The 60,948-nt window shown below is 39.8% G+C and overlaps 1 protein-coding gene and 1 pseudogene across 1 annotated transcript; one reads left to right on the top strand and one right to left on the bottom strand.

Annotated features, from left to right (window-relative positions):
- The first annotated feature begins 10,626 nt into the window (after positions 1 to 10,626).
- Positions 10,627 to 10,744, top strand: LOC124597145 (annotated as a pseudogene).
- Positions 10,745 to 28,666: 17,922 nt separating this feature from the next.
- On the bottom strand, positions 28,667 to 46,671 carry LOC124594293. The gene is made up of 2 exons (XM_047132656.1): positions 46,069 to 46,671; positions 28,667 to 29,065 (listed from the first exon to the last, which is right to left on the bottom strand). The coding sequence occupies exons 1-2, from the start codon at positions 46,669 to 46,671 to the stop codon at positions 28,667 to 28,669; spliced, it is 1,002 nt and encodes a 333-aa protein (XP_046988612.1).
- Between the last annotated feature and the right edge of the window lie 14,277 nt (positions 46,672 to 60,948).

Below are 60,948 nucleotides of genomic sequence, written 5' to 3'. Positions count from 1 at the left end.
TCTCCACTCATTTTAAATTAATGATATAGGTGTAGACCAGATGTGGTTTAAATTCAAAGAAATAGTATCGGCAGCAATTGAGAGATTTGTACCAAATAAATTAACAAATTACGGTGCTGCTCCTCCTTGGTACACAAAACGGGTTAGCACACTGTTTCAGAAGCAACGAAACAAACATGCCAAATTTAAACAGACGCAAAATTCCCAAGATTGGCGATATGTTACAGAAGCTCGAAGTTTAGCGCGGACTTCAATGCGATATGCTTATAACAGTTTCCACAACGAAACTTTGTCTTAAAACCTGGCAGAAAATCCAAAGAGATTCTGGTCGTATGTGAAGTACGTTAGCGACAAGACACAATCAATGCCTTTTCTGCGCGATAGAAATAGAAATACTATATAAGACAGTGCTGCCAAAGCAGCCTTCACAAAAAAAGACGAAGTAAATATTCCAGGATTCAAATCAAGAACAGCTGTCAACATGAGTAACGTAGAAGTAAATATCTTCGGAGTAGTAAATCAGCTTAAATCACTTAATAAAAGCAAGTTTTCTGGTCCAGACTGTATACCAATTAGGTTCCTTTCGGAGTATGCTGATGCATTAGCTCCATACTTAACAATCACATACAACCGTTCGCTCGACGAAAGATCGGTACCCAAAGACTGGAAAGTTGCACAGGTCACACCAATATTCAAGAAAGGTAGTAGGAGTAATCCACTAAATTACAGGCCCATATCGTTAACAGCGATATGCAACAGAATTTTAGAACATATATTGTGTTCGAACATTATGAATTACCACGAAGGAAACGGTCTATTGACACACAGTCAACATGGGTTTAGAAAACACCATTGCTGTGAAACACAACTAACTCTTTATTCACATGAAGTGTTGAGTGCTATTGACAAGGGATTTTCAGATCGTTTCCGTATTTCTGGATTTCCGGAAGGCTTTTGACACTGTACCACACAAGCAGCTCGTAGTGAAATTGCGTGCTTATGCAATATCGTCTCAGTCATGTGACTGGATTTGTGATTTCCTGTGAGAGAGGTCACAGTGGGCAGTAATTGGTGGAAAGTCATCGAGTAAAACAGAAGTGATTTCTGGCGTGCTCCAAGGTAGTGTTATAGACCCTTTGGAGACAATCTGAGCAGCCGTCTTCGGTTGTTTGCAGATGACGCTGTCGTTTATACACAAATAAAGTCATTAGAAGATCAAAACAAACTGCAAAACAGTTTAGAAAAGGTATCTGAATGGTGCGAGAAGTGGCAGTTGACCCTAAATAACGAAAAATGTGGGGTCATCCACATGAGTGCTCAAAGGAACTCGTTAAACTTGGGTTACACGATAAATCAGTCTAATCTAAAAGCCGTAAATTGAACTAAATACCTAGGTATTACAATTACGAACAACTTAAATTGGAATTAACACATAGAAAATGTTGTGGAGAAGGCTAACCAAAGACTGCGTTTTATTGACAGGACACTTAGAAAATGCAACAGACCTACTAAGGAGACTGCCTACACTACGCGTGTCCGTACTCTTTTAGAATACTGCTGCGCGGTATGGAATCCTTACCAGATTGGACTGACGGAGTACATCGAAAAAGTTCAAAGAAAGGCAGCACGTTTTGTATTATCGCGAAATATGGGAGAGAGTGTCACAGAAATGATACAGGATTTGGGATGGACATCATTAAAAGAAAGACGTTTTTCGTTGCGACGGAATCTTCTAACGAAATTCCAATCCCCAACTTTCTCATACGAATGCGATAATATTTTGTTGACACCGGCCTGCATAGGGAGGAACGATCACCACGATAAAATAAGGGAAATCAGAGCTCGTACGGAAAGATATAGGTGTTCATTCTTTCTGCGCGCTATACGAGATTGGAATAATAGAGAATTGTGAAGGTGGTTCGATGAACCCTCTGCTAGGCACTTAAATGTGATTTGCAGAGTATCCATGTAGATGTAGATGTAGAAGCCGCAATTTAAGGGTGTCTGGGTTCGGTGGAATGCACGCTATGGGACGTCTAGTTTGGAGCTGTCCGTGAAGTAACTGATTTACAACAGTTCTTTGTGTCGCTGTGGTGACAACCGCTCCTCAAACTGCTGCTGCAGATGAGTTTCATGAACCACAGCCATACACCAAACTGTCTGTATGTGTCGTGGCCAGCTGGAGCCGAGTCTTCTAGCGACCGTACGTTCTCACGACAACCGCTGCCATCACTCATGTTCAGCGGCTATATTCCCGCCAAGTCTTTCTGCAGAATCCCAATGGTACATCCAGCTTTTTGTAGCCCTACTACACGATCTAGTTCAAACTCAGTGAGGTGTTGATAATGGCGTCTTCGTCGTTTAAAAGGCATTCTCGTCTAACAGCAACTCACCGTGTCCAATCTCAAAGCTAAGTAACGCTCACGACTGTTACAGCATATATTTGAAGCAAACCTGATTTGCGAACTCATAGAGGCTCTACTAGCACTAATGTACACAACTGGTGCGAAATCAAAGTAGACATCATCTTTCATGTGTAGGAACACTCCTACCAACTTTCGTTTATATCGCACAGTTCTTTCTCGGTGTTGCGAATTTTTTCTGTCAATGTATTTGCAAGTACCCAACTGACTGTGCTAAACCAACAGCAGGTCTTTAATCACTTTGAATTAGGTGCAGATTACGCAGTGAGAGAGCTTGCTGCTACGGAACAGTGAGCCACGTGTCCTTGTTCTTTTTCAATTGCCTGAACAGGAGGATGAGTCGTGCTGGGCTACTACCGCCTGACCCTCAAGCCATCAGTTGCCAACCGCCTGGGACTGTGTGGATCTGTGACCCCCCCCCCCCCCCACCCATCTTTCCTCAGCTGCGTGCAGTGCCAGGGTGTGGAGGATATATAATAAAGTGCATAGCTAGCCTGTCAGTGTTATCTACCACAATATTATAGTGTCAAAGTAGCGAATTTTTGCTGCAGTGTGACGTTAGTATAACATTTTCACCCTTTAAGCATGTTATGCGCTGTGTCGTTAGTTGCCAGCTCCCCTATTCTCGCGGAGGAACGTTATTTACTATATTATCAGAGCAGCAAGATTGTATTTTGGTGCACTGTCCGTTAAGTTCCATATTTAGAAATGTACTCTTTACGAAATCGGTAAATAGCATAGGGGTTGCATTACTGTGCTGTAAATAGCAAATGTTTCATGGTATTGCTCGAGGGAGGTACAGAATAAGAACGAAAAGTCACCTCTCAGGATGCTGGGGATATTTAACGGCGGTGGTAGTGGGGGAGGACCAATAGGAGCACACTTCTACAGTGGTGGTGGGGAGATACCAATAGGAGCTCATTGCAACATTGGTGGACGGGAGACGCCATTTTTGGGTCATAAATTACAATCTGTATGGTGACTTCTGGGGAAACATAAGTGCAGATGCTCTACTATGCCATCAACTTGCCTATAAATTATAGTAATTTTAATGAGAGTTATGTATCATTAATTGCAATTATAACGACAGTTATTTCCCATTGATTACGTCGTAAATAAACGAAACAAGGGCCAAAGTGAGCGGTTTGATTACGTAAGGGCGCCTGACCAATTTGTTTACTTAAGGAGAGCAGTGGCGGCAGACGATGTCTACCATTCATACTAAGTATGCCCTTCCAATGACGGAAACTTCCCAAGTCATCTATACAGGACAAACTGGCCTTACATCAGAAGGTGATGAATTCTCATATTCTTTTTGTGTGAGCAGTAACATTTGGGGCCCGCATCTCGTGGTCGTGCCGTAGCGTTCTCGCTTCCCACGCCCGGGTTCCCGGGTTCGATTCCCGGCGGGGTCAGGGATTTTCTCTACCTCGTGATGGCTGGGTGTTGTGTGATGTCCTTAGGTTGGTTAGGTTTAAGTAGTTCTAAGTTCTAGGGGACTGATGACCATAGATGTTAAGTCCCATAGTGCTCAGAGCCATTTGTACCATTTTTTAGTAACATTTGGATGAGACTACCCATTAAGAAACAGCATGTACCCTCTAATATCATCATTGTCGTCACATAACAGAATCCAAGAACTTACAAAATCGTCATGGAGTTCTTAAGACCGTCCACATATAACCGACATCGAAATAAGTGTCCAAGGAATAGAAACGAAACTGAAATCACTCAACCGAGGAAAGTCCACTGGACCTGACGGGATACCAGTGCGATTCTACACAGAGTACGCGAAAGAACTTGCCCCCTTGTAACAGCCGTGTACCGCAAGTCTCTAGAGGAACGGAAGGTTCCAAATTATTGGAAAAGACCACAGATGGTTCCAGTTTTCAAGAAGGGTCGTCGAGCAGATGCGCAAAACTATAGACGTATATCTCTGACGTCGATCAGATGTAGAACTTTAGAACATGTTTCTTGCTCGCGTATCATGTCATTTCTGGAAACCCAGAATCTACTCTGTAGGAATCAACATGGATTCCGGATACAGCGATCGTGTGAGACTCAACTCGCTTTATTTGTTCGTGAGACCCAGAAAATAATAGATCCAGGCTCCCAGGTAGATGCCATTTTCCTTGACTTCCGGAAGGCGTTCGATACAGTTCCGCACTGTCGCCTGATAAAGTATGAGCCTACGGAATATCAGACCAGCTGTGTGGTATGTTCTTCTCAATGGAGAGACGTCTACAGACGTTAAAGTAACCTCTGGTGTGCCACAGGGGAGTGTTATGGGACCATTGCTTTTCACAATATATATAAATGACCTAGTAGATAGCGTCGGAAGTTCCATGCGGCTTTTCGCGGATGATGCTGTAGTATACAGAGAAGTTGCAGCATTAGAAAATTGCAGCGAAATGCAGGAAGATCTGCAGCGGATAGGCACTTGGTGCAGGGAGTGGCAACTGACCCTTAACATAGACAAATGAAATGTATTGCGAATACATAGAAAGAAGGATCCTTTATTATACGGTTATATGATAGCGTAACAAACACTGGTAGCAGTTACTTCTGTAAAATGTCTGGGAGTATGCCCACGGAACGATTTGAAGTGGAATAATCATATAAAATTAATTGTTGGTAAAGTGGGTGCCAGGTTGAGATTCATTGGGAGAGTCCTTAGAAAATATAGGCCATCAACAAAGGAGGTGGCTTACAAAACACTCGTTCGACCTATACTTGAGTATTGCTCATGAGCCGTACTAGGTCGGGTTGACAGAGGAGATAGAGAAGATCCAAATAAGAGCAGCGCGTTTCGTCACAGGGTTATTTGGTAAACGTGATAGCGTTACGGAGATGTTTAGCAAACTCAAGTAGCAGACTCTGCAAGAGAGGCGCTTTGCATCGCGGTGTAGCTTGGTGTTCAGGTTTCGAGAGGGTGCGTTTCTGGATGAGGTATCGAATATTTGCTTCCCCCTACTTATACCTACCGAGGAGGTCACGAATGTAAAATTAGAGAGATTCGAGCGCGCACGGAGGCTTTCCGGCAGTCGTTCTTCCCGCGAACCATAGGCGCCTGGAACAGGAAAGGGAGGCAATGACAGTGGCATGTAAACTGCTCTCTCACACACAGCGTTGAGTGGCTTGCGGAGTATAAATGTAGATGTAGATGTAGTGTCTGTCCCCCACAGAAGTGGTCAAAAATATCCAGATCCCCTACTCAATACGAAGTTGATGACTATATATGTTACGAGAAGGGGACCTGCCAGCATGTAAGGAGGCGGGGAGCGTTGTCAGTAGAGAAGCAATAACAGCGGAATGGGTTGATCAGGGAACCTCAGTCACTCTGAACGTCGACTGATCATTGGGTGTCACACGAGTAAAATATCCGTCAGGGACATTTCAACACTTCTAGAGCTGCTCATGTCGACTACTAGTGTGACTTCGAAGTGGAAAGGCGAAGGAACAGGCAACAACAGCTAAACCAAGACCAGAAAGACCTCACATACTAACGGACAGTCTCAATTGAGTGCAGGTTGTTAGTAAAAATAGCTTGAAATCAGCGGGAGGAATCACTCGTGAGATCCAGACTGTTACCAGCAGTCCGTCTGCCACAATGACTGTGTGTTGGGTGTTAAGAATGGGGTCAGTGCTCGAGTAGCTCCACCCACCTCATAAGTCACACATTTCTGTGGTCAGTGCTATTCGACGCTTGAGGTGGCGTAACGAGCGATGTCGCTGGATAGTTGATGACTAGAAACGAATGATTTGCAGTGGTGAATCACGTTGTACCCTGGAAAACTCGATGGAAGTGTTTGTACTTGGCCCATGCCTGGAGAATATTATCTGACATCATGTGTAGTGCCAAGAGTGAAGTACGGAGGTGGTGCTACGGTATCGAGTTGTTTTTCGTGCACAGAGTGTGGTCCCCTTATTGTGCATTAGTAAATGCTAGATGCTGAACGATATGACCATGCCTTACAACGTCGTATAGTGCTTACAGTAGAGGTATAGTTCAGAGGCGATATTGTTCTCTGTAAGCATGACAGTGCATCCCTGGGACAATGGTTTCTGGACAATAAAATCTCTACAATGGACTATGGTGACTGGAACCCCGACCTGAACCCAATGAAACTTCTTTGGGATGAGTTATGACGTCGACCTCTCTCTGGACCCCAGCTTCCAACATCCCTATCTTGTCCAGTTTCGGCTCTTGTGCGAAATGGCTTCCATTCCTTGAAAGACATTCAAACACCTCACTAACTATCCCCAGCAGCGTTCAAACCATCATAAAGACGAAGGGTGGACGCATTCCATATAAATGTCCGCTAATAGGCGTCCACATCATCAGACAGTGCAGAACTTCTGTACCAAACCACTGACGCGTTCAAAAATCTTACGGGAATTGAACCCGATAATGTCCCCGACAATGAGCGATATTGTGGCAGGTGTGCAACCCGTATTTCCAAGAAACGAGTGAAATGAGAGAATAGCATGCATGACCGTCGGTGTCCGGGGCTGCATCAAACCAGGAGACAAAAGATGGCGTATGCAGTAAGACGATCCACTCTGTAAACAAGTAGAGCCAACTTACAACCAAAGACAACACACTCAAGACGTTATCGATAGTGAAAGTGTGTGAACAAGTTGTTTGACCAAGTGAGAAGAATTCCAGGTAGAGTTTAAGCAAGAACTTGTGACTCTATTTTTAAAGTGACATGTAAATTTAGCGTCTACAGCTTCCATAAGAAAACTATCCCAATAATTGATAGTGCAAGTCACGACCTCTGTGCTGTTATATTAAACACATAAAAATGTTTTGCATCACCTCAGTTCAGAGAGTTTCGGAACTTGTACAGAAAATTGGATAGAGATCAACATAAACATCATTTCTGCACTTTTTATTGCTCATGAAAACCACACATTGCTTGTTGTACCACCATACAGCGAGATCTTCAGAGGTGGTGGTCCAGACTGCTGTACCGAGCGAGGTGGCGCAGTGGTTAGCACACTGGACTCGCATTCGGGAGGACGACGGTTCAATCCCGTCTCCAGCCATCCTGATTTAGGTTTTCCGTGATTTCCCTAAATCGTTTAGGCAAATGCCGGGATGGTTCCTTTGAAAGGGCACGGTCGATTTCCTTCCCAATGCTTCCCTAACCCGAGCTTGCGCTCCGTCTCTAATGACCTCGTTGTCGACGGGACGTTAAACACTAACCACCACCACCACCAGACTGCTGTACACACCGGTACCTCTAATACCTAGTAGCACGTCCTCTTGCATTGATGCATGCCTGTATTCGTCGTGGAAAACTATCCACAAGTTCATCAAGGCGCTGTTAGTCCAGATTGTCGCACTACTCAACGGCAACTGGGCGTAGATCCCTCAGAGTGGTTGTCGGGTCACGTCGACGATAAAAAGCCCTTTTCAATCTATCCCAGGTATGTTCGATAGGGTACATGTCTGGAGAACATGCTGGCCACTCTAGTCGAGCTATTTCGTTATCCTGAATGAAATCATTCACAAGATGTGCACGATGGGGGCGCGAATTGTCGTCCATGAAGACGAGTGCCTCGCCAATATGCTGCCGATATGGTTGCTCTGTCGATCGGAGGATGGCATTCACGTATCGTAAAGCCGTTATGGCGCCTTCCAAGATCGCCAGCGGCATACGTCAGCCCCACATAATACCACCCCAAAACAGCAGGGAACCTCCACCATCCTGCACTCGCTGGGCAGTGTGTCTCAGGCGCACACCCTGATCGGGTTGCCTTGAAACGCGTCTCCGAAGATTGTCTGGTTGAAAACATTCATCGGTGAAGAGAATATGATGCCATTCCTGAGCTGTCCATTCGGTTTGTTGTTGGGCCCATCTGTACCGCACTGCATGGTGTCGTGGTTGCAAAGATGGACCTTGCCATGGACGTTAGGAGTGAAGTTGCGCATCATGCAGCCTACTGCGCACAGTTTGAGTCGTAACACGACGTCCTGTGGCTTCACGAAAAGCCTTATTCAACATGGTGGCGTTGCTATCAGGGTTCGTCTAAGCCATAATCCATAGGTAGCGGTCATCCACTGTAATAGTAGCCCTTAGGTGACCTGAGCGACGCATGTCATCGACAGTTCCTGTCTCTCTGTGTCTCCTCCATGTCCGAACAACATCGCTTCGGTTCACTCCGAGACGCCTGGACACTTCCCTTGTTGAGAGCCCTTCCTGGCACAAAGTATCAATGCGGACGCGATCGAACCGCGGTGCTGACCGTCTAGGCATGGTTGAACTACAAATAACACGAGCCGTGTACCTCCTTCCTGGTGAAATGACTGGAACTGATCGGCTGTCGGACCCTCTCTATCTAACAGGTGCTGCTCATGCATGGTTGATTACATATTTGGGCGGGTTTAGTGACAACTCTGAACAGTCTTAGGGGTTTTAACTACAAATACCCTAAATTAGAACGATCACATATATAACGTTGTGGGTAGAGCAAACGAAAGACTGCGATTCATTGGTAGAACGCTTATAAGGTGCAACAGGTCTACTAAAGAGACTGCTTACACCACGCTTGTCCGCTCTATTCTGGAGTATTGCTGTGCAGAGTGGGATCCGCATCAGGTGGGACTGAAGGATGACATCGAAAAAGTACAAGTAAGGGCGGCTCGTTTTGCATTATCGCGAGATAGTGCCACAGACATGATACGAGAATTGGAATGGCAATCTAAAAACAAAGGCGTTTTTCGGTTCGACGGGATCTTCTCATGAAATTTCAATCACCAGATCTCTCCTCCGATTGCGAAAACATTCTGTTGGAACCCACCTACATAGGGAGAAATGATCATCATGATAAAATAAGAGAAATCAGAGCTCACACAGAAAAATTTAAGTGCTCGTTTTTTCCGCGCGCCGTTCGAGAGTGGAGCGGTAGAGAGACTGCTTGAAGGTGGTTCATTGAACCCTCTGCCAGGCACTTTATTGTGAATAGCAGCGTGATCACGTAGATGTAGATGTAGTCAATGGACTGTGTCTGTGATACAATATCCACAGTCAACGTCTGTCTTAGGAGAACTGGGAACCGGTATGATGCAAAACTTCTTTTGATATGTTATATTAGATGACCGGTGCCAAGCACTGTTCTACAGCCCAGCCTGTAGAAAATTGCTGTCTGAGGGAGGTACAACGCAAGTTGCTGTAACCGGACTGGTGTTTGAACTTCCTTTTCTGTGGCGGGTTTGGACTGTTAAACTGTCAGACCATTTGAAAGAATTATCTGGTGCCTATGAGCGTATGCTGAGGAGGTGAAACTCGTTCTTTAAAGTTCGCGGGTTTAGTTAAGTTAAGACGGCCCGTACGTGCCACGTCGCCTGCTTGAGATTCCCAGTTAACGTAAGACGTTGTCCACACTTCATCCAGAATTCATGTTGTGCAGGGTTACGCTCACCTTAACAACTTTGCGTGCCTAGAAACTGGTACTGCAGCGGTCGGAGGATACTTAATTGGCATATTATTAACTGCACGTTTTTCTGTTGCAGAAGTGTATACATTGTGGTTGATGTTACGCCTGTCTTAACGGAAGACTGTGCACGACTGGGCTGGGTTCGGGTCCTGTGGTGGTGTGCAACGTACTGGCCGTGAAGGAGTAGACGTGTTGCTTCAGCTCCTGGGCAGCTCCAGAACAATACTGTACAAGTGATAAGCCTAGGCGGTGGGGGGGGGGGGGGGGGGGGGGGGTGAGGAAATATTCTGTTTGGTAATTACAAATAGTTCTAGTTTGTCTTCCATGATGTCATGTTTTTGTTTTCCACATTCAGTTGAATGAATAGTTTGACATATGAATGAGATGAATTCTTGGGTTTTGAACTGTATAATGCTTGTATCTTGGAAGTAACTAAAAATATTAACCGCAGCGATGTTTCTGGATAGTATGGGTCTATTTTCAAATAGGGACGACAAAACGGCTGTGCCCGAGGTGTAGGTTTTTGGTGCTATCCTTCAAGGACAAATTTATCTTTTAAACTGATTGGGCTTGCTGTACTACTTTCAAGCAATTTTGGAAGAGACATGTCAGGGTATTGAGATACCTGTGTTAATTAAATTAAAGAAGTGGAACAGTTTTATGCTATTGGTTGTGAGTATTTAAAATTGTCCTAATATAGTTAGGCAATCAAATTAGATTATCGTGACAGCTTATTTTAATTCTTTGTTAAATTTCAGCCAACGGCCTTGACGCAGTGCTAACACCGGTTCCCGTCAGATCACAGAAGTTAAGCACTGTCGGGCTAGGCTAGCACTTGGATGGGTGACCGTCAGGTCTGCCGAGAGCTGTTGGCAAGCGGGGTGCACTCAGTCCTTGTGAGGCAAACTGAGGAGCTACTTGATTGAGAAGTAGCGGCTCCGGTCTCGGAAACTGACATACGGCCGGGAGAGCGGTGTGCTGACCACATGCCCCTCCCTATCCGCATCCTGTAACACCTATGGGCTGAGGATGATACGGCGGCCGGTTGGTACCATTAGGCCTCCATGGCGTGTTCTGGAGGAGTTTATGTATTTTAGTCTGTTAAGTTTCATCGTGAATTTGGTGACTAAAGCCGGTATTGGTTTTAGAGTCTCTGTCGTTAGCTTCTCGAGTTAAACTAATGTTTGTAACTTCTATTTGGGCCATAATTTAAACTCTGTGTTTGTATAGTGTATTACTGAAATTTATGCGGCTTATGAGGCGAATTAAGCAAGGGCATTTAAAATTTTTATCATTTGACCACTGTTTTGCTGACTTGTAAAGATTTACCTTACGAAACAGGAATGGGTTTGTTTTTAATGTTCATATTAGGCTGTGATGAAATTGAGTATCGATAATTTCCACCGTCTCCAGCAGGCCAGTGTCCAAAAGGTGCAATATTAGAGGGAGAGTTTGAGCGTGGTTGTTGTGTGGAGGGACTACATTTACGACTTCCAACACCTTTTCTTCATTTGTACTCTGAATAGTCCTGAGATGTTGTTGTTGTTGCGGTCTTCAGTCCTGAGACTGGTTTGATGCAGCTCTCCAAGCTACCCTATCCTGTGCAAGCTTCTTCATCTCCAGAAGTGACTGCAACCTACATCCTTCTGAATCTGTTTAGTGTATTCATCTCTTGGTCTCCCTCTACGATTTTTACCCTCCACGCTGCCCTCCAATGCTAAATTTGTGATCCCTTGATGCCTCAGAACATGTCCTACTAACCGGTCCCTTCTTTTTGTCAAGTTGTCCCACAAACTTCTCTTCTCCCCAGTTCTGTTCAATACTTCATCATTAGTTATGTGATCTACCCATCTAATCTTCAGCATTCTTCTGTAGCACCACATTTCGAAAGCTTCTATTCTCTTCTTCTCCAAACTATTTATCGTCCATGTTTCACTTCCATACATGGCTACACTCCATGCAAATACTTTCAGAAACGACTTCCTGGCACTTAAATCTATACTCGATGTTAACAAATTTCTCTTCTTCAGAAACGATTTCCTTGCCATTGCCAGTCTACATTTTATACCTTCTCTACTTCGACCAACATCAGTTATTTTGCTCCCCAAATAGCAAAACTCTTTACTACTTTAAGCCTCTCATTTCCTAATCTAATTCCCTCAGCATCACCCGACTTAATTCGACTACATTCCATTATCCTCGTTTCGATTTTCTTGATGTTCATCTTACATCCTCCTTTCAAGACACTGTCCTTTCCGTTCAACTGCTCTTCCAACTCCTTTGCTGTCTCTGACAGAATTACAATGTCATCTTTGAACCTCAAAGTTTTTATTTCTTCTTCATGGATTTTAATACCTACTACTAATTTTTCTTTTGTTTCCTTTACTGCTTGCTCAATATACACATTGAATTACATCGGGGAGAGGCTACAACCCTGTCTCACTCCCTTCCCAACCACTGCTTCCCTTTCATGTTCCACGACTCTTATAACTGCCATCTGATTTCTGCACAAACTGTAAATAGCCTTTCGCTCCCTGTATTTTATCCCTGCCACCTTCAGAATTTGAAAGAGAGTATTCCAGTCAACATTGTCAAAAGCTTTCTCTAAGTCTACAAATGCTAGAAACGTAGGTTTGCCTTTCCTTAATCTTTCTTCTAAGATACGTCGTAAGGTCAGTAGTGCCTCACGTGTTCCAATATTTCTACGGAATCCATACTGATTTTGCCAGAGGTCGGCTTCTACCAGTTTTTCCATTCGTCTGTAAAGAATTCGTGTTAGTATTTTGCAACTGTGACTTATTAAACTGACAGTTCGGTAATTTTCACATCTGTCAACACCTGCTTTCTTTGGGATTGGAATTATTATATTCTTCTTGAAGTCTGAGGGTATTTCGCCTGTCTCATACGTCTTGCTCACCAGATGGTAGAATTTTGTCAGAACTGGCTCTCCCAAGGCCGTCAGTAGTTCTAATGGAATGTTGTCTACTCCCGGGGCCTTGTTTCGACTCAGGTCTTTCAGTGCTCTGTCAAACTCTTCACGCAGTATCGTATCTCCCATTTCATCTTCATCTACATCCTCTTCCATTTCCATAATATTGTCCTAAAGTACATCGCCCTTGTATAGACCCTCTATATACTCCCACCTTTCTGCTTTCCCTTCTTTGTTTAGAACTGGGTTTCCATCTGAGCTCTTGGTATTCATACAAATGGTTCTCTTTTCTCCAAAGGTCTCTTTAATTTTCCTGTAGGCAGTATCTATCTTACCCCTAGTGAGATAAGCCTCTACATCCTTACTTTTGTCCTCTAGCCATCCCTGCTTAGCCATTTTGCACTGCCTGTCGATCTCATTTTTGAGACGTTTGTATTCCTTTTTTCTGCTTCATTTACTGCATTTTTATATTTTCTCCTTTCATCAATTAAATTCAATATTTCTTCTGTTACCCAAGGATTTCTACTAGCCCTCGTCTTTTTACGTACGTGATCCTCTGCTGCCTTCAGTACTTCATCCCCCAGAGCTTCCCATTCTTCTTCTACTGTACTTCTTTCCCCCATTCCTGTCAACTATTCCCTTATGCTCTCCCTGAAACTCTGTACATCTGAGATGCAGTGTCCAAAATTGCTGATCCCATCTGAATGTCTCAGATAAAAGATTCGTTGTCAAAATTATACATAGCGTTCACTTGGTCGAAAAAAACTACGTTTGGTTGAGTGGCAGGTGGCACTTCTGAGGTCTGCCCGCTGGCGTCCTGGTGTGGTATCTCCCATGAGCCGCCATGTGTTCCGCTAGCATCAGAGGTTCGAGTCCTCCCTCGCACATGGTTGTGTGTGTGTTTGTCCTTAGGATAATTTAGGTTAAGTAGTGTGAAAGCTTAGGGACTGATGACCTTAGCAGTTAAGTCCCATAAGATTTCACACACATCTGAACATTTGTTCCACTAGCAGGGCTGCCAGGCTGGCAGAACCTCGCAGCGGCAGGCCTGCTGGCATATCTGTCTCACTCAGGTAGACACCAGATGCTGCAGTCTCCACTGAGTCGCATTCTTGCGTCTAGCGCCTCAGCCAGCAGAGCTGCCGTGGCACCGCAGCGGCACCCCAGTGCGGTAGGGCACTTATAGCTATCCAAGCCGTTCTTATGGACCTCCCTCACAGCCTTACTTCGAACAGTTCCTCATCTCCTACTATCCAAACTTAACGGAAGTTCTCGTAAAACCTGCGGGGCCCAGCACTCCTGGAAGAAAGGATAATGCAGAGTTTAGTCGAAGAATAGAAGATTAAAATCTTTCTATCTGGAGTGGGATGTGCGCTTTTTGGAATTTCCTGGTAAATTAAAACTTTGTACCCAACAGCGACTCATACTCGGAACGCTACTTTTCGCAAGCAGTGAGCATACTGGCTATCTCTCCTAGGCTCCCTCTTGCCAGGGCATGTACCTGCCTCCTAGATTCTCCGCTGCCAACAAGTTTCAAAACAGCGCATGCTTCTCTGCAGTGTCAGAGGTTCATTCTGGCATTGAATGTCTGCCAGGTGATAATGCCATAGCTAGGTATTGCTTAATCTTCACCTTTGGAAGACATTGCATAAACAAAAGATAATGTAACAAAACCAATTTTTCAGAAGAAGTTAGTGTACTCCTACTGTTATTTACCTTTTCTCCATCAATAATCTAAAAGAATTTCATTTGTCGCTATTGGCGTCTACAGAAACTTACTCAATAAGATCCAAGGAGTCTAGAAATTTTATGTAAGTGATCAGAAATTTTAAATGTGAACTACTGTTTCGATTCCGTTGTCTGAAAAGATAGTTTGTGTCGTGGAAATTGGAAAAGATAATGGGAAGGGTGCTGCTTTTAACTTTATGTTTTGCTTGGAATTAGTCTCGCAGTCCTTTCAATAGATGTTGGACCAGTTCCATTCTGTACCTGGATAAGGTGTATGGTGAGGAGTGAGAGAACAAAAATTTATAACGCAGTTTAGGTGCAGTTGGGTAAAGCTTCACATTCATATTGACTACAGAACACACCGAGATCAAACCTGCATTAAGATTTCGAAACAATTTCCCATAAAAAGCTACAACCAAAAAAATTCTGGCTACACAGGGTGGTCAGAAACAGTCTGAAAAGCCTGTAAGGGTGTTGCAGGAGATATTGTGCCGAGAAATAATTGTTAAGAAAAAAGTTCGATACGTTACGTCTTTTCCGGATTATTGAACACTGAAGTTAGCCAAGCAGGTCGTTGCACACAGAAATTCAAGCACCGTTCCAGAGACAGTGTTCTTCCAATAAAGGCACATTTTAATTGATAATGAGTGTTGGGACAGGTGGTAACTCTCGGGCCCACGGACGTTTGTGCATTAATGCATTTCAGCGCGTAAAAGTGCTTGAATTTGCGAGCGCAACGATCTGATTTATTACCTCCAGTGCTAAATGACCCGGAAACAGCGCAACATGTAGTATTTTTTTCCTTAAGAATTATTTCGCAACAAAACCACCCCTGCAACACCCTTACAAGCTTTTCAGTCTGTTTATGGTCACCCTTTATAAGTCACATAGTCGTTGCTAAAGTCACAACATTTCCCGACGTGTGCGGCAGTGTTAAATCTGCAGTGCAGTGGAGTCGCAGACAACCATTGCTAGAAATTCGTGAGAATTCTGTAATGAATAAAAAGCCTGTACCCCTGATTCCAAGATGGGACGCTTTTGTTTGTCACCCATTCCCACGATTACGGTCTCTTATCAACTGCCTCGTATTCAGTATGTACTTACAAAGATTTCTTTTAGTCGTGGGATGTATCACTAATATAATATGGTGCTGGCAGCATTTTACGTGCACCAAACACAAATACAATAAAATAAAAATTTTACATAGTATCTAACAGCCGTGTCGAAATCATTATTAACATCGTCAACAGGAAATCGGACATAGCGGCTAAATATCTCGCAGTGGGAGCGTGAATAGACACCAGCTTTTTCTGGGTATAGCGCTAATTTCACAAAAACCATCCCGTATCGTAATTATAAACGTCTTCTGAGTCAACGTCAGCACGCAACATGGCAGTTGCCTAATAGCTACAACGACCACCAGGCGCGTGGCGGCTGCGGCCCAAGGGATGCAATTACGGCGGCTGCTAGCCGTGGGAAGGGAAGTCACGTAACTGCCGTCGCAGGAGGCGCTTGTCAACTGTCCGACCCCCACGTGATGCACGCCCATTCACAGCCGTAGGCTGAGCGACGTCTCTGGAATTGAGGCCGGTGATGGCTGCGAGGAAGGCCACGTCAGCTGCGATGGAAAAAAAAAACTGCCTGCAGGTAGCTAGAAGAAAGCACAAGTCACATCCGTCTACAAGAAGCAGAGGAGAAGTTATCCACAAAACTACCGTCAAATATCTTGTATCTTTTGAAGAGTCTTAGAACGTAGTCTGAGTTCAAACGTACTGATACTCGAACAGAACAACCTCCGACATGCTAACTAGCATGGATTCCTAGAACATTGGTGTTCCGAAACCCAACTTACACTTGTGACATGGATCAAAAGAGTCAGGCAGTTGCTGTATTTCTTCGAAAAGCCTGTAACTCGAGTAGCAAATGGCTAGGTTGAGCTCATTAGGAAATTATTTAATGATGAAACCCACCCACCCACAAAAATAAAATACGAAAAATTGATTCAGTAAAATTATATTTGAAAATTTAAACTCGAGGTCACCTCTGGATTTAAAATTTTCCCACAAAATGAACTCTAGATCGTGAAATTCGTTATTATTTTTAGTACTTCACATCCTTTATATTTTAGCTTAATATTACTGTCTTCAAAAAACTGAAAGTCCCAGTTAGTTACTACTTTATTAAACGTGTGTGGCAAAATAATTTTAAATTTACTATCAAGCGCCATACAAATTTTCTCCCCGTATCTAGTTTTTAAATATTCACAGCCTGTAGTGTAATACAATTGATTTACTTCTAGCTCACTAATCTTTTGAAACAAATTAGAACTGCTTGCATTATTGAGCTGTTTCAGTAGAGTATCCATTTACATACAATAAAAAATTATAATATGAAAAATTTGCACTCAAAATTCTATGCTGAGCATCATATGTTAAATTGGAGACAATTGTAACTTTCAGAATTTTATCATTAAAAGTGGCTACTAATTTCATTGTAGTTTTCGGTGTGGCTAACCACATTCATTCTCCTAGACACATTTACAACAAAAATAGGACAATTTTAAATAAAATTGAGGGGATTGTCATTAGCCTCATCATTCATTTCAGTGATTCTCCTAAAACTGAGGAAATTATCAAGTGCTTTCATATAATTAGTTGATGGATCAAGATTCCATAATTCTTGAGGAAAAATTCATTTCTTCCATTTTTCGGGTAGATAATTTCTAATTTAATATGATCAAATATGGAAGAAATATTTAGCTGTTTATTTTTCGATTAGTTTGAAACACAAAAAAAAAAGGTATATCAAATTCTGAAGAATTACAATAATTAGTAATATTTAGTTCAAAATTTGTTTTTTCTTGTAATCTGGCTATTTCCACTGTTATTGACTCAAAGAAACAAAATGCAATTTTTAGATTTTTTAGTCATTCTTCTTCTAGCTCTAGTGAATATTCTGGTTCATATTCCATAGCAGAAACACGAATTTCCATACATTCTACTATAATTTTACCATCTTTTGGAAATGAAGTACATTTTCCACCAGATTTGTTTGGTGGATTTTTCAGAGATTATAAAGAGGTGATCTGGGAAGGAGATTTAAGAATCATTTTAACTTTGGATTTTAACTTGGAATTCAAGTGTTGGAAATGCTATTTTTAGACAGGATCATAAAAACGTTGCTGGAATTGAAATAAAAGATACACTTCGTTTGGAAGTGTATTTTTTATTTAAATTCTAGCATAGTTTTTATCAGCTCATCTAAGAATAGCATCTCCAACACTTGAATTCTAAGTTAAAATTACTCTAAAATCTCCTTCCCAGGTCACTTCTTTATAAACTCTGGAAAAATCCACCAAACAAACCTAGTGGAAAAAGTACTTAATCTCTCTTACTTTTTATCTTACCATTTTTAAGGAAATTTCCTTGCATGGTTAACTCATGAGCTATAGTTGAAGTTAATCTTGTAACGACAGATGAAATGATTGGGTGTTCCATTCTACACAAAATATTGTTTCCTTTCTTTATAGTGATGACCTCGAACAACTTCGCCACATAGTTATCAGTTAACTTTTGATATGACGAAAAATCAGTACCGTCAGTGCCAATAATACTAAAACTCTTGTACAACTAAGATCTAAAGAACATAAATGTAGCTTTCAACTTTGCAGGAATTGTAATCAGTCAGTGAAAATTGGAAATCAAAAATATTACAAGCAATTCAGATTGCAAAAAGGTGGTATTTATGAAATCAAATTTGATGGGGGTTTTATTGTTCAAGTTTGTCCAAATTATAATAAAGATGATTTTTATATCAATGGAGAATTCAAAGATTTTTGTGTTTATCAATGCTGGGAATGTGAAAAAATAGTTGCTGGTGAACAGTTTGAGTGTTGCGAAGATGGATTCCCTAAGAGAGATAGTTCTATCTACACTGAAAGATACAAGTGTGAAGAGCAACGAGTGGAGTGTGTGGGGAAGGCGGATCTGATTAGCTTTCCTCGACTTCTTATTACTATTTATTGCGTTCAGCTTGTTACAATTTGTTAAGTTCAACCAGCGGTTTCTTGTCTGTTGTCTGCTTAACGCCCCAGTTACCTGCCCCGGGGGTTAGTGTATGTAACGGCAACGTACATTTCCTCGCCTTGCCGCTGCTGTCCGGTATGGCGTGTAGTTTAGACAGCTTTCTTGATTGTAGGCCGGTTGGTGATTCTTCTACTCTGGTGGTAGTAGTTCCTTTCTCGTTCCGGGCGCTCTAAACACTGTTCTGGGAACGTAGTGCAGGCCAGCTTTGGCGTATTGTTTCATCGTTGCATTTGGTTTATCGGACGTCAGGTAGGACAGCAAGATATCATTAGTCATTCGTTAGACTGTCACTAGTCTGAATTACCATCTTGTGATATGAATGCAACTCTTTGCTGCCTATCTCATCGCTCGCGAAAGTGTTTGTTGACAGATCTTCTCAGAGGTCGATACCTGGAGCATCGTCAGTGGCCCCTTGGTTCTTGTAAGACCTGTGTGTTCTAAAAGGAGGTCTGATGGCCAGTAGTTCAGTGTAACGCTCTTTCAGCTCACGCCTACTGCGGGTATAATTTGCCTCAGTACCTTTTAAGTAACTTCTGTACTGGTCCTTGTGTTTTGTTATTGCATTATTTATTACAATACCCTGTAATGCCTACATTAAATGTTATATATGTCTAGTTAATAGTTCTGGTCGCCTTCTGGAATAAATCCAGCAGAGTAGTGTTCAGTGGATGTTAAGGTTTGTGTTACAAAGTTTGTTGCTGTTGTGGTCTTCAGTCCAGATACTGGTTTGATGCAGCTCTCCATGCTACTCTATCCTGTGCAAGCTTCTTCATCTCCCAGTACCTGCTGCAACCTACATCCTTCTGAATCTGTTTAGTATATTCATCTCTTGGTCTCCCTCTACGATTTTTACCCTCCACGCAGCCCTCCATTACTAAATAGGTGATCCCTTGATGCCTCAGAATATGTCCTACCAACTGATACCTTCTTCTAGTCAAGTACTGCCACAAATTTCTCTTCTCCCCAATTCTATTCAATACCTCCTCATTAGTTATGTGATCTACCTATCTAGTCTTCAGCATTCTTCTGTAGCACCACATTTCGAAAGCTTTTATTCTCTTCTTGTCTAAACTATTTAGCGTCCACGTTTCACTTCCATACATAGCTACACTCGATAGAAATACTTTCAGAAACGACTTCCTGACACTTAAATCTATACTCGATGTCAACAAATTTCTCTTCTTCAGAAACGCCACTCTACATTTGATACCCCCTTACTTCGACCATCATCAGTTATTTTGTTCCCCAAATAGCAAAACTCCTTTACTACTTTAAGCGTCTCATTTCCTAATCTAATTCCCGCAGCATCACCCGATTTAATTCGACTACATTCATTATCCTCGTTTTGCCTTTGTTGATGTTCATCTTATATCCTCCTTTCAAGACACCGTCCATTCTGTTCAACTGCTCTTCCAGGTCCTGTGCTGTCTCTGACAGAATTACAACGTCATCGGTGAATCTCAAAAGTTTTTATTTCTTCTCCATGGATTTTAATTCCTAATCCGAATTTTTCTTTTGTTTGCTTTACTGCTTGCTCAATATACAGATTGAATAACATTGGGGATAGGCTACAAATCTGTCTCACTCCCTTCCCAACCACTGATTCCCTTTCATGCCCCTCGACTCTTATAACTGCCATATTTTTCTGTTCAAATTGTAAATAGCATTGCGCTCCCTGATTTTACCCCAGTCACCTTCACAATTTGAAAGAGATTGTTCCAGTCAACATTGTCAAAAGCTTTTTCTAAGTCTACAAATGCTAGAAACGTAGGTTTGCCTTTCCTTAATCTATTTTCTAAGATAATTCTTAGAGTCAGTATTGCCTCACGTGTTCCAATATTTCTACGGAATCCAAACTGATCTTCCCCAAGGTCGGCTTCTACCAGTTTTTCCATTCGTCTGTAAAGATTCCCTTTCATGCCCCTCGACTCTTATAACTGCCATCTTTTTTCTATTCAAATTGTAAATAGCCTTTCGCTCCCTGTATTTTACCCCTGTCACCTTCAGAATTTGAAAGAGAGTGTTCCAATCAACATTGTCAAAAGCTTTCTCTAAGTCTACAAATGCTAGAAACGTAGGTTTGCCTTTCCTTAATCTATTTTCTAAGATAATTCTTAGGGTCAGTATTGCCTCACGTGTTCCAACATTTCTACGGAATCCAAAATGATCTTCCCCAAGGTCGGCTTCTACCAGTTTTTCCATTCGTCTGTAAAGAATACGCATTAGTATTTTGCAGCCGTGGCTTATTAAACTGATAGTTCGGTAATTTTCACATCTGTCAACACCTTCTTTCTTTGGGATTCGAATTATTATATTCTTCTTGAAGTCTGAGGGTATTTCACTTGTCTCATTAATCTCGCTGACTAGATGGTAGAGTTTTGTTAGGCCTGGCTCTCCCAAGGCCATCAGTAGTTCTAATGGAATGTTGCCTACTCCTGGGGACTTGTTTCGAATTAGGTCTTTCAGTGTTCTGTCAAACTCTTCACGCAGTATCATATCTCCTATTTCATCTTCATCTACATTCTCTTCCATTTCTATAATATTGTCCTCAGATGCATCTCCCTTGTATAGACCATCTATATACTCCTTCCACCTTTCTGCTTTCCCTTCTTTGCTTAGAACTTTGCAAGTGGTTCTTACCATCATCTTATTTCACACGTTTGGTGATTAGTTGCTTGTTTTCTGATTTACCTTTGCTATTGTATTTCCTGTTTTGCAGCATGTTTCTAAATTTTTTGTATTATTGCCGTTCCTGGCGTGAATGTGATTGTGGTCATTTGCCTTAAAATTCTAATTTGGTATTTGTATTTACACAGTAAGCCTTTAAAACCTTATTTACTGCCATTTCTTATGTCTGATACCTTCTGCTGTGTTTGTGGCGACTTGCCTTTAATATTTCAGTACCTGTAATTTGTAAGTTGCAGCGAGTTTTAAACAGTTCTTAATTTTTTTTACCATTCCTGGCGTGTAAGGCCTTCTTCCCAGATCATAGGTGCTTGCTTTTAAAACATTACCTGTTGTATCTATATTTTATGGTGCTTTACTAAATTGTAACTCACTGAAAACACTATTATTTACACAGTTGTTTATTCCTTCATTAATAACGTGTGGTATTTTTATTTTTTGTTCAGTCTGGAACTACTTGTTTAAAATAAATACGTCGAACCCGCGTGTCGCCACTATCAGTGATTGCAGACCGAGCGCCGCCACACGGCAGGTCCAGTCTAGAGAGACTCCCTAGCACTCGCCCCAGTTGGACAGCCGACTTTGCTAGCGATGGTTCACTGCCTACATACGATCTCATTTGCAGAGACGACAGTTTAGCATAGCCTTCAGCTACGTCATTTGCTACGACCTAGCAAGGCGCCGTATTCAGTTACTATGTCTTCTGAACAGATAATATTGTGACTCATGTACCGTCAAGAGCGACGTTCATCATTAATGGATTAAAGTTAAGTATCAAACTAATTCCGTCCGCTTTCTGAATTCTAATTCTTTGTTATGTTCCAGTCCTCACATCAGTATAGTTCTTCCCTCCTCACGCCAGCCTGCGTGAGCTAAAACGCGTGCATTTCGGCCTCCACTAGTAACACGGTGTTGGCTCTTCTGCCACCACCAACAAAGTACTATCTTTAAAATGCCACACGAATATCCTGTCAGCTCTTGGTAAGATTTCAGAGCGATGCAAAGATTAGCTACTTGCTTCAAAGTACTTGCGCTTAAATGTGTGAAATCCACACCAGAACTAAAGGGAGATGAACATTTCCGTAGAATGGTCACAGAATTGTTTGAATCACGTGAGAAAGTCGTGGAAATGTTGAAAAGCTCGAATTAGCAGGACCTTCCAAATACACACAAATCATCCCACAAAAGCCTGGCTACAAAGTTTCGAGAACTAGAATTAAATGAAGAGTTCAGAGATATTAATCGGTGCCCAACATATCGCTTCCGTGGGAATTCTGAAATAAGATTAGGAAACTGCATCACAGAAAAAGGCATTTAAGCAGCCATTCTCCACGCGCTCTGTACGTGAGTGGTATAGTAAGATGCCCTAAAATGTTGTATCTTGATAACTACTCTTTGACATTCACTTCACACTGGTTTACTATAAACGGAGATGTAGATGCAGACAATATCAAAGTCGCTTTAGACGTATCACATTTCCAAAAACTTTCCAATTGTCGCTATAAAGCAGGGACGCACACAGATCGTTTTTTTTTTTTTTTTTTTTTTTTTTTTTTTTTTTTTTTTTTTTTGTACACAGCCAGTTCGGAATAAAAATTCTCACAACACGCTATTTCGGAAACTGCACAGTTACGCAACAGTCTGTAAGTATTGTTTCTGTAAAATAAATTGTATTTTTTTACTAAAATGAATGTTTTTGAAACAAATTATGTTTACTTTTTTCCCCTTGTGCAAAGACAGTGAGAGGTTTGCAGCCCGTAGTACATCCAAATCTATACACCTCTGCTGCAAATGTTTTCAAGACGAATGGACCAAGTGATTGGTGCAGTGGTTAGGTCAATGGACTCACATTCCCAAGAACGGTGGTTTAAATCCTCATCTGATAATCCTGTTTTAGTTTTCCTTAAATCGCTTAACGCACATCCCAGGACAGTTCATATGAAAAGGACTGATTTCCTTCCCCAGTCCGAGCTTATGCTGCATCTCTAAAGGCTCCGTCGTTAAAACCCTTATCTATTTATTTGTCTGCATCAGGTAGCTCAGAAGAATGTGTTAGAGTGATGAGACGGGTTGCGCCGTAACTACGCTTCACCTCGCTCCCTTCAGCCCCGTGGCTGCATAGGGTCTGTGGTACTGGAAACATTTCTCTATTAACAGATTTCTTTTGGGCACTACAGTCTGGAACCGGGCGACCGCTACGGTCGCAGGTTCGAATCCTGCCTCGGGCATGGATGTGTGTGATGTCCTTAGGTTAGTTAGGCTTAAGTAGTTCTAAGTTCTAGGGGACTGATGACCTCAGAAGTTAAGTCCCATAGTGCTCAGAGCCATATGAACCATTTTGTTTCAGAGTGAGAAATGATGTAATTTATGGTCCACTTCAGTAAGTACATAGAACATGGAGGAGAAAGTTTAGTGAGATATTTCCCATTTGTTCCATATATGTCTCACTTTTACTGCATAGGTGCGAAATACAAAACAAAGTATATGTGTAGTGGGTGGACTATATGAAGAAGATGTTGATCATACGTTTCACAAGCGTAACTTTCAATACGTCCTGCCCTGCTGTCATTCGAAAAAAAGTAACTGGTATTTTTTTAACTCCCACAATATATTTTTTTTCGGCTTGCCCAAACGTATTTTGACACCTATGTGTCGTTTTCTGTCTATAAAATTCATTTGTATAAAATATAGTACGAAGTTCATGCTCATTTATCTGTTGTAGGCATCTTGTCTGTTTTGTTTCGACTTCTCACCCAGAGGTTGCATTTCCAGTGGAAAAGTATTTCTAATGTCCGGCTTTTCTGTCTTCTTTTTATAGTTTTGACAGCTTGTCACCTGCAGAGTAATGATGAAGAAATTTGTTTGTTATTTAAATACTTTATCGTTGGTAAAGTTTATGAACAGGTTTTGCTGTAATTAAACTTTCGTTATTCGAGCCAGTGTAGAATGTAAGCTATGTATCGTACGAACACCCATTTTCATAGGAATTATGTCCAGATTGTGCGAGTAGGCTTTGTGTTGTTTTTAGTGTTAGTGCCATCAGTTGTCGTTAGATGCCGGTACTGGTACTTAGAGTTGAAACACAAGAATCAGTGTGCAGTAAGACTGCAGACATGAAAAATGGGTCAGGACAAGGTGAGCAGGGCTTCACTCGTGAAGTTGTTTTGTCAAAACAACAACAATAGTGCTGCTGCTCTCTGCGCATATTGAGTCATTAAAGGAACACGGAGAGGTCCCTTTCTGCACCGGGATATAAGAATATGATTCAGAAGTTCGAATTAACATGATTTGGGAATTGCTCCTGGGAGACGCCGGCAACCCCGTTGCACCACAAATTGTTGAAGTATTTACTGCTGTCATGCCTGAGAATGCTGGACGCAATGTGCGATCCTCAAGCAGTGCATGAGCTGTGTCACGACAGCAGAACATTCCATCGTCCACCATTGTTTCGGGCAGCGGTAGAGCAATCTCTAGTACGGTTCCAGGCCGTCGCGGATGCAGATGATCGTCACATTCAGCAACGTTTGTAAACTTGAACGTAATCATGGTACGTAATTAACAACTGTTACCTCTAATGTGGAAGTTAAAATATTTTTCTTTCAATGTTTTATTCGTTATTCCTCTTCCGCATGTCCTAACAAATGTTTCCACCACGTTTCATTGACGCTACGATTACTCGTTCTTCATGGGGGCTCTCTCATGTTCTAAGTGTTTAATTAGGTACGAGGCGTGTTTTTTAAGTAAGTACCGTTTTGAAATTAAAAACAGACGTGCTAAGATATCTCGATAATTTTATTCTTACATGAAAGTCTGTACCTTAATCTACGCACTGACGCCATTTCAGTCTGATTCTTCCTTGTTTACGTTGAGTACTGAGTGTTTAAGATGCATCAAATAATCGTGAGTCCCGCCGACTGTGAAGTACGGGCTGTTATAAGATTTCTTAGTACTAAAGACCTAAAAGCGATCGATATTCATCGTGAGATCTGTGCAGTTTACGGAGAAAACATTATGAGTGATGGAATGGTAAGAAAGTGAGTGAGAGCATTTAAAGATGTCCGCACAAATGTGCATGATGAACAACGGAGTGGGCGTCCTTCGGTCGTTAATGAAAGTTTGGTGCAGGAAGTGGACAATAAGGTCAGAGAAAACACACGCTTTACGATTTCCTCCTTGCAGAATTACTTTCCTAATGTTTCTCATAGTGTTTTGTACGGCATTGTGACCGAACAGTTGAATTACCGAAAACTGTGCGCACGTTCGGTACCGAAAATGTTGACGGATGTGAACAAAAGCAAACGTTTAGACAGTGCACTGACGGTGATGACTTCTTAAGCCAAACTGTTACAGGCGATGAAACATGGGTGGCCTACATCACACCAGAATGAAAGCAACAGTCCATGGAAGTTGAGCAAGGGCATCCTGTTGCTGCAAGACAATGTCCGTCCGCATGTGGCGAATCAGACCCAAGATCTCATCACATCTTTTCGATGGAAACTCTAGATCATCCTCCATACAGCCCCGATCTTGGGCCCAGTGATTACCATCTGTTCCTGCACTTCAAGAAACATCTGGGTGGTCAGCGTCTTCAAGATGATGAAGTCAAAACAGTGGTGATGCAGTGGTCAATAAGTCAGGCGGCAGACTTCTATGAGGAGAGTATTCAAAAACTGGTACAACGTTATGACAAGTGCGTCAATTTGACGGAAATTGTGTAGAAAAGTAGATTAAGGTACAGGCTTTCATGTAAAAATAAAATTATTGAGATATCTTATCACGTCTTTTTTTTAAATTTCAGAACGGTGCTTACTTAAAAAACACGCCTCGTATAACCACTCTATAAATCACAATATTTACTGTTTCCGTCCTGTTGTGCATCTCCGGTGGATAGCTTCTTCTGTTGCTATTCTGTACACCGTTTTCACACCTTATTTTATATGAATCGCTCTCATCCTTTTTCTTCACACGTATTTTTCACAAAACGTGGTTTAAGCAAATCCTTTCGTCTATACTCAGTGAAAGATGCTGTGTTATTGTCGCTGCTCATTTGTTCATCGTTTTGCTTCTGTTCAGTGTTTCTTTTTCCATATTCCATTACAGTACTTGTAGTCAACAAGTCAGGCAGCATGTGTGTGTGTGTGTGTGTGTGTGTGTGGAGTGGAGTGTAATGTTTGTGTCATGTGCCGACGACGAAGATGAGAGAGCGGAAAGGGTGAAACCCCGTGCCCGCACTAGCATACTGATTACGAATAGCACCAAGAGCGCCCCCATCCGACGAATGCATCACCATCAACTGTGTCACATGCCCTAACTTCATGAGACACTGCAGAGAGGTTTGGTATTTAAACCAGGACACTGGCGCAAAGTCTGTTAGCAGGACATTTATGCCACCACTTCTCTTCTCCTTGCCGGCCAAATACGGGCTGTGAAATTTTTTTTTCATCACCTTCATTCGAACCGACTTGCCGTTGGGTCCAACACCACTGTACAAGCGTGAGTTACCGACCTCGGCCACGGGAGCGGGTTCTTCAGTTCAGTGTGGCGCTAGTCTTGAAAGTTCCGTGTGAACTGTTGTGGAGTGTCTGCTGAGGAAAGCTTATGTATATGTATGAGAGAGAGAGAAAGAGAGAGAGAGAGAAGGAGAGAAAGAGAGGGAGAGCTGGAAAGAGGGGACAGAAGACTGAGAAACAAATGTTATTATGTTTTATTTGGGGAAGTTCAAACTGTTCAAATGGCTCTGAGCACTGTGAGACTTAACAGCTGAGGTCATCAGTCCCCTAGAACTTAGAACTACTTAAACCTAACTAAACTAAGGACATCACACACATCCATGCCAGAGGCAGGATTCGAACCTGCGACCTTAGCGGTCGCGCGGTTCCAGACTGAAGCGCCTAGAACCGATCGGGTACACCGCCCGGCTTTGGGGAAGTGCCTTTGCATTTTTTAAGTGTTACAGTGCGTTGTTTCACAGTGTTGTACACGCCCGGGTTCCCGGGTTCAATTCCCCGCGGGGTCAGGGATTTTCTCTGCCTCGTGATGACTGGGTGTTGTGTGCTGTCCTTAGGTTAGTTAGGTTTAAGTAGTTCTAAGTTCTAGGGGACTGATGACCATAGATGTTAAGTCCCATAGTGCCCAGAGACATTGGAACATTTAACACAGTGTTGTATTTTCCTTCAAGATTTTCTTTCGTTGTATCATTGCCTTTTGTATTTGGTTGTTTTCCTCTATCTTTAGTTTTCGATAGAAGCTATATCTTTCTTTGAGAATCTTAAGACCAGGGTTGGGGGTTGGGTTGTTTTGGGGAAGCAGACAGCGAGGTCATCAGTCTCATCGGATTAGGGAAGGATGGGGAAGGAAGTCGGCCGTGCCCTTTCAAAGGAACCATCCCGGCATTTGCCTGGAGAAAATTAGGGAAATCATGGAAAACCTAAATCCGGATGGCCGGACGCAGGATTGAACCGTCGTCCTCCCGAATGCGAGTCCAGGGTCTAACCACTGCGCCACCTCGCTCGGTCTTAAGACCAGTCTCAGTGTTGTTTGGCAGATGGTTTTCTTGTGTGAGGTGATCTGCAAAACTGAGATTCGTGCTGTCAGTGTTTAGACTTTTCTGTTCTGTGCTGTTTGTGCGGAAAGACATTCGTAGTTCTTTCTTCAGAATGTTTCCCACCATGTGGTCGTTTCTATTGGTGTACGTTAGTATGCGTCAGGCTGTGCTCTTTGCAAGCTATTCGCGGATCCCTGTGTTTGTCACGTGTTTGTGTTCCTGGTTCTTCGGGGTAAGTTATATAATCTATACTAATCTTAAAAAATTGTGATGATAGTAATGATAATGATCTTTGACGGAGATAGTCTTTTACCCCTCAGAAAATTTCAGTTTACTCCTCGGGGGTATTCATCCCCATGTTGGTAATCACTGGACTGAAATCATCACCAAGTTTCATGGTCGCAGCATGATTTTTTCGAAATGATACTAGTCTTAATGACTATTCCGTCGTGTTTCAAATGGCTCAAATGGCTCTGAGCACTATTGGACTATACTTCTCAGGTCATCAGTCCCCTAGAACTTAGAACTACTTAAACCTAACTTACATAAGGATATCACACACATCCATGCCCGAGGCAGGATTCGAGCCTGCAACCGCAGAGGTCGCGCGGTTCCTGACTGTAGCGCCTAGAACCGCTGGGCCACCCCAGCCGGCTCCGTCTTATTTCTCCGTGAAAATATTGACTACGCGCGCATTTAAACCCAGAACATGATTCAGTGATGACTGGCATGCTTTAAGGTAACAAAACCACAATTATGTAATGAAGAAACATTTTTCAAAGCGCACAGTCTGTACATTGAGGATGTAGTATACATAGTTTTCTGATCACAATGCGCCCTTTCTTTCCAGGACTGGAGCCAGGAATTTCATGTGGGACATGAATTTGGAGTTGCTGGTGCAGCGCTCGAAGTACACGTCACTGGTGGAGGCATCGCTGACCGCTTCCTCTGCGTCTTCTGGGAGGAACTCCGGTGCGAGGATGATGGAGGCCGCCACCACGGAGATACACACCCCGTGTATTGCCAGGTCGTCCATGTCCCTCAGCAGCTGCCGCAGCGGGAAGGCGTCCGCCTGCTCGTGGAATCCCAAGGCGCGCAGCGAGGTCTGCAGCGTCTCGTGGTATTCAGACAGCAGCTGGTCGAAGTGGTGTCGGTGAACTTCCTCGCCACCGCTGCCGTACAGGAAGTGTTGAAGGTCGAAAGCTGGTGTCCCCCAGAAGCAATTCTGTAAAGACCGCGTAGTGTTGATTTTGTATCAAACTTACTCTCATTTCTGAAAAAGAGAACGATAAATCTACTGTCTCGTGCGACACTGACTGTACCGTGGATAAATGTACCCGCCATAGCCAGATATCCACAATCAGCAGGTGCCTAGCATCAACGAATTTAAGGGGGCGATCAAAATATTTCCGTTCGGAAGACGTACAGTCTAGAATCTGCATGCTAATCAGACAAAATCACCGTCAGTATTGAGGCAACCACCCCACCTAAGCCCCAGGTTGATGATATCCGTCTGGTAATACACCGTGTCTTGCTGCAGGAGGAAGCCCGTAACTGCCTACTGCACCTCCTCGTCCGACACGAAACGTCGATCTTTCAAGGCTTTTGTTAAGGTCCTCATAATCACATAGGTAGAGATCAGGACTATAGGGCGGGTGCTGGAGTGTCTCAAACTTGAGCTGGCCTAGCGCCAGAGAGAACAGACATTTGTTTACTCGACAGTACACATTCTTACAAGTAAGTAACGATGACTGCTATGCTTATAACTTTTTATAAATAAAAAAATATAAGTTTCCTTTAATTTACGTCGATGGTCACAAACATTTTTGTTAAGAGATTACCGGTTTCGGTCTGTAATGACCATCATCAGACCTGTTTTGTAAAAACAAAGTCCTAATGTACTGCAGCCATAGTGGTTGTTTTGTTTTGTTTTGAACAGTAGTGCTACTGAAAACATGACTCGTGCATAAATCTTATTTATATATATTTGACGATGCTGGTGCTGATTCTGCATTTAACATTTGACGATGCCACTATGGCTGCAGTACATTAGGACTTTGTTTTAATAAAACAGATCTGCTGATGGTCATTATAGACCGAAACCGGTAATTTGTAAACAAAAAAAAGTTTGTGACCAAAGACGTAAATTAATGGAAACTTATTGTATATACGGGTCACTCTTTTATTCACCAAAATGTCGCAGCTTGTGATGCTTATAACTACCTACTTTCAATAGTATTTCAAAGTCTGGAAAATATTATAATAACTCCCACACTAGGGTAAAAAAATTACATTTCACGCTACGATAATACATTTATCTTGCAGTACAAGACGTCTAGATTCTTTTATATACTCTGCTTAAAGCCTCGATAAATGAAGGACCGCAACAGCTGTTGATCCTTTATTAAAACGACGGAGTTCGTAGCTGATAGCTGCATCGTGAGATATACAATTGGGGAGAAAAAAAATAGAGAAAAATATGATAAAGCATGTTGTCTGTACACTAAGTTAAAATGTCTTAGTCAAATCAAAACAAAACATCCGTCGAATGAACGGTAGTCAGGTGGCAAATTCGGCAGAACAATGGACTCAAACACCCCATATAGCAAGAGATCCTATACTGAAATCCAAGGGAACAGATAGGGTCTAAAATTCAAAGTTTGAAAAATGTGGAATTAAAATGAAGGTAATTAATACGACATGTGTATAATTAGGTAATCTCGCCGCTGGGAGAGAAACAAAACTGAGGAATAGACATGTGTTGCAGTAGCATAAAGATCAGATAACAGCCACAATAAAACAAGAAACTTAAAATATAAAAATGGAGCATTAATGGCCAATAAAAACGTGTTGTCAGGGGGGAGGGGGAGGAGGGGAAGTAGATATAGAGAAACAGGCAAACTAGAAGGCACTGAAGAATTGAAGAAGGGCAGAATGTAAAGCCTAGATAATCACTCAGTCGGAATAAACACAGGCGATAGTCCGACATAACACCTGGCGCTCGGGAACAAGAAGCCGACCAGATAGGTAAACATGCGCAGACTAGGTGCATAAAGTAATTCGTAAGCCTAGCTTTTTCCAATGGGTTAGCGAATAAGGAAGTAAGCTTTATTACGAAAATAGTTTATTGTGCTTCGCTTATACATATTTACACAAATAAAAGTATATCATTGTTCTTTTTTTTACATTATGGCCTATGCAAGGGTATTAACTGTGTCTTGTAGTACAAATCATCTGCCATCTTCTGCTGCTAATAATTCTGGGATTCTTGCTAGCAAATGCACCTTGCAATACTTCAAAATCAAGGGTGCTGCTCTAAATTTCGTGATGATGCGCTTGCACTGAAGATCAGGTGCTTTTTCTCCCATGCATAATGAGGATAGCCTTTCCATGCAAAAAACGCTTGAAATTCTGTAATTTTGAAGCAGAATAATCTCTCTTTCTTGAATTACAACAAGTAACTGATAGGCAAAATACGAAGTTCTTTAGTAGTAGTGGTATATAGCACATACTAGGCACACATTTTATAATTCGAAGTCTCTCAATTACACATGCACAGAAAGCTGCTAGTCCTGCCAGCAACAGCATCAAAAACTTGATACTTTTGGCTGCCTTAATATCTCTCTTTCTGCTTATTCAGCAAAGTGACTTTTTGTCGTGTTTATATTTACATATGTCTTGTTCTCATATTACAGAAATGAGGGCTGCACAGGGTGTCGCCAGAGGGGACAGCTGTGTTGAATTAATCGTAAAAGGTGTTGGAATGGATGGAGTGGACAAGTGGTTCTCTGCTGGCGATGGGCGGAGGTGCAGAAAACTTAGACAGCTAGATATTGTCAAAATTCCTTACTGCTGATCATAAACAAACGTAGTGTGACGTGCCTGCAGTAAGCAAACGGCAGTTCGCGGGCGTTAAACCATTGACATACGCATGCCGGCGTGGATGCGCCACTCTAAGCGTTTCTCAGACACACGGCCCAGTGGTGGGTAGCCTTGATATCAGCAGACAGCTGTGGCCTGTGTGTGCTGTGTCTGCTGGCTACACACCAAAGCAGCATGAAGCTAGGGTGATCTCAGTTCACATCTGGACAGTGATGAGGCAACAGGATCCCTGCCAAGAGGCCTTGTGGAAACGGTGACAGAATGGATATGGCCTGATGTAATCCGGCTCGAATGCGTCAGACAGGCGTTGGCAACTCACGGTAGAGACAGACACGTGGCAGGTGCCGATGCGTAGTCTAGCCATGCTGATGACCTGCTCGGTTAGTGCCTAAGGTATACACTGTCCAGTCACATTAAAGTGACCACCTGCCAAACCCCTGTATAACCACCTGTGTGGATGTGCTGTGCGGGGCTCCATGTTGCAGCTGATTGGATAAGTAAACAAGTGTTAACGGTAGGTGTATATTCCTTTCCTTGTGGAGCCACCGAATTGGTAAGTACTAATACTTCTTGTTCATTGCCTTTTTGTAATGTTCGTGAAGCGTTAAGTCCCGCTTCGTACCTGTCCATGGCTTCGGTCAGGGAAAATACTTTGAAGTTTACCTTTGACAAGACTACGAGAAATACGGCTTTAGAAATTCAAGACTGGCTCCATGAAGATTTCGCTATTTCTGGTTGTAACGCTGAGTTCAGTCAAGTGGATAATGAAAAATTATTTTTTGAAAAATTTCATAGTTCTGTTATGTTGTACATGCTGTTGTTACTGAGAGCCCAGAGCACATATGAATTCCGTCGTCGTGATGATTCTGTCAGTACCGTTGATAGAAGTAACGCTAACACCGAACTGAAAAACGTCTGGGTGCTAAATCTGCCCTCAGAGCCAGACAACAAGGACTTGATACAGGTACTTCTTGATTATGGACAGGTAAAAAGCAACCAATTCGAAAAATGGTCTGCTAGATACAGGATTCATTGCTACAACAGGATCGGATCTGTACGAATGTTTGTTGCGTCCGACATCCCGTTCCATGTCCTTGTAGGAGATTGAAAGGCATACGTAATAAGAGGGTTGGAACTTAAATAGTAGCAACTATTTATTCACAACCGATACAAAAGAGTTACATGTTTGCATCTGTTACCGTCCTTCAAAGTACTCACCAGCGCTATGCACAACATGTTGCCAAGGATTTGGAAGGCGTAGTATACCGTTAGCAGAGCCTGTTCTGTTGATGGTGGGAGATTTTAATTGTGTTGCAAGATCGGCAGACATCACAGGATGAATCCCTAAATGTAGCCCCTTACACAACGTGATTGGCGAACTAAAACTGATAGACGTCATGGATCGACTACCCATCACGCGATCCCACTGTGGATACGTATCTCCACTTTCAGCCTGACAGGACAGATTTTGTACAACACGAATCGATATACAGGACTATGAAGTAATCCCCGCCAGCTTTTCGGACCACCACGCAGCTGCCGTTACAATAAAAGGTTTACCCCGGCCCGGAGTAACGGGGAAGGAATGCTGGAAATTAAACTGCAACCTACTCAACACTGAGTGGGCCAAAACAGAATTCTGCCAACGTTATCGAAAATGGGTTCGGCGAAAGCGATTCTTTCGTAACGTTCTTGAATGGCGGGATAAGCTGGTGAAACCTGGAATTCGTAAATTCTTCACAAACGCAGCGTATAGAGTCAGTGAAACTAGGAGGAAGAACATCGAATTCTATTACATGCCTGCTCGATAACTCGAAGGAAAAGTGGCTAACGAAGAAGACCGATCTCACGAATTGAATAACTTAAGAAAGTGGATTCTAGAACTACAGGAAAAAGAAATCAATTACAAAATAATAACTCACGAAGCTAAGGGATACTGGAAGAAGAAATTGAAGATGTTTTAAAGCACTTATGACGAAATATGAGTCCGGGCGTTGAAGGCAACCGTATGAATTTTACTAAGTCTTTTGGTCGTTATCCAAGCGGAATTCACGGAGCTCATAAAAGAGAAACAAAGACTGGTCAAATGTACTCAACAAATCAACCAGTAATTATATTCCTCGTATCCAAAAATTTGAAACCAATTAGAATAACTGATTATAGGCCAATAACTAAATTGTGCGCCCGTTAAAAAATAATGGCGTGCGTAATAGCCACAAGACTAAAAGAGACTCTTCCAGACATAATCGGGACTGGCCCAACGTTTAGTGTTCCCAACAGGTAGATCATAGATGGACTTTCCTCTCTGAGAGACACGCCCTCTTCAAATGGCTGCACCAAAACGGATAATAGGACTGTTGAACGTCGACCTACGAAGTGCCTTTGACAAAGTCGGTCATCAATATCTAAGGATGTGTTGTAACACTATAATTTCCCACAGGCCACAGTAAATTTTTTACTACGAGGGTGAGTCAAATAAAAACCTTAAATTTGTAATAACAAATCGAAATTTTGCGGCGTTATCCTGTAAGTTGGTAAGCGTGCTACAAATAGCGTGCAGAATGGCCTGTAGGTGTCAGCACAGTGCAGATGCACAAATACCGTCGCAGTATCAGTATAAAGATGGCCGCCTTACTTGCGACTTGCACTAGGGAAGAACAGCGTTCTGTTATTCTGTTTTTGCGTAGTGAAGGCGTGAAACCTATTGAAATTCATTGACGAATGAAGGTTCAGTACGATGATGCATGTTTGTCACAGAAGCTAGTCTAGAATGGAGTAGGAAGTTCGCAAATGGTGTGACTTCAGTGGAAGATGTTCCAAGTCCAGGTGAGGCACAACGAGTTGTGACTCCACAGAACATTGCAGCAGTTGAAGCCATAGTGAAGGAAAACCGCCGAGTGACACTGAATGACACTGCAGCATGTTAACAGATTAGTCATAGTTCAGCACACCACATTGTGCATGATGTGCTCCAGTTTCACAAAGTGTCTGCAAGACGGGAGCCACGGCAGCTGACTCCTGAAATGAGAGAACGACGTGTTGATGCTTGTGAAGTACTTCTTCGGCGCTTTTAACGAGAAGGTGATGGCTTCCTTGCAAGAATCGTTACTGGGGACGAAACCTGGGTTCACTTCCACAAACCGGAAACGAAGAGAGCGAGCGAGGAATGGCGCCATTCCTCATCACCAAAACCAAAGCCGTTTCGAACAGAACCATCAGCAGGGAAGGTTATGCTGACTCTCTTTTGGGACGCAAAAGGCGTCATTTAGGACCATTGCATGCCTCGAGGGACCACCGTCACCAGTGAGTGCATCATGCTCAGATCTCTTAAAAAATCATCTGCGGCTTGCAATTAAATCAAAACGACGTGGATTTCTGTCAGCAGGTGTCCTTTTGCAACATGACAATGCAAGGCCCCACATTGCCCGTACAACAGTTGCAACAATCACAGACCTCCATTTTGAGTGTCTTCCTCATCCACCATACTCACCAGACCTTCCCCCAAGTGGTTTCCATATTTCTGGACCACTCAAAGACGCAACGGGAGGAAAGAAGTTCCGTTCTGATCAAGAGGTACGCCACACGGTGCATGAGTGGTTGTGCGGACTACCAAAAGAATTTTTTTCTAAAGGAATTTATGCGCTTTGTAAGCGCTGGAGGACTTGCATTGAGCGTGGGGGAGATTATGTTGAAAAGTGATACAGCTTTGTACCACTTCTGCAGAGTAAATAATATTTTTAAAAAATATTTAAGCTTTTCATTTGACTCACCCATATACCAGACCGAAATCCAGTGGTGTCCAAAATAGAAATAAATGGCCACTTCAGGGGAGAGTTCTCAATTCAGCACTCAGTCAGGACACCATGCTCGTTATTCATGATATTATTTATAATTTCCTTGGAACCAGTGATCAGCGCAATCACCAACCAAAACGCTACAATAAGTTTTGGTGCATAAAGGTTCGTTGCCAAGACTTATTGCGACGATAACAATTGTAATCACGCAACATCAACACTTTGGGAAGATATTAGAAATAAGAGATTCTTATAAGGAAATGATATAACGGGAGTAGGATTCGTTGTGAATAAGAAGGTAGGGCAGAGAGTGTGTTACTAAGAACAGTTCAGAATCGACAGCAGACTAACACCAACAACGATAGTTCAGGCATATATGCCGACGTCGCAAGCTGAAGAAGAAGAGATAGAGAAACTGTATGAGGCTATTGAAAGGATAATAAAATATGTAAAAAGAGATGAAAATCTAATAGTCATAGGGGACTGGAATGCAGTTGTTGGGAAAGGAGTAGAAGGAAAGATTTCAGGAGAATATGGGACTGGGACAAGGAATAAGAGAGGAGAAAGACTGAGTTCTGTAATAACCTTCAGCTAGAAATAGCGAATACTTTGTTCAGGAATCAAGACGAGGAGGTATACTTGGATAAGGCCAAGTGATACGGGAAGATTTCAGTTAGATTACGTCATGGTCAGACAGATATTCCGAAATCAGATACGGAGACAGATATTCCGAAATCAGATACGGATTGTGAGGCGTACCCAGGAGCAGACATAGACTCAGATCACAATATAGTAGTAATGAAGAGTAGGCTGAAGTTTAAGACATTAGTCAGGCAGAATCAATATGCAAGGAAGTGGGATACAGAAGTACTAAGGAAAGACGAGATACTGTTGAAGTTCTCTAAGGCTATAGATACAGCAATAACGAATACCTCAGCAGGCAGTACAGTTGAAGAGGAACGGACATCCCTTAAAAGGGCGATAACAGAAGCTGGGAAACAAAACATATGTACAAAGAAGTTAACTGCAAAGAAACCGTACTCAACTGATCGATGAAAGGAGGAAGTACAAAAACGTTCCGGGAGACTCAGGAATACAGAAATACAAGTCGCTGTGGAATGAAATAAATAGGAAGTGCAGGGAAGCTAAGACAAAATGACTGCATGAAAAATGTGAAAAAAACGAGAAAGAAATGATTGTCGGTAGGACTGACTCAGCACATACCAAAGTCAAAACAACCTTTGATGACATCAAAAGCAAGGGTAGTAACATTAAGAGTGCAACAGGAATTCCACTGTTAAATGCAGTGAGAGAGCCGGTAGGTGGAAAGATCGCTTTGAATGCCGCTATGAGTGGGAATCTGTCGACCTGGAAACAGCGTTCGACAATGTAGAATGGTGCAAGATGCTAGAAATTCTGAGAAAAATAGGGGTAAGCTATAGGGAGAGACGAGTCATATACAGTATGTACAAGAGTCAAGAGGGAATAATAAGAGTGGACATCAAGGACAAAGTGCTCGTATTAAAAAGGGTGTAGGACGAGTATGTAGTCTTTCGCCCCTACTGTTCAACCTGTACATTGAGGAAGCAATGATGGATATAAAAGAAAGGTTCAGGAGTGGAATTAGAATTCAGGGTGAAAAGATATCAATGATACGATTCGCTGATGACATTGCCGTCCTGAGTGAAAGTGAAGAAGAATTACATGATCTGCTGAATGGAATGAACAGTCTAATGAGTACAGATTATGGACTGAGAGTAAATTGAAGAAAGACGAAGGTAATTAGAATGAGGTTAAGGGGGGTAGGACGTCAAACGGGCCGACTTGGAGCAGGAGAGGCACCACAGGACATTTTAATTTCTACTGTCTATACTTTTACAAATAAATTCATAAAACTTTGTCAGCATGACAAGGAGGATTGAGGACTCACACTCATAGCAGTGGAAGTTCAAAAACATAGCAAAATACCTTTTTTTTACATGTGAAATTTCATCATTTTTTCACTGACTAGTGGCTGCATTTGTTTCTGTAGGTACACTTTTCTTCATAAGTAAGAGGGATTCTTTGATGAATTTTGTACAGCATACAAGCAGTACTTACAGGTGTGTGAAACTCTAGAATTTTCCAAATCTATTAAAAACTGTGGTAAAAATTGAGATAATTAACTATAAAATTTGAGTTTTTTATAAACATGGAGTTTAAAATGTAACGGTTCATTCATTTTTTCCATAAACTAAATAAACTGTAGAGTTTCATACACATGTAACTATAGTTTCTATGCTGTGCAAAATTCATCGAAGAATCTCTCTTACTTAGGAAGAAAAGTGTATCTATAGCAACAAATGCAGCCAGTAGTAAGCGAAAAAATGATGAAATTTCACATGTAAAGAAATGTATTTTGTTACGTTTTTGAGCTTCCACTCCAAAGAGTATGAATCCTGAATCCTTCCTGATCATGCTTTCAAAGTTTTATGAATTTATTTGTAAAAGTATAGACAGTGGAAATTAAAATGTCCTGTGGTGCCTCTCCTGCTCCAAGTCGGCACATTTGACGTCCTACCCCCCTTAAGGAATTCTGCTGCCTACGCAATAAAAAAATCAATGACGGACGGAGCAAGGAGGACATCAAAAGCAGAATAGCAGTGGCAAAAAGGACATTCCCGGCCAAGAGAAGTCTACTAATATCAAACATCTGCCTTAATTTGAGGAAGAAATTTATGAGAATGTACGTCTGGGGTACTGCATTGTATGGTACTGAAACATGGACTGTGGGAAAACCGGAACAAAAGAGAATCGACGCATTTGAGGTGTGGTGCTACAGACGAATCTTGAAAATCAGGTGGACTGGTAAGGTAAGGAATGCGGAGGTTCTGCACAGAATCGAAGAGGAAAGGAATATGTGGGAAACATTGATAAGGAGAAGGGAGAGGATGATAGGACATCTGTTAAGACTTAGGGAATGACTTCCATAGTATTAGACGGAGCTGTAGAAGGCAAAAATTGTAGAGGAAGACAGAGACTGGAATACATCCAGCAAATAATACTGGACCTAGGTTGCAAGATGAAGAGGTTAGCACGGGAGAGGAATTCGTGGCGGGCTGCATCAAACCAGTCAGAAGACTGATGACCCGAAAAGAAAGGAAGCAGCAGGAGCAACCGTCACCCCACATCCCTTCACAGAATGCGACGAAACGGATGTGTTCGTCGTTAAACTGAAGAAGAACGTGAACTAATCAGTTGAGGATAGTTTGAAATCATTGGCGGACGAAGTAAGAGGCGCCTTACTAGCGAACAGCACTGTAAGAACTTAAATCTTATTCAGAGGATACAATACGTCAATATACTGGCTCTTTCGAAGATGTGGTACATAGCTCAAATAATGCCCATAGAGCTAAATTGCTCAAATTAGTAAGTATATCGGTGGTTCATCTGAAAAGGGATGCTATACCTTGACGCCAGTGACCAGCTAACATGTCATCAAATGAATGTGGATTAGGCTTAATAGATTGTGAGATAAAATGCACAGCCCTCCTTAGTTTAAAATGTTATAAAATTCTAGAAACAACCACAAAATCAGTAGCATTTATTGAAGGCCGCGTGGGGGAATTACCAGAAGTAAAACTCAACGACGGGCACCAACATATATTACTTACATTCTTAAAATCACAACAGACATTCTCGAAAAACTCCCAAATAAAAAGAAGTTCACTATGAAAAATGTTATGGAAGAACTACAGAAGGAAGAAGCCCACACACCAGCCAACCAAATAAAACACAGATCTGAACTGGACGACAGTGTGGTCTAACTTTTCGGATCCGACTATAAGCTCAACGCTGCCCTCGGCCGATTACATGTTCTTAAACGATCTTTTTCCGATAGCATGATGGTGACACTACCTGACGCTCACGAGAAACACTTACTATGAACATTGTAGCTTGACTGACACAGCGGTGCACCGAAAAGTAGGCTGCTCACGAGTTCTAGGCCTGTGGAAGTGGATTAAATGTAAATGTACAATGCTACTATGGACAACAACGGCTGGAATTAACGCCAGGAAGATAATGTACGTAGATATTAAAAAGTTCCCAGCTTCTAAAACGAGAGCAGTCACTTGGCTTATGCACCGGGGTAACAAAAGCCTCGGGATAGAGAAACGCTATATACAGATGGCGGTAGGATCGCATACACAAGGTATAAAAGGGTAGTGAATTGGTGCAGCTGTCATTTTTACTGAGGTGATTGATGCGAAATGATTTCCAACATGACAATGGCCACACGATTGGAATTAACAGACATTAAACGCAGAATGGTTGCTAGAGACATTCCATTACGGAAAGCGTTAGGAAATTCAATATTCCGAGACTCACGGTGTCAAGAGTGTGTCGAGAATACCAAATTTCAGGCATTACCACAGACAATGCAGAAGCTGACGCCCCACACTTCACGATGCAGACCAGCGGCTTTTCCGTGGAGCTGTCAGTCTTGACAGACAAGTAACACTGCGTAAAATAACCGCAGAAATCAATGTGCGGCATACAACGAAAGTATCCATTAGGACAGTGGGGCGATATTTGGTGTTAATGGGTTACGTTCGAGTGTCGTGCAGGTCCCAGGAAGCCATGGACTCAAGTTGCCACGAAGGGCCTATGCAAGCTGTTGGTGGCTTCATAATAGTGTGCGCTGTGTTTACATGGAATAGGTCCTCTGCTCTAATTGAACCTATAATTGACTGGAAATGCATATGTTTGTTTATTTGGAGACCATTTGCAGCCATTCATGGACTTCATATCCCCAAACAACGATGGAATTTTTGCGGATGACAATCCACCATGTCACCAAACACAACTGTTCGCGACTGGTATGAAGAGCATCCTGAACAACTCGAGTGAATGGTTTGGCCACCCAGATCGCCCGGCATGAATCCCATATATCATTTATGGGACAAAATCTAGAGTTGAGTTCGTGCATCAGATCCGGCATCGGCAACATTTTCGCCATTATGGGTGGCTATGGAGGCAGGACGGCTCAATATCTCTAAAGGGGACTTCCAGCGACTTGTTGGGTCCATGCCACGTCGAGTTGCTGCATTACGCTTGGCAATTCGAGGTCCGTCGTGATGTTAGGTGCTATCCTGTGACTTTTGTCACCTCAGTGCGTCTTCCTATGTAAACTATGTCATCAACGACGGAGGTGAATCTGTAATTGATTTCAAACTACAATTGCACCAAGGACGGCACAAAGCCGTCCGAAGCAATTGGAAAAAGGGTAAATTGAGCCCATTCATACACTTTTTATAAAAATAAGTACGTTTAAAAATGAAAACACCCAACAGTTACTTTTCAGAAGAAGTTCAGAGTTTATCTAGAAGTATAGTTCCCTTATTTCAAATATAGTCAGGAAATAATCTTAATTCTACTAACATGTCACCTCGAATTAAGTAATAACACACCAGTATCCTAGCAAAAAGAATGTTTTGGTTCCAAGACAAAACTGAAGTTTACAGTTGAATTTAAACAAGAAGAATTTAGTTACTTGAGGAAACTTGAATACAGCTGAAGGAAGCTAGCCGATGACGGCATAATATGGCACGTTCTATTTTTACACAAAAAAAAGCGTTTAAGGCATACGCTCATGAAAAGCGGTAAATGCACTGGAAGCCACTAATTTCCAACGATCCCTTCCCTTTTTTCCCCATTCTCTATTTCATATAGAAGTGTCGTATAATTACCACTGTGTGACAGTATAAGAATTATCAACAGAAGATGGCAAACGATTTTTACTGCAAGACGAAGTTAATGCCCTAGCAATGGGATACAGTAATATTAAAAACACATGGGCTTTAGCTAATTTTCTGACTTAAAAAGTAATGTTCTTTTAGTTGTGAAAATGAATACGCATAAAACAAGAAGCCATTCTTGCAATAAAATTTGTTTCCATACTGTCTACCCCATTGGAAAAAGAAAGAAACAGCCCAACAGATTACTTTAAACACAATACATGGAAAAATATAGATTTTTTCTAATGCAAGACAAGGTTAATGTCCTGGCATGGGGGTCATACGTGTTCGGCTGACTTTGAAAAGTAGTTGAAAGTGGCTAGTTCAAATCTCGTCATCTTTTGTTTCTTATTGATAAGAAATTGTTTTACATTCAGACTTTAAAACTACTGCTCAATATCTTATTTTATCAAAGAGTCAGTAGTTTTCACTATATGATAGCTTAACTCAGTAGTTTCGAAGTGTATCTTAACCTTAAAGTTAGATTAGTAGTGACAATAAGTGAGCCACATGTATTTTGTGCTATATAAGAGATATTTGAGTATTTTGATTTTTAGTTACTTTAATGTGCTATTTTATCCTTGACGCAAAGATAGAAATTTCGCCCGTGATCTGAGATCGAATTTCCGTATGTGTGGAACCCTGTCGACAGATTTTACTACTCCTCACATTCGTAGTAGTATAGTAAGCAAACCAAGCAGGCTCCGTGTTGAGCTAGGTGTTTACGATGCTGACATATATTTGCTGCTTTTTGTAGTTACGCTTTCGTATTGCAAAAATTTTCCGTTTAAGTAAAATATCTGTGCAGAGTGTCTCATTTTTACAAGATTGTGCTGAAAAGTAATACCTCCTAACTTTTATGAGAAAACCCTTAAAGTTTTTTAAATAAAACAAATTTTATTAACATTCAACATCGTTATTCTTCATATCTAAATGGTTCAAATTGCTCTAAGCAGTAAGGGACTTTACGTCTGAGGTCATCAGTCCCCTAGACTTCAAACTACTTAAACCTAACTAACCTAAAGACATCAAACACATCCATGCCCGAGGCAGGATTCTAACCTGCGACCGTAGCGGTCGGGCGGTTCCAGACTGAAGCGCCTAGAACTGCTCGGCTACACCGGCCGGCGGTACAGATTAAGAATGCCAAATAAATCCTTTAGACACTAAGTGAGGAGGGGGCGTGGTGGTGTAGGAAGGACCAATAGGAACACACTGCACTGGTAGGGGAGGGGAGATGTCATTTTTGGGTCATAAATTATCATCTTTGTTATGACAATTTCGGAATCCTAGTCAAACATGAACACAAGTGCACTATTAGGTCGCCATCTCACATATAACTAATGTTGATTATAATGACATTTATAGACCATTAATCATAAGGAAAATGACAGTTATAGGTTATTAATTTCACCCTAAAAAGTATAGGAGAACAATGTGGTCTTCGTACTGAGACCAGCAGAGCCACTCAGCTGTCGTAGTGGGAGATCACTGGGGGTGGAAAATTCCTTCATGAACAACCACGACGATTTGCTGGTAACGTTATAAAATTAATTGAAGATAAGAATGAAAAGAGAGTTGTGACGTAATCTAGAAGTAGAAACTGAAAGTAATAAATGTTATATGCAATACAGGCAAAATACGTAACTTGACTACGCTAAGTCGATAGTGTGCAAATTATGGCAGGAAGGTCATCGTGCTGAGTGAAGTGAGATTCTAGTATCTAAGCCAAAAATGAAGAAGAAAACTGTGCACATTAAATACCCCACTTACGAAATCGATAAACGTGCTATTATACTGCATTTCCTGCGTTATTGTGAACAATAGAAAGAAATAACAACTTCACGAAAGGTTCACAGCTTTTAATAGCAAATGCAAAAATCGACTCCTGGAAACGCAGTGGCCGTTGTATAAAATATACAGAACACAGCCACAAGATGCATATTGTTATTTTTTTACCGGTTTCGCTCGTTAGAGACGGGCAACCTCAGATATTCATTGCCCTGTTGGTGACGTGTTAAAAGCAAGCACCGCTCCATGCTATCAGAAACATAAAGTGTCAAAATAAAAAATGATACATGTACTGTAGAGGAGCTCTGTACATCATATAATCACATGGAATGATACCAGCGCGAATTGTTCTGATATGCTGAAACTTTGCTGCAATGAGTACGTGGTGGTAATTCCAAATTTGTGCAAGATCCGATTTTCCAGCCCGCGACAAGAAAGAAGCGAAAACCGCAGACATGTGACATTACATACAACCCCATACCGTTAGAAGAAATAAAAATATGTTCATATCATAACAATTATTAAAAAGGAGTTGATTGTTTCGCAGCTTGTTACAAGCCCTTCGACTTTAATGCCATTTGGGATACTTGCAAGTTAGTGTCACTGCTTACTTAATCGCAATGAAGATTAGAAAAATCTCTTCTATGTTCTAGCCAACTACTAGAAAAGATAGGTAAAATGAATGAAAAGAATATCAGTCCAAGAGCTGCAAGACAGTTTTGACAGAAAGCAATAGATGCAAAAAAGAAGTAATTAGTCCTAAAGAACGTAAAATTAGGAAAGAAAAGGTGAAATTTTATCACTTTTGCAGTAAATACAGGAATGTTGTAAGAAAAATTCAATCTGGACCAAATTCAAAAAGTATATTTTGTGGAGTATTTCTCAGCTGCAATGAAGATATAAATATTTTTCTTTAACGCCATTTTGTAACTGTATAGTTACTATTTTAATGTTCACTGATTCGAAGCCTTAGTGTATTCTAGCACGACTGGATTCGTTACTTAGGAAAAGTGCTGTACTAAGAACTCTTGCTCGGCAAGCCACTGGTGCAGTTGTCACCAAACTGCGGACAGTGGGCTGCATGCGTCAAGTGCAGCCGGCACGGTAGCTTAGCGTGTTCGGTCAGAGGGCTGCGTGCCCTCTGTAATAAAAAAACAAAAAAAAACTGAGTTAATCGATCATCAACGAACTTAAACGGATGTCTTACGACGTCCGACCCGAGCAGATACAACGAAGTAAAGCGAACAAAATGAGATTAAAACAAAAACAAGTGCTCGTGCGGCCCCCGGTTCTCAGCCGATTTCATTTATAACATGCATCTAGTAACTAACAGTTGAATCCAAAACCGTCAACTAACATTAAGGGTATAATTTTCCTACTCCGTGAAATATAAACATACTTACAGAGCCAACAATATTTTAAGACAGGTTTAGTTTTAATTGACGTTGGTAAATTCTGGCGTGAGCTAAGTAAACTGGCAACTTCCTTAAGGGGCGAGGGGTAAGTAGCGTGGCGACTGCGGGTTTAGTGAATGTGAGAGGGGGAATATTTTACTGTTTGTCTTCCAGTACTGACAACTGACAGGCGCGCACAGTCGTACCAATCAGAAGCAACGGCGTACTGTAGAGTTGGACACGGAAGTAACATACATTCGTTAATGTGCACATTATTTTGAGCAATGGATAAGAAGTTAAATTAAGGCTGTTGTAATACAACGCAATGAGTAGAAGAAAAGTGACATTCAAAACATTTTGTAAACGTTTGTGACCGTGTCTCATATTGCATACGGTTTTTAAATGTAAGTACAATAGTTGTTATTAACCATTATTTGCTCACTCAGACAACACAACAGCGTATCGCCAGGCAATCACAGTGTCACAAATTTCGGATCCGCACCTGAGACCATTGGCAACTTATCGCGCCGTTATAATACAGGGTGTCTCTTCTAGGAGTCGTCAGGGGCATTTTCTCTGGTATTTCAGCAGATATTCGCAATTTCGTTTTCGCACTGTGCAGCTGGAGTCAACCAGAAAGAAACACTGCTCATAACAACTTTCATGCGATGCCGAGCTTCGACAGAATGCGAAATTTTGGGTTCCCATGCGACAGAGCGATCCCAGATTAGTCACGTACGATATTCGCTTTATCGAAAGGTGTTAACAGGGACAGTAAAACACAAAGAATAACCAGTACTCCAGCAGTCACATCACTGCCCTGGCCTGCGATGACTGCTACTGTTGTGCACCAACGCTTTTCAGTCGCTGCTAGAATACTGATTATTCTTTGTGTTTTACTGTCCCCGTCAACACATATCGATAAAACGAATATCGCTCTTCTTGACCAATGTGAGATCGCTCTATCGAATTTAAAAGCAAAATTCCGCTTTAAAAATAATTTTGTTTATAACGCTTTCCGTTCACACAAGATGTCGTCTGGACTTTCCAGATACACATTGCAAAAGCGAAATTGCAAACATATGCCGAAACACCAGAGAATATGCGCCTGACGACTCTTAGGAGAGATAGTTTGTTGGAGGCTCATAACATATTAATTAAGTACATTATCAATGTGTAATGAGATTGGTAGATTTGCCAGCCGAGGCGCCGCTCCACAACGTCAGTACTGTCTCTTGAACAAGAAGTTTGACGACCACTGCACTGGAGGGTCAGATGATACTCAAAAGTACCACCTTCCTAAAATGGTAAGAAAATAAAACTAAAATTCCGAAAAGAGATATCTGTAATTTTTGTTACTGTTTACTGTAGTTACTCAGGAGAACACTGGGAAGTTTACGAGTTTTTGATGGTTCAGACAACAAAGGGTTAAGTTGATTTTTTCACACTTATGCATTTTACTGAAATAAAATAATGTAGAACAAAAAATTAAATGTTCTCCTAACGCGTTTTTTGCTTGTGACCGCGTTTCCATTTCAGTCTATTGAAAAGTCAGCAAATTCCAGTATTTTTAAGTTTTTGTAAACTCACTTGGAAATCGATGATTCTGACGTCTGTCACGTGGTCACCGCTGTATCTGAACATGAGGTTGTTCTTCCACGCGTCGCCGTGAAGCAGAACCACCAGCACCGGTGTCACAGAAGACACCGCATGTACCACCCTGTCGAAAATGTCAGCACTCAGCTCTCTGTATTTGGTTCCGTATTTCTCATAACCGGTATGCTTTCCCAGATTTTCCGCCACTGCTGCGAAAGCCTTGTGCGTGTAGGTCCGGAAGAAATCCTTAGCTCCCTCTAGGTGCAATGGATGGGTTTTGAACGTGGGACCAGCGAAGGACTCGTGGCCTGCGAACAAAAGAGAGGCAGCGTGCAGGCGCGCCAGACACTTCACAACCAGCGAACACTGTTCCCGATCCAGGAGCTTGCCGTTCTCGGCCACCTTGAAGCCCGATTCCTGCAAGTCCTCCAGGACGAGATACTCTGTGGGCAGAGAGCCGCTGTGGTAACAGCTGGCAGCCAGTGGCTGCCAGTCGCTGCCTTCTACGGCCTTCAGAGCAGAGCTTACGGCGGGCAGCATCTCCTTGTATACGAGGGTCTCCCTGAGAAACAGGCCGCCTATGTGCACAGCCTCCATGCTAGCTCCTGACCGACTGAGACTCTTCACAATCATCGAGCGCTTCCTCGCCTGACCGCTGCCGTGGCGCACCCTCGCCACCACACGGTGTATCTCGCCGTGGAAACCGCCTCCGCTAGCGTCCGCCCCGGCTATGTCCATCGATTCTACGTGCAGATCATCGTCACTCTCCGCCTTTCTCAACGACGAAGCCACGAACTTTTCGTCGATCCACTCTGGCAGTGTGGTCTTCTCACCAGTGTGGGCCATCTCTTCCTGATATGCACATGCAGAAACACGATATTAGAAATGGTAGACCCCCTATTGGAAAGTTAATAAAGTATAATAGCAGACTCAAAATCAGTTACAATAGCAGACTCAAAATCATTACAGAGAAATCTACTCATAAGACATTTAAGGTGTCCCAAAAATTAAAAAATGGAAAAAAATTGACATCGCCTTAGTTATTATGAAACACACGCATCAGTCAACTTGGCACGTCCCTCACAACAGGAGTAGTATAAGAATGTAGGTACTGGCGCACTTCCCAATATTGCCCATTTTTAGATATAATGTGAGGCATTTCGTTTAGCATTTATCACCGATTTTAACGGTCAGATCATTTTTCAATACAAAAAGTGGCCTTTCAAATGAGACACACTTACAAAAACTGCATAAGTTTTTAGTAATTTGACAGACAAGAAAAATGGATAACAATCCTGAAGATTTTTTTACTATCTAAACATAAAACGTCCAAGATACTACCCCAATGGCCATTTCTCATCGATTTTTAAAAAATTTCAAATGAGGCACAAAATAATTACATATAATTGATGGACAGCAAACGGGCATCCATTTGTTATCTCAATAAATTGTACAATATATTTTAAGGGCAGTTAAAGATTTTCAGTTGTATTTAATTCTCAGTCACTGTATTATTTACGAGTGTCTCACCCTCCAATTGCTTTATAAACATATTATTATAACTGATAATACTGTTATAGTTATTATTTAATTCAATTTTTGAAAAATATTTTTGTCATATTTCATATTAACATATTTTGAAATACAACAAACATAAAAGAAGGCATATCAAACTCCACTGAGTTATAGTAACATGTGATATCTAGTTCAAAATATTTCTTACCATCTAATCCAGCTACTTCTACTGTCTGTAGTTCACTATATGATATGGAAATTTTTTGATTTTTCAGTATATTTTCTCATTGCTCTAGCTCAAAATTAGGCTAATTTTTAACAACTGTTACCCTAATTTCCATATTTTCTATGACAATTTTGCCCTCTTTTGGAAGTGTATCTTTTATTTCAACACCATCATTACTGTATCCCGACCATCTTAGTATAACATCTCCAGCACTTGAGCTCCGTGTAAAAATTACAGAAACGTCTCCTTCCCAAATTAGCTCCTTATAATCTTTGAAAAATCCAGTCAACATTTCCAGTGGATATAGTACTTTATTTTTCTTCTTTTTTATTTTACCATTATCTAGTATATATCATTCTATACATACTATATCATTAACAGATCATGTTAAATTCAGTAATACTGATGAAGAAATAAAAGGATGCTCATTTCTAGATAAAACATTATTTCCCTTTTTATAGTTATAAAGTCAAATAGTTTTGCTACATATTTGTTGATCAGTTTTTTGTTTGCTTTTCCATCATATGTTGGATAATCTGTATCAACAGCTCCAATAATTCATGCACAACTGGGTGTAATTAGGATGCAACCATCTATCACCAATATGAATATTAATTTCTGTATCCTTGTTGGGAATATTCAGGCTATTTTTGGTTTTCTCATTCATAGGTAATGAGTAATACCAATAGCTTTCAATCTTGTTCATTTATGAAGATTAAAAACATCATTTCATTTTTAAAACAACTGTTACAGCAGCGCCATTGAAATCAATTAGATAATCATTTTCATCAGTTATAGTTACAACTAAATCCTGAATTTTATCATGAATTGGAATAAGTAAAGGATGATTTGGTTCATAAATTATTAGTGTTCCAAACTCTACATTAGGCTTAAATGCAGCAATAGCATTAGTTTCATGGTGAAAGTGATCATTACGATTTATGAACTACCCTTCAGCTAAATTAAAATTTATATTGATTAAATGGTATAATTTGTGGAATATCATTAGATAGATAAATAGATAGATATCCAGCGATCACAGGCCCTGCAGACCACAAACTGCTTCCACAAACTGCCTCCATTCCTTCCTGTGTTGTGCCCGGTTCCTACAGGTGTCTTCGATCCCCAGGGCTGCACGGTCCTTCCTCATGTCTTCCATCCAGCACTGCCTTGGTCGTCCAGTGGGGCGTTAGGTGTTTGGTTTCCCATCTAGAGCCATCTTCGCGTGTCTTCCATCTGGCATACAGGCTACATGGTCCACCCATCGTATCCTTTTGCTCTTTATCTTCTGAAGGATAGTTGGTTGTCGCATCAGAAGGCATATTCCCTCGTTTTCCCTCCTCCTCCATTCTCTGTTATCTAAATCTGGTCCCCAAATCTTCCTCATTACTCTTCTTTCAAATATTAATAGTTTTTCCTTTTCTCACGTAGTCATGCTTTTGGACTGTACATTACTGCTGGGGATATCACTGTGTTGTGGATTTTCATGTTAGTGTTCTCTGGGATCTATTTAGAACTGAACGTATCTGTGAGGGAATCCATGCATTTCATTCCCATTGCTATTATTTCCTTGATGTCCATTTTTATATTGTTGTCCGTGGTAAATACCAAGTATTTGAACTGGTGTAATCTCTTGAACCTCTTCCCATCTAGCTCACGAAATTCTTGCTGCTCTTGTCTTTTTCCTAATTGCATGAACTCTGTTTCGTCTTGATTCACTGTGAACCCTACCTTCCTGTGCATAATTGTCCACTTTCTGGTACATTCCTTTCAACTCATGCTTTGATTCACTTAGTAGTACTATGTCATTGGCATATGGCAGAAAATTGAAGTTACCATCCACCTGCACTTCAGCCCACTACTCTTGCCTACGCTCTTTTATTACATTCTCTAAAATGAAATTGAACAGAACACATGTGAGAGCTCCTTAGAAACGTACTGCTGCCTTTGACCCTTCCATACAAGCTTGCATTATTCTCACTAACTTCTCAGGGATTCTGAAATCATGCATTGCATTTTATAGGCTATTCCTGTGGATTCTGTCATATGCTGTAGATATCTGTATCAAATTCCCAGTGTTTTCCAAACATTTGTCTTCGTGTGAAAATGTGATCTATTGTCAAAGGGTTTGGTTGAAAGCCAGCTTGGTACTCCTGTATGTTGTGCTCTACTAATGTGTGCAATTTTCTGAGGATGACGATGGACAGTAGCTTATGCGTTACATTCAACAAGCTGATTCATCTGTAGTTACCACATTCCATTTTACTTCCCTTCTTGTATATTGGGCATATTATAGCCAATTTCCATTCTTCTGGCAGTGTCTCCTTCTCCAGTATGAACTGGATCAGTTTATATATCTTTAAGTGTAAGCTCTCACCTCCCTCCTTGATTAATTCTGAAGGTATTCTGTCCTCCTCTGGGGCTTTGCTGTTTCTGAGTCCTTGATTGTGATTTTCACGTCTTCCTCACTAACTTCCCATTCTTCTTCATCTTTCCTTTCCTCTGTAGTGTCTGCAGGTAACATCTTATCTGGGTCTGGGCGATTCAACAGTTCTGAGAAAAATTCTTTCCATCTTTCTACAGTTTTTTCATGGTCATTTATTACATTGCCATTCTCATCTCTAATGAAACAAGTTGGGATCTGAAATACACAATTCCGGTTTTTTATGTTTTGGAGCAATTGTCTTGGATTCTAGTTTTGACTCTCTGCTTCAACTTGTTCTATCAAACTGGTTATGTATTATATTCTCTTCTCTGTTCTTGGGATTATATTTGTCCTCCTTCTGGTATTGATAAACAGTTCCCTTTTCTGCTCATTCTCATCAAGAGCAATACTCTTTTTATTGGCTTATAGTTTGATTAAATTCTAACACACTGACAATACTATTTTTCATCTCCATATGCAACTTAGCATCACTCTCAATTGTTACTCTATTTAAGCACCAATCTGCTTTAATGTGTATATTAGGCTTTTTTGTATGAATAAATTTTTTCTAAAGTTTTCAAAGTATATTAACCTGTTGGAATTATTATTTTCTCTCCATCACAATAAAGTTTGTTAATTTTTGCTGTAACAATTGGAGTTAAAAATGCAATATAAAAACCAACCAATGCTACACTTTGAAAACTATCTCTTATAGGTACAGTTAGTCTTTTTTTTAGCACTGATAAATTATCACTCAGTTGTATTACTTAACTCATTTATTGGTAATTAAATGAAAACAAATTGGGATCCAAAAATAAGAATTTCAGAAAAGAAGTGAGAAAATAAACATAGTAAGTCATCACCTAATTCCATTAGATTTGCTATTATTCGCCCTAGTGGATGTGGTAAAACAACATTAATGATGGATAATTGTATTTTAGCACCAAGATGGTTAAATTGGGATAAAATTAATCATCTATACATTTTTTCATTAAGTTTGGATCATTCAAAGTATCAAGAATTTATTTAAAAATTTAAAAAAATTGAAGATAAATTAGATGCTGAAACAGCTACATGTATTAGTAGCAATGATGAAATTATACCATTACATGAGTGTAAAAATGATACAGTTGTAGTATTTGATGACTTTATATTGGAAAATCAAGATATTGTAAGAGAATATTTTACTAGAAGTAGACATAATGGAATAGATTGGTTTTATTTAGCTCAAATATATTCAGAGCTACCAATACAACTAGTCAAAGTCTCAACTTTTACATATCTTAGTCAAGATGACATAAATCTACTTCATATTTATCATGAATTTCTTGGTGGTGATTTAAGATATGACAAATTTAGAAATATGTATGGTAAATGTTGGAATGATTATTTTGGTTTTATAACAATAGACATGACATGTAAATCAAATGATGGTAAATACAGAGCACAAATTAAATATTTCCTAAGATATATATGTTATATCGATGCAATTGACAAGTAAAAGAAGGAATTTTAGTATTAGGTGATAACATATTGGAAGCTATTGAAGAAAATAGAGAGGTTGAAAAACAAATTGTTCCTTATACGTATCACCATTTGAAGAATTTAATAATATATCATCAATTAGACAATATTAAAGTCCACAGTGTGACTATCCTTTATGTCACGCTGAAATACAAAATTTATTACTGAAGTATTGAGAAAAGTTTTAATGTTAAAAATATATAAGTGGAAGAATGTTAGAATATATTAATCACAGTGAAGATAAAGTTTTTGAATTAAGACTTGTTAGTTCATTCAAATTTGTTGGTAAATCACTGGTAAAATTTGAAGGAGATATATTAACTGTTGGTGATAGGACATATGAGGGTACAGATGGATCAATGATTCTTTTAACTAAAGAACATATTACTATAGATGAGCATTATATTCTGATAAAAATCCAAATAAAATGAAATCGAGTAAAGAAGTTAGATACAATGATTTAATAAAAGAAACTGTTGAAATTTATTATTCAAACTTATCACAAAATATTCAAGATTGAGAAAAAGAAAAAAAATGGTGAAGTATTAATTAAAAATATACAGAAAAGCCAATTGAATGCGTTTGGTTAAGTAATGTTAGAGGTTTAAGTGATAGATTAACAGTAACCCATGGAGAAGAATTGGCTGTAAATAAAAACTATCATGATGAAAAAGTTGGCATAGTACAGATGTTAACAAATCTCATCATCAACCATCTGAAAGGAACTCCATACTCGATTACATCTGTAAATCATTTACCACATACATTTTGGGAAAATGGAAAATGTGGTGAAGGATTAGTAAATTGGGCTTTAAATAATTTACCAATGTCAGAGATGCATTTTCCAGTATGTTATTACTGTGGGCCAGTTACTAAGCTAGAAGACAGACTAGCATGTGGAGATAAAGGAGTTAATCGATTAGATGAAGCTTGCAAACAGCATGGTATAGCCTATAGAAGTAATAAAGACTTATAAAAAAGACACAAAGCAGATAAAGAGCTTCAATTAGCTGCAAAAGAAAGAATGCATGCTCCAGATGCTTCAGTTGGTGAAAACGCTGCAGCTACTGCAGATAGAGGAATAATGCATGGAAAAAGAAAACTGGGAATGGGACTTGACCTTGATGAGAATGGATGGGGTTTATAATTTTTGATTGTATAAATGAATAGTTTTGACACTGTTAAAAAAAATTTCTTCCTAGTGGTAAAATTAAAGCAACAGCAATTAAAATCAAAGCTAATAACGATCAACTGTACAGTATTGATCAGTTTTTAACTGAAGCACAAAAAAGAAAATGAGATAAGAAAATTTATTGATAACATTAGCAACTCCTGTTGTGAAACAAATATTGAATATCTAACCAAACAGGAAGAAGGATCTGGTTTCAATATACAGGAAGGTGATTTTCTACCACTACTGTTGGCAGCATTACCATATTTAACTACTACTGGTACACTAGCAGGTGGTGCTGCAGCAGTTGCAAATGCTGTTATGAATAAAATGAAATGTGGTAAAGAATTAGAAGAGCAAAAGGCACGTAATTTAGAAGTGGAAAAGAAAGGTACAGGGTTAAAAAACTTTGCAAAAAGTAATTGACAAGTATCCTAATGCACTAAGAACTTCAATTTAGAGAACCTTGTAAAGCAATTGAAAACTGAACTTGTTCATGGTGTATTTATGACTGTCGAGTTCCTTAATAAACTAAAAATTTTGCATGTGGAATCGCTAATTTAAATACATCTGATCATGTTGGTACACAATGAATATGTTACCATAGGAATAATTATAAAAAAAATTGTGTTTGACTCATTTGGTGGAAATATACCTCAACATATAGTTAATTATTTGAAGAAATATGATCTGTCCTATAAAAATGAGAAGATACAAAATTTTAATGAAGTAATATGTGACCATTTGTGTTTATTTGTATTAAAATTCAAAATGGTTATGAATTTGATGATATTTTGAATCTAATGAATGAACACTTTTTGAAATAAAGTAAGCAAACAAAGTGGTGAAAAACAAATCTAAAGAATTACAAAAAATAAAAAGATTTAGAATTGTAAATAGAAAATATAATTAAGCAATTTCAATAGGAATGAAGAAGCATTTTTAAAATAAGTAATGGTTATATTGATTTTAAAGGTAGAAGATTAGTAAACATAAAAGATCCTATAAATTGTTATCATACAGCTACCAAACAATACTTAGAGAAAGAATTTATTAGAAAACCTGAATAGACAAGCACTCAGTTAGAACACAATTCAATAACTATGTCACCAAAAAAAAACTTTATGAAAAAATTACGCAGTTTCATAATGATAACTATAACACATCTACATCTACATCCATACTCGGCAAGCAACGTGTGTTGGAGGGTACCTTGAGTACCTCTATCAGTTCTCCCTTCTATTCCAGTCTCGTATTGTTGTGGAAAGAAAGATAGTCGGTATGCCTCTGTGTGGGCTCTAATCTCTCTGATTTTATCCTCATGGTCTCTTTGCGAGATATATGTAGGAGGGAGCACTATATTGCTTGGCTCCTCAGTGAAGGTATGTTCTCGAAACTTCAACAAAAGCCCATATTGAGCTACTGAGTCTTCCACTGGAGTTTATTTATCATCTTCGTAACGCTTTCGCGATTACTAAATGATCCTGTAATGAAGCGCGCTGCTCTCTGTTGGATCTCCTCTATCTAACCCTGTCTGGTATGGATCCCTCACTGGTGAGCAATATTCAAGCAGTGGGCGAACAAGTGTATTGTAACCTACTTCCTTTGTTTTCGGATTGCATTTTCTTACGATTCTTCCAATGAATGTCAGTCTGGCATCCGCTTTACCGACGATCAACTTTACATGATCATTCCATTTTAAATCACTCCTAATGCCTACTCCCAGATAATTTATGGATTTAACTGCTTCCATTTGCTGACCTGCTATATTGTACCTAAATGATAAAGAGTATTTCTTTCTATGTATTCGCAGCACATTACTCTTGTCTACATTGAGACTCAGTTGCTATTCCCTGCACCATGCGTCAATTCGTTGCAGATCCTGCTGCATTTCAGTACAATTTTCCATTGTTACAACCTCTCTATATACCATAGCATCATCCGCAAAAAGCCTCAGTGAACTTCCGATGTTATCCACCAGGTCATTTATGTATATTGTGAATAGCAATGGTCCTACGACACTCCCCTGTGGCACACCTAAAATCACTCTTACTTTGGAAGACTCTCTCCATTGAGAATGACATGCTGCATTCTGTTATCTAGGAACTCTGCAATCGAATCACACAATTCGTCTGATAGTCCATATGCTCTGACTTTGTACATTAAACGACTGTGGGGAACTGTATTGAACGTCTTGCGGAAGTCAAGAAACATGGCACATACCTGGGAACCCGTGTCTATGGCGCTCTGAGTCTCGTAGACGAATAGCGCGAGCTGAGTTTCACACGATCGTCTTTTTCGAAACCCATGCTGATTCCTACAGAGTAGATTTCTACTCTCCAGAAAAGTCATTATACTCGAAGATAACACGTGTTGCAAAATTCTACAACTAATCGACATTAGAGATATAGGTATACAGTTCTGCACATCCGTTCGACGTCCATTCTTGAAAACGGGGATGACCTGTGCCCTTTTCCAATCCTTTGGAACTCTACGCTCTTCTAGAGACCTACAGCACACCGCTGCAAGAAGGGGGGCAAGTTCCTTCACGTACTCTGTGTAAAATCGAACTGGTATCCAATCAGTTCAAGCGGCCTTACGTCTTTTGAGCGATTTTGATTGTTTCTCTATCGCTCTGTCGTCTATATCGATATCTACCATTTTGTCATCTGTGTGACAATCTAGAGAAGGAACTACAGCCCAGTCCTCCTCTGTGAAACAGCTTTGGAAAAAGACATTTAGTATGTCGGCCTTTAGTCTGTCTTCCACCTACCACTTTGACATAAGACCAAAATTTCTTAGGATTTTCTGCCTAGTCAGTACATAGAACTTTACTTTCGAATTCATTGAACACCTCTCGCATAGCCCTCCTCACACAACATCTTGCTTCGCGTAATTTTTGTTTGTCTGCAAGGCTTTGCTGTGTTTATGTTTACTGTGAAGTTCCCTTTGCTTCCGCAGCAGTTTTGTAACTCGGTTGTTGTACCATAGTGGCTCTTTTCCATCTCGTCCAGTTTGGCACATACTCATCTAATGCATATTGTACAATGGTTTTGAACTTGTCCACTGATCGTCTACACTATCTATACTTGAGACGAAACTTTTGTGTTGAGCTGTCAAGTACTCTGAAATCTGCTTTTGTCACTTTTGCTAAACAGAAAAATCTTCCTACCTTTTTTAATATTTCTATTTACAGCTGAAATCATTGATGCAGTAACCGCTTTATGATCGATGATTCCCTGTTCTCCATTAACTGTTTCAAATAGTTTGGGTCTGTTTGTTACCAGAAGGTCTAATATGTTATCGCCAAGAATAAGTTCTCTGTTTAGCTGCTCAAGGTAGTTTTCAGATCATGCACGTAAAAAAATTTGACTGGATTCATTTTCCCTGCCACCCGTTATAAGCGTTTGAGTTTCTCAGTGTATAATGCCTATTGATGAAACAGTTAATAATCTGAAATCAGATTGTAATAAAGAATTTTGAATTTATAATAGTATCATGGTGCGTCTTAATAAATAAATAGAAAAGATAAAAGCTACTCTCATTGATCTAGAAAATAATGTACATGATTAATTAGAACTGTCATTACTTTTAATGATTCTATTGAGTGTCGGCAATGTTTATTTCCATATTGGATTATGGTCAAGGAAATTGTAATGTAGGTATATACAGAAATGGCTGTAGCAGTTGATCCTAAAAGCTTTAAAATGTCTATGTTTCCTCCATCAACACCTTTCACTGATCTTGCACAATGGAGATGAAAGTTTAATATTGAGTATGATGGGTCAAGTAAATTTAAACCTGTTAGAGTATTTATGTATTTGGTCACTTATTTACATTACTTGATTATGAATAACAGTTTTAAGCTATATAAATGGATCACATTCGGTGTTTTAAATGTAAAAAGTAATCCTCACAGAGAAACAACTAAAAATGGAAGACAAAGATTGAAAGTATTTGTTTAGTACGTAAAACTGTAAAGAGTAATTTTGTTAATAAGAATTTCTAGGTGAAGGTGTGAGTCATGAAGAAAAAATTAATGAATTGCATGAACTAATGAGAAAAAATTACAATAGAAGACAAGTTGTAGCTTCTCGAATAGATGATTTATGGCAAGCTGGTTTTGTTGAAATAGTAGCTGACGTCTTCGAAAAAATATTTAGAGATCTAGCTCCAAAAAATTTACAAATTGATAATGGAAAAGAACTCTACAATAACGATTTTAAACAGCTGTTGAAGAAATATAATATTAATCGTTATTCAACATTTAGTGAATTTAAAGCATCTGTTGTTGAAAGATTAAATAGAACACTTAAAGAAAAAATGTAGAAAAAGTTTTGCCATCAAGGAAACTAGAAGTGGATAGATACTGTTTCAAAATTAGGTGACGAATAGATCAACACAAAACATTAAAGTAAGAAAATGAAACCAATACAAGTTAATGAAAAAAATTTGTGACCCATTTGGGAGGTGCATCTAGCATCTCCAAAATTTCAAAAAGGATATAAAGTGATAATTAGTAAAGGAGTATTTGAAAACGATACCCTGCCAATTGGTTTACAGAGTAGAGTAGAAATTGAAGATGTTATATATTCAGATCCAAATACATATAAATTGAAAGATATTTAAAGGAATTTTTTATGAATACGAACCACTTAAAGCTATATATCCAGATGTATAACTTATAGAAAGTGGTAAGACAGAAAGGCGATGAAAATATATTAAATGGTTAGGATTTGATAATTCACATAGTAGTTGGATAAATAAAGGTAATGTTATTTTAGAAGAATGTTGGACTTTTGTTGTACATATAAATAATGAAGTTTGTACTTTAGTTATTTCTATGTTTTTGTTGAGGGTAGCTGTTCATTTGTGTTGTGTATAAAATGTATAAAATTAATTTTTATTTCTTTAACTTTGCACATTTTCCAATTTTTATCTGTTGTTTGTTTATGTTTCCAAAAGCAATTAATATCTTTTGTCTCATCAAAATTAGGACATGTTTGAGTTGAGAAGTCTTCATATATATGTTATTGTGAGTTGATGATTGTGAATGTTTTTTTATGTATACTGTGCAAACACTTTTACCACATTCACAGGGGACTTTTTCAAGTAACTTATCTTTGATTACTGCATAGTACTTTATCATATTCTTTGTAACATTGTTTACACATGTGTACATGTTTATCTCTTATATAGGGGTATAGATGATAACTGTCAATGGTTTTTTTTTCAGTTTTACAGTTCTTACATATCTTTTGGTTAACCATTTATTATATCAAAAATCTATATCATGACTTCTATTATTCATACCATTACGCTTCATTTTTACTCCAGCAATCACATTATCATTTTCCCAACTGAGCTCTTTAGCATACTTGTGTGTTAAGGTAACTTTGTGTTAAGGTAACTTTGAACTGATTGTTATATGACAAAAAGGTTTTATAGCCATATTTTCTATTCATATTTTCTACATTTGTAATTTCACGTGATTGATTTGTATCAAGTTCAATTTAACTTAATTAATGGTATACATTTATTAATACTGTTGAGCTTTGCAACAATCTGATTTTTCTCCATTTGTATATCGAAAAGTAATCTTGAATCTTCTCTAATGGATTCATATTTAAAAATTCATGCTATGATTTAACATTTCTTTTTATATCTTCCATTTCAACGCTGTGATCAATGTTTAACTACTCTGCTGTATTTGCAATAAAATTTTTGTATGGTAAAGCTTTTCCTTTATAAACACTAGAAATAATTTCCTTATTCTTCCTTTATCAGCAATAGTAAACATCAGTACAACTGAATCATTATGACCAGTCCTCATAAATTTATAGAGCTTCTTAAGCAAATATTCTTCTCGATGTTTGCAATTGCTGAATGATTTAATTACAATAGGTGTATCTTCATCTTCAGGTTTATTGGATTCAAATAACTGTGGTATATCAATAATTTTAGCTCTTTGGAATTGTTGTAAAATTGGATTAATATTTTCTATTTCATTTTGTCTAGTACTGTTTTCTATTTCATTTTCCTTGTGCTGTTTTTTTTTCAAATAATATCAATTTTTCGGCCTTGATTAATACATTTTTTACAAATTGATCTTGGTTTACTTAATTTCTTTCCAAATTCATTTATATCCTTTGAGACACTACATTTACTACATTTCTTCACTAGATTGTTGTCCATTTATTATATTAAAAATCATAGGAATTTGTTGCCCATATTTTGTTGTCTATAATATTGTATACTTATAATGAAAAATATTCAAGCTTTTGTATTGCATTTTTAGTGTAATTATTAGTTGTGGTATTAATGAGCAATTTATTCCAAACAATGATAAATTCATTGTACCAGGTATTATTACCTTTCTTGTGAACTCTTTATACTCATAAAATGTATAATCTTTGAAAAAATACAAATACAACATGCCATTAATGTATCTAAATGCAGAAGTAATCTTGAAAATTTCTTCTTATAATTCCATGTGCCTTATACTTAAAATTATACTCTTCTAACTCAGCCCAGAAAGACTCATTAAAGACTAAACATATCCTACCTGATTATGTGTTGACTATTCCATTTAATTTAAAATTTTGTCATAAACAAGTATTCGATATTGGTTTTGGATATCCTGAAATTAATTGCAGTATGTGTAAATGCATCATGTAGATCATGTTGCCAACAAATATTACAATTTCATCACTAGGTCTCTGACTCTGATACATACCACTTATACTTTGTAGATAATGGGGTAAAAATGTCAACCAATTAGTTATTAACTGGGGTTTATCATCATCCATACCAAATTCTTATAAAAACATATAAACTCTCATTCATAAATAATAAGTGATCGATATGTTTATATCAATGTAATGGTTCAACTGGTGCAATTGGTATATAATGTTGTGTTGATGTTTATGTTGGTTTTGTAGGTGTTAGTGATACTACAACATACCAACTAGGAATAGCATCAATAGGATATTGAGATCACTGCAAATATGGACCATTGTAGTATGGATACGTTATTGATCCCTAAACATCTGCATGTTGTAAATCTAATGAATGACCAACTTCATGCACTAATACTTGAAATAAATTTATTTCATCTTTTGGTGTATTCTCATCAATTTTCAAGTACCACAGGTCTTCATCATCCATATCTATTTCTACTGGATCATTATTGATATGCATGCCCTAAGATGTCACCTTGACTGTCTAAATCTTTTGTATATTTTACACCACAGATTTTAAATCTATGTGACTGTCTTTTATTTGTAATTAAAATATCAGGGTACTTATTATCGTGGTCAAACTGAATATTAATGTAATTTTCCATAAACGAAATGCTGCATCTGTTACACGTAGTACCTTTTTGTTTGCACTTTTATAATGAAAACTTTATATTTTTCTTATTCCATTTGTATGTACTGGTACAATAACAATGAAATCCATCTTTTACAGCACACCTAGACTTATTCATAAAATTTAAAGTATCTTCATTTAATTGACAACTTATTTCATTATTATATTTTACTCGAAATAGCTTCAAAACCTCTATAAAAAGCTCATCACTCACTTGAGTATTTTCATTATCTGGTACACCCAAATAACCGAAATCATTTATGTATTTTATAGATTTACTCTTATCATCTGCAACTGCTATTTTCATAACCACCACTAGGAGAAGTAGCCTTGTTTATATATTTAAAATTCTTTTAATGACACCTACACATTGGACAAGAAGAATGATCTACAAACCATTTATCAACACATTTTGTGTGGAAGACATGATTACATATAGTTTTTACATACTGACGATCTTCATCAGTTAAATATATAGCGCAATCTGCTTCTGAAGATTCAATTATTTCATATCATCTTGTTGTTTTTTGTATAAATGATTCAGACAGTTTTTGATATTCTAAACTCTCAACCTAATTAACTTTATCTCTAAATTGTATAATAAAATATTCAGATAATTCTTGATGAAATGATATATAATAC

Source organism: Schistocerca americana, chromosome 2 (genome assembly GCF_021461395.2).
Source record: "Schistocerca americana isolate TAMUIC-IGC-003095 chromosome 2, iqSchAmer2.1, whole genome shotgun sequence".
Classification (NCBI taxonomy): Eukaryota; Metazoa; Arthropoda; class Insecta; order Orthoptera; family Acrididae; genus Schistocerca; species Schistocerca americana.
This window is presented reverse-complemented; position numbering and strand designations above follow the sequence as displayed.

Excerpts from the sequence above, each read along its gene's own strand:
- LOC124594293 (XM_047132656.1), bottom strand. The coding sequence starts at position 46,671 with ATGGAGGCTGTGCACATAGGCGGCCTGTTTCTCAGGGAGACCCTCGTA. Across the intron at positions 29,066-46,068 it reads TCAGAATCATCGATTTCCAA|AATTGCTTCTGGGGGACACC; the intron begins GTGAGTTTACAA and ends CGGTCTTTACAG.